The sequence below is a fragment of the Glycine max genome, chromosome 2 (genome assembly GCF_000004515.6).
Source record: "Glycine max cultivar Williams 82 chromosome 2, Glycine_max_v4.0, whole genome shotgun sequence".
NCBI classification, from domain to species: domain Eukaryota; kingdom Viridiplantae; phylum Streptophyta; class Magnoliopsida; order Fabales; family Fabaceae; genus Glycine; species Glycine max.
Window position 1 is genome coordinate 36,076,365 of NC_016089.4, and position 72,089 is coordinate 36,148,453.

Below are 72,089 nucleotides of genomic sequence, written 5' to 3' on the forward strand. Positions count from 1 at the left end.
ACCATCAAGAGAGATATGACTACCTTGGGGGTTATCACTAAAAGCCTAGTTAGCTCTCTCCCTTATAGGTCCCTTAAATAGGGGCACGGAGCAAACACGATGCGTGCCATTTTTCACACTGCCATGTGAATATTGTCGTACTATGTACATCCCCGTGTTGTGCCTTTCGCATATGCATCATGCATGGGTTTCGTCTTTGATCCCTTCACTTTAGCAAACCGACGGAGGGTCCGTGTCGCCTTCTTAAAAACATACGTTGGGTGCCATGCTGCCCAAACGTTGTATCCAAGAAGGAAACAATTTCTCGGGCTCCCGTATTCGTAAATTGCATCTGTGTCATATGCATTTCTTCATGCTTTCATCCATTCCACCCATGATAGATGTCGGAGTTTTGATTCGCACTAGATTTTATTTCACTTTAGTAAAACATGGGATCAAGTCAAAAGCCTTCGCTTAAAAAGAGGTTCTATCAAGTCAAAATCGAGAGCTTAGAGGTCACTAGTTTATGAGAGTTGGGGCAATTAATGGGTCAACTTCAACGGCAAGCCTTCCGCAAAGCCTATGGTAAGATTTGGGACCTAGCTAGGGTAGAAGTCTCCATGGAACCAATTGCATCCCTTTCCCAGTATTATGACTAGCCCCTAAGGTGCTTCACATTCGAGGACTTCCAGCTAGTGCCGACTGTGAAAGAGTTTGAAGAAATCCTGGGATGCCCACTGGGAGGAAGGAAACCATACCTCTTCACAGGGTTCTATCCCTCATTAGCTAGAATTTCCAAGATAGTCCAAATCTCGGCGCAGGAATTAGACCACAGGAAGCAAGTCGAAAATGGGGTGGTCGGAATACCGAGAAAATATTTGGAGGTAAAAGCAAGAATCTTGGCAGATAAAGGCGAGGGGATCCCGTTCATAGATATTCTCACACTGTTGATTTTCGGGGGGGTCCTCTTTCCGAATGTGGATGGGTTGGTGGACCTGGCAGCGATCGACGCTTTTCTCGCCTATCATAACCACAAGGAAAGCCCGGTTGTCGCTATGCTAGCCGATCTATACGACACCTTTGACCGAAGATGTGAAAAGAACAATACAAGGATTGTTTGCTGTACTCCAGCTCTTTATGTATGGTTAGTCTCGCACCTTTTTCGCCAAGAAGTGAGGCATGCTTGCCCATTAGAAAGCCACCGTTCATGCACAGAGAAAGGAATGGCGAATTGGGATCAACTCTTAGCAAGCAAAGAAGGAGCATCTGTCAAATGGTTCCCTCGATGGAAGGAAGGAGGAACCGGAGCTCTTATTTCATGCGGAGGATTTCCAAATGTTCCCTTGATGGGGACGAGGGGTTGCATCAGCTACAATCCCGTTCTTGCAATAAGACAACTTGGCTACCCTATGAGAGGGGCGCCACTAGAGGATGAGCTCGCGCCTGTCATTTCATGAGGTTTCAATAAGACCAACGTGGAGACACTTCAGAAGGTCCGCAAGGCATGGGGGGTGGTACAAAAGAAGGACAAAGAGCTCAGAGGCAGTGGGCCCATTGGTGGCTACCGTGAGTGGTTGAAAGCCCACGTGCAAGGTTTAGATTGGCTCCCAAGTTTGAGAACCGCTAAAAGGGAGGAAGTTGAGGCACCGGAGGAAGACGAAGAGGTGCAGGCTCTTAGGACAGAACTCGAGCAAGCTCAAACAGTCAAAGAAAGGTTCAAATCAGTGGCTCTTAGGATCCGAAAGGAGAATGCCGAACTGAGGGATGTAAATGTAGCTACCACCAAGGCATTGGAACAAGAGACCAAGAGGGCTCGTAGGGAAGAGCACGGCCGGAACAAGTTCTGAGGGGCTTTATAGGGCAGCAATAGTGAGCTCAAGCTCCGAAGAGGTGAAAGGAATCATCACGGGTCAAAGGCATGATCTTGAAGGACGAGCTAAAGGCTTTCCTTAAGTCGAAAAGAAATTTGTCCCAACAGTTAAGCGAGACTGAAGGGAATATGTGGGCCATCATCGATGAGTGCAAAGAGAAGCTAAATCTAGCAGCGACTCACGAGCAAAGGCTAGAGGATGAGTACGCCAAGATATCAGCAGAAAGGGAAGCAAGGGAAAGGGTAATTGATTTATTGCACCAAGAGGCAACAATGTGGATGGACCGATTTGCTCTTACTTTGAACAGGAGTCAAGAACTTCCCCGATTGCTAGCCAAGGCCAAAGAAATGGTGGACACCTACTCCGCCCCCGAGGAGATCCACGGACTTCTCAGCTATTGTCAACATATGATAGACTTAATGGACCATATGATTAGAAACCGTTAGGAAGTTTGTATTGTCGCTCAGATCTTGACTAGTTATAACTTTTTGAATAAAATGAGTTTATCCCACGTTTTTACTCCAAAAATCAGTACGAATCAAGTCACTCCCGCATTTTATCTCTAGCATGCATTGTATGTTGGTCTCATCCTTTGTCACGGGAAGCTGGAAGGTCCATATCACCTTCTTAATTGTACACATGGGGCACTGCGCCCCCAAATGCGCAAGTAAGAAGAGATAATTTTCCGGGCTCTCGTGTCCGTAAAATGCATTCATATCATGCATCGCATAAGCATCTCTTCATAACATCATAATGAACATATCGTTCCTGCATTTGTCCGTTATCGTATTCCAGCCTCACATTTTGCATGAGTCATGGCATCATCATGCATATGCGTTCAACAAACTTTTTGTTCTACAAACTGCATACCTTTTGTTTTCATGTTTGCTCATGCGTGAGCCTTGCATTTTCCTCTACAAAACAAAAACAAAAAAGGAAGCATGAAAATTCATGATGCATTCTTGGTTGCATATATTCGGTACCATGAGCCAACCATGTTGGGATCATAAACCCATTTCACTTAAAAACAAAATGAGTGAACATGGCACCTAATGCATAGTTAACTAAGAAAAGATGTTTCTTCGGGCATCTCAATTTGATAATTACATTCTCCATGCATAGTATGCGTATTCCCGAGTCTTTCATCCCTATGAAATGTTGTTGAAGTATTGGCGATCAAAATTTCCATTCCCTGGGTTATGGGGTTGAACCAAGCTCATGCTTTTTCGAAAAAAGTTCATCAAGTCAAGTTGAAGTATGGAAGTAACTATCTTGCAAAAATTGGGGCAAAGGATGAATCAAGTTACATCACTGCTTCATTTACTGCCAAACACATTTAGGACTGTTGATGTCCTTGTTACTTCCAGTTTCACCTTGACCAAGATGTCATGAACCATGTTGAAAAATCTAAATTGATTCAACCCCATGTCCTGTGTAAAAATTCGCAATACTTCATCTGTGTATCATTCACATACATCCATGCTTTTCATTGGTTGCATTGCCCATTGCATTCTTTCCTTGAAAAAGAAAATAAAAATAAAAAAATAAAAAAATAAAATAAAAATGAACTTAATCGTTATTATAAAAAAGAAAAAAACACGCTTTACGGCGCCCTTATCGAACCTGTGCTAGAGCTAGAATAATGGGTGAAGTAGAGAAGGTGCAAGAGCAGATGAAGGCCGACATGAAGGCCATGAAAGAGCAAATGGCAGGCAAAGATTTGGGAAGTATGGGCGGCCCCCCCATTATGCGCAAATTCAAAACAAGTATGCCTTCCCACCATATGGCTGGCCTCCCAACTATACACCACCCAATGTGGCATACATTCCCAATGAGGATGTCAATAACTCCACTCCCATACTCATTAAGAGCCAACAACCTCAATCTGATCATGCACATGTCTCTCGACCCATGGAGGAGACACATGAAATTCCCCACCACGATCTAGCCGACTTTGAGCCTTGCCTCGGATATGCCGCTGAAGGGCAAGCAGTTGGTGGTATACCCCTGCAAAACACTTTGGAGGGCCCTCAGTTTCTCCCACAACCATAACTCTTGCATTTTGCGGTGGGAAGAGCCCCTCCTGCTATGGCTGAAAAGGGAAAGGTGGATCATCTAAAGGAAAGGCTCAGGGCCATTGAAGGAGGTGAAGATTATGCCTTTGCTAACCTAGAAGAGTTGTTCCTAATACCCAAACATGGTCATTCCCAAGTTCAAAGTGCCGGACTTTGACAAGTACAAGGGGACTACTTGCTCCAAGAACCATCTAAAGATGTATTGTCGGAAGATGGGGGCATACGCAAAAGATGAGAAACTACTAATACATTTTTCCTGAGAAAGTCTTACTAGGACAACTGTCACCTGGTATACTAACTTAGAAACCTTCCTGAGTCCATTCTTGGAAGGACCTAATGGTTGCCTTCGTTAGGCAGTGTCAGTACAATTCTGATGTGGCTCCGAATAGGATGCAACTACAGAACATGTGCAAAAAGGGGGCACGAATCTTTCAAAGAATACGCCCAAAGGTGGAGAGACTTGGCAACTCAAGTAGCACCCCCAATAACAGAAAAAGAGATTATCACAATGATAGTAGACACGTGACCGGTATTCTACTATGAAAAATGGTGGGTTACACATCTTCAAGTTTTACAGATTTGGTCTTCGCCAGCAAAAAGATCGAAGTGGGTCTGAAAAGAGGCAAATTTAATCATCCTGCTTTGACGAATGAGAAAACTGGGGCAAATGAAGAGGGTGAGGATGAGGGAGAAACCCATGCTGTGACTACCATTCCTGTATGGCCAAGTTTCCCACCAACCCAACAATGTCATTACTCAACCCTTCTCCTTACCTACTGCCCATTTATCCACAAAGGCCATCCCTAAATCGACAACAAAACCCACCTACCACACAACCAATGCTAAACACCACCTTTGGCACAAACCAAAACACCAACCAAGAAATGAATATTGCAGCGAAAAGCCTGTAGGATTCACCACAAATTCCAGTGTCATATGCTAACTTGCTCCCATATCTACTTGATAATGCAATGGTAGCCATAACCCCTGCTAGGTTCCCTCAAACCTCCATTTTTCTGAGGATACGACTCGAACGCAACATATGCATATCGTGGAGGAGCCCTGGGGCATTCCATTGAGCACTGTATGGCCCTGAAGCATAAGGTGCAAAGTCTAATTAATGTGGGCTGGCTGAAATTTGAGGAGAATCGCTTGTTGAATCCTAACACTGACAAGCGACACCACACATGGGGCAATTTTGAAGGCTGTTGTTAGGTGTCTCTAATGACTCATCAGGATTTCCAAGTTTATGCCATTATTGTAAACCACAGTTACAATGCTAAAATGAATGAATTTGACATCCTTGTCTCTCTCATCCTTTCACAAACACATCTTTGCTTATTCAACTTCCACCGGAATGTGAGTGTAAGCCATTGGTTTGTTTGCTCTAAGCGACCTGCGCTCTTAAGTGTTAACTTCCAAGACCGTTCAATCAGAGATTGCTCGTCCTGCACGTTGGTGGGGGTGCCGTAAAACAACGATTAAAGTTCAAAACAAATAAGTTTCAAAAAAGGTGGGAAAGCATTTGATTAACTGTATTTTCAAGACGTTCATGTGACCTCATTCTAACATTCCAGAAAGTTTGTCTTTTTAGAGAGAAGTGAGTTATCAAGAATAGGATGTTGGACAAATGGCCTCAGTTACCTTAAGAAAAAGGGGGGTTGAGTTAAGATACAAAGACTATTCCCCAATTAAACTTTCACTCTCTCTTTTTGGATTAACAATGCACCCTTAACATGAATTACTCAAAAGACAATTCAAAATAAACTTCTTTAAAGCAAAAGATAAATAGCAATAAATAAAATAAGTTTAAGGGAAGAGAGGAATGCAAACTTGATTTATACTGATTCGGCCACTTCCCGTACCTACGTCCAGTCCTCAAGCAACCCACTTGAGATTTTTCACTCTCTTTGTAAAACTCCTTTTACAAAGTTTGAACCACACAGGGACAACCCTTCCCTTGTGTTCAAGAATCCTCTACAACAAGAGACTCTCAGTCTCTTAATCCCTTTTCAGAAGTAAGAAGAAGAGAAGAAGAAATCTCTCTTAAAAGGGATAGATTGTACAATGAAGACCAATCAAAATTCCTTATTGAATATGCAAGTGGTTGACCAAGGAATCTTTTTGAGAGGATAAGACAGTTCAGTTTAGAAAAACTCTTAATCTTTTGAGAGGATAAACTTTTTGGGCAATGAAAACTCTCTTTAAATTCGTGCTTCCAAGCCACCTTTGATGGCCATTCATAAACCATTTGAACAGATGTGACTCTTGGAAATTATTTTCCGAAAATCCCCTCTGGTAATCAATTACAAGACTTGTGTAAACGATTACAGGTTTTGAAATTTGAATTAAAACGTTCAAAAAACTGTTGGTAATCAATTACCATCCATGTGTAATCGATTACACATTATAAATTTTGAATTCAAATTTCTAGTGACTGTTATAAACATTTTCAGCTGCTGGTAACCGATTACCTGAGAGCAGAACTCAATTTGAAATGATAGAATTCTTTGGTCAAACCTTTTGTTTTTCAATTTGGAAACTTCTTCCTAAGATTCTAGAGATCAACTTGATCATATATCTTGATTTTCTTGGATTCTTGTCTCGAATTAAACTTAGAAGCACTTGATCCTTTGGCATCATCAAAACATCTTGCTTCTACATAGGAATCATTTGACTTAATCCATCAACTGAAAAAATCCTTCAACTATTTCTCGTCCTTGGAAAATTCTTTTTGCTAAAATCAACTGCTTCTTTCATTCTCCCTTGCTACAAGGTTGTGAAAACAAAACAACGATTGGTACCTCAAAGCCTTACAGTGGAGCAATGAAAGGCACCATGCAAAAACCTCAAGCGAACCTAGGGGCAGATTAGAAGTTCTCACCCAATAGGTTCCCAGCTACAAGGTCATGACGAAAGATAACAATTGGTACCTCAAAGCCTTACACTGGGGCAATGAGGGGCATCATGCATGAGCCTCAAGTGAACATAGGGGCAGATAAAAAGTTCTCACCCGTCGATGTTTTAAACAAGAAAGAAAAAGGGGGGGAGACAAACCCTAGAATTTCAATAGATTGATTAAACGTCAAACAACTCCATTGTCGTCACTCCAAAATGGTCAAGTGACTAAATCAAACAGAACATACACTCTGAGGGAGTTCCCGGAGAGATTTGCAAAAGATAGGATAAGGTCGCATGAATTATCACCTTTTTCAAAAGGACAGTCAGTCGGTGTTTTCCAAAAAGATTAAATCAAAATCAAAATCACAAAATAGGGAAAGAATGTCATGAACATTGTACAACTTTCCATTACATTGCATTGTTTCATATGAAGTCCGCATTTACCAAATTTCACGACAAAGGTTGCATGCATCTGCATCCCTAAAAATCATGTTAACTGCATAGATTTCCTACATCTAATGTCCAAATCTTTTGAATTTGGGATGACCGGCTCTCTCGATGAGTCGATCTCTTGCTTTCTCATAAGGATGGACCCTCGGGTACTAGTACCCTCACCTCCAGAGGACTACACGTCCTCGCCTTCAGAGGACTACACGTCCTCACTTTCAGAGAACTTCACGTCCTCGCCTTCATAGGGCTACATGCCCTCACCTTCAGAGGACTGCACATCCTCACCTTCAGAGGACTACGCGTCCTCACCTTCGGAGGACTACACGTCCTCACCTTAAGAGGGTTGCAGACCCTCGCCTTCAGAGGGTTACATCCCCTCATTTTCAAAGGGGCGACACGCCCTCACCTATAGAGGACTGCACGTCTTCGCCATCATAGGACTACACTGCCTCGCCTTCAAAAGGCGACACGTCCTGAACTTCAGAGGGCTACACGCCCTCGCCTTTAGAGGGCTACGCGTCCTCACTTTCAGTGGGCTCCATATCCACACCTTAAGATAATTTAAGGTCCTCTGCCCTTAAATGCTTAACCGAGACTCGTGCTCCCAGTTAAGGGGCCAGTAGTTTCCTTTTATCAGTTTCTGGGCCACCCCTAATATTGGAGGGCGACCAACTGTGCAAGCACAACCAGAGAGGGAGGCTATCACGTAGCTACTATGCATACCAGGGCAAGATTTCACCCATGCCGCTGCAAAGAGACGAGTGTGGATCATGTGTACCAACATGACCCCTTTTACTCAGATATAAATGACGTTGCTACTTAGCAACATTCTGCCCAGCGACCGCAATACCGATCTCCTCCTGCGGAAGTATCAGTTGGTCTGTGCCGTCCCAACATAGGTAGGTATGCATTATTTCCAACTAATTTCTAATGCCATCTACTATTTGCAGGGATCGCGCTCGCAAGACACCCAGTGGTCCCGGAGACGTCCAACAGGGCCCTGGGGTTTCCAGCTCTGGTTACAGGACTCTGTAAATCCTACAGGGCGCCCGTCCCCCCCATCAAGTTCATGCCATCGTGACCTAGGTAAGTACGCACCTCTCCCCAACTGATTTATGATGTCATCTATTGTTTGCAGGGATCGTGCCCGCAAAACACTCTGTGGACCCGAAGAAGGCCAATAGGGTATTAGAGTTGCCAGCTCTAATTACGGGCCTCTATTAGTTCTACGGAGTGCCCGTTGCCCCCAACAAGGTCATTAGGTCCCGCATTAACTGGGCTTTCATCAAGAAGTACTGCGCCCCCAGGCAGGCGCAGGGCGAAACACCACAACAGCATTGGGATGGCCGATAACGGGCAATAGACACACCACCACCACCTCTAGAGTTCACCTCAGCTCATCCACAAAAAGGTTAGAGCGTTGCCTACGACACATGGCCGACCAGCAGGCTACCAAGTCCAAAGCCAAAGGTAAGCAAAGTACTAGGTCAGTGACCGACAAGTCATAAGGCGTCCAGCTCAAGACGTTAAAGAAGCACTACTAGGAGGCAACCTAGTACCTTTTGAATCTATGCTTGTTATTTGATCACTTTTTATAGTAGGACGCACCTAGTTGCTCATGATCCTGGGAATTTAAATAAAACAAGCGCAAGCTCGGAAGGTAGTCATACCTCACAAAATATATATTTGTATGTTTAGGTAGTGAAAATACCTTAGATATGCATGTATGTAAAAAAAAAAAAAAACACTTCACAAAATATATATATGTATGTTTAGGTAGAAAGATACCTTAGATATGCATGTATGTAAACAAAAAATACTTCACAAAATATATATATGTATGTTTAGGTAGAAAGATACCTTGAATATGCATGTATATAGCAAAAATATCTCACAAAACATATATGTTTAGGTAGCAAGATACCTTGGACACGCATGTATATGGCAAAATACCTCACAAAATATACGTATGTTTAGGTAGCAAAATACCTCAAAAAAAAGGAGAGAGCAAAAAGAGAGCGAGCAAGAAAAGAATAAGAAAAAAATATAGAAAAAAATATATAATAAAGGTTGTCTAGCTAAAAAACAACATGTTTTTGAAAGAGATGATTTCCGACTTTTGTTTGAAAGGAAAATTCGCCGATCATAGCTAGTTTTTGAAAAAAATGTGTGTACACCTGAAGGGTGAACGCTATGAAAATTTTCCCGGGCGCCCGAATGGATTCGGATAAATGCACAAATGGATAAAAGAACATATTTTGGAAACATTGGGTTGACTAAAATAGAGGAAATGAATCCTAGCCCTAGCATCACATGACCATAAAAATTTGACACTTGAGTGTCCACATAGGTGCATGCATGACCATTTTTGCATAAAGTTTCCAAATCATCATTTTTGCATTTGTGTCATGGAAATAATGTGGGGCATCCCTTTTTATCCTTGAACCAAACCAAACCCTGACATGTATCGTGTCTAGCCATTCTACAAGCCTTGAGCCAAAATCCTAACTCACCATAAACCTTGACCCAGGGTGAGAATGTCAATCGTTACCCTCGGAAGCAAAAGAAGGAGAAGGAAAATTTCCAATCAAAGAGAAAGCAAAAAAGAGGGGAAAAGAAATTCCCAATCAAAGGGTGGGAGAAAGCGAAAAGAAAAGAAAGAAAATTCTCAATCAAAGAATGGGAGAAAGTAAAAAAAGAAGAAAAAGGAAGGAAAGAAAGTTCCTGATCAAAGAAGCAGAAGAAATGTGCAGAAAGGTCTTTTGACCAGACCATATCTGAACAATACAGAATTGTCACCAAATGAACAAAAGGAAGGAAAGGAAACCATGACCTAAAGTGGTCTTCTCCCTTTGATTACAAACCAAAATCCTGTGCGTCGGTGACTTGTTCACCTCGTGTCAAACAAGAACAGAAAAGGAAGAAAGCCAGAAAAAATCAAATCAATCAAAAGCCGTAAAACCCACCAAAAAAACCCATTTCCAAGGGAAGTCCTATTGATCCATGATCACGCATGTAATCTTTGATTTGATAGGAAATAATTCGCAAAGTCAAGTCGTGACATATCTATGGTTCGGAATTAGGATGAAACACTTACCTGTGCGAGGTTGATACACTCTGAGTGATTTTCTTCTATTTTTTGTTGAACCCAGTGTTTCCTCTAAATGGTCATTTAGAAACGAAATGCTAACATCCAAAATCTCATTTATGGTTATGGGGGGGTTTCATCAGCAGACTCTCCTTCCCCGGTAGACGCATTGTTTTTCACTCAAAAAGGCATATGCTGCTCTAATCAGTTGGAATATTGGTCTCTTTACTAAAGCATGTTTGCATTTTAGTGGAGAAAACACCGAGACTTTTTCAAGTCTCACAAGTTATCCAGAACTACGTAGGTCTGAGTTCCTCATTTGAGGATACATAGGAGTAAAAGCCTTGCTTTTGTCGACCACACCGCTTTTTTTTACCATGACCCAAGAGCTGGTAGCCCGCGGAGACACCTTACGGTTATCTGCACCTCGTCATTTAGTGACCCCAAGTGTGATTGACGAGCAGAGGCCAATGTGGTCATCTGCGCCCTTTCCGGAGATGTCAGCATCTTTCGGTGGAGACATTTTCAAGTCTCACAAGTTATCAAGAACTACGAAGGTCTGAGTTCCTCATTGGAGGATACGTAGGAGCAAGAGCCTTGCTTTTGTCGGCCACCTTCACAAGTTCTGTCATGCTGACACTGGAGTCACGTCACATGTGGAGATACCCAAGTGGTTGTCCGCACTTTCAAAACTTTTTGCTGTCTGTAAGACGAAAAGCCTGATAGCACGCAGAGACTAATGTCGTCTTCTGCGCCCTTCGTCAATCGCGGCAGACAAGCCCGTTGACACGCGAAGATTTACGTCATCTTCCGCGCTCACAAGATCTGTCATACTGACATTTGAGTCACGCTGACGGGCAGAAATACCCGAGTGGTTACCCGTATAAACATTCTTTTTTGCTATTTGTAAGACGAAAAGCCTGATAGCACGCAGAGACTAACATCGTCTTTTGTGCCCTTCGTCAATCGCGGCCGACAAGCTCGTTGACACGCGGAGATTTACATCATCTTCCGCGCTCACAAGATCTGTCATACTGACATTTGAGTCACGCTGACGGGCGGAAATACCCAAGTGGTTATCCGTATAAACATTCTTTTTTTCTATCTGTAAGACGAAAAGCCTGATAGCACGCAGAGACTAACTTCGTCTTCTGCGCCCTTCGTCAATCGCGGCCGACAAGCCCGTTGACACGCGGAGATTTACGTCATCTTCCGCGCTCACAAGATCTGTCATACTGACATTTGAGTCACGCTGATGGGCAGAAATACCCGAGTGGTTACCCGTATAAACATTCTTTTTTGTTGTCTGTAAGACGAAAAGCCTGATAGCACGCAGAGACTAACGTCGTCTTCTGCCCCCTTCGTCAATCGCGGCCGACAAGCTCGTTGACACGCAGAGATTTACGTCATCTTCCGCGCTCACAAGATCTGTCATACTGACATTTGAGTCACGCTGACGGGCGGAGATACCCGAGTGGTTATCCGTATGAACATTCTTTTTTGCTGTCTATAAGAAGAAAAGCCTGATAGCACGCAGAGACTAACGTCGTCTTCTGCGCCCTTCGTCAATCGCGGCCGACAAGCCCGTTGACACGCGGAGATTTACGTCATCTTCCGCGCTCACAAGATCTGTCATACTGACATTTGAGTCACGCTGACGGGCGGAAATACCCGAGTGGTTACCCATATAAACATTCTTTTTTGCTGTCTGTAAGACGAAAAGCCTGATAGCACACAGAGACTAACGTCGTCTTCTGCGCCCTTCGTCAATCACGGCCGACAAGCCCGTTGACACGCGGAGATTTATGTCATCTTCTGCGCTCACAAGATCTGTCATACTGACATTTGAGTCACGCTGACGGGCAGAGATACCCGAGTGGTTATCCGTATAAACATTCTTTTTTGCTGTCTGTAAGACGAAAAGCCTGATAGCACGCAGAGACTAACGTCGTCTTCTGCGCCCTTCGTCAATCGCGGCCGACAAGCCCGTTGACACGCGGAGATTTACGTCATCTTCCGCGCTCACAAGATCTGTCATACTGACATTTGAGTCACGCTGACGGGCGGAGATACCCAAGTGGTTATCTGTATAAACATTCTTTTTGGTTGTCTGTAAGACGAAAAGCCTGATAGCACGCAGAGACTGACCTCGTCTTCTGCTCCCTTTGTTCCCCCGGGAACAACAAGTCATTTGCATGCGGAGATTTTATGGTCACCCGCGACTCTCGTCAACCGAGAGGAACGAAATTAGTGTCTTATCTTTACTTCCCTTTTATCTCCAATAAAAGACAAGTAAAGAGGGGCAACTGCCATACCCTAATTTCGTCCGGGGACCTGTGCTTGGTGGCATGCAACTTGTGTTTGGTCATTTTGAGGTGCTTGGCACCCATTATTAGGCAATTTGTGAAATTCCGTGACGTGCCGGAAATCAAATGAAAATATTGATGCACAATCCGTAAGGTTCCGTGACACACCGGAAATCAAAAGGAAGCATTGTTGCACAATTAGTGAGGTTCCGTAACATTCCGTAAGTCAAAAAAGGGATGATTATGTAATCCGCAAGGTTCCGTAACATTACGGAAAGAAAACAAGTATCGTTACGAAATTCGTAAGTTTCCATAAATTTATGAAAAAAGAATCACCAAAAAAAGGCAAGGGTGTATTTAGTAAAAATGGGGGTGCAAATAGCAACCAGGCCCACTTGGGCCCTCCAGAAGCAACCTTGCTCGCCTGGGCGAGCTGGGTGGCAAGCTTCTCCCCCATTTTCTTATAAATGGGGGGAGAAGTGAAGAGAAATTTCGTTTAGCCCTCTTGGTAATTCAGAATCACTTAAAATTAGTGAAAACAATTGGTTCCGTGAAGAAAATCCGAGCCGAGGCACTTCCGTAACGTTTCCGTAACGTTTCCGTGGGTGATTTCGCGAAGGTTTTCGACCGTTCTTCGACGTTCTTCATTCGTTCTTTGTCGTTCTTCGGTCTCCAACCGGTAAGTTCCCTAAATCAAACTTTTCAATTCATTCTATGTACCCTTAGTGGTCCTCATTTGCTTTTATGTTCTTTCATTTACATTTCATTTACTTTCCGTACCCCCTTTTGACGTGCTTTAGTCATTTGCTTAAGTTATTTTCTCGCCTAATCAAAAAATAAAATAAATTTCCACCGTTCATTTGAATTGTAACATTCGTTAGTTTCTGTTAAAATGAAATCCAACCGTTCGGTCATGCCATAACTATGTTGGAAACCAAAAAGAGGTAAAATAATAATATAATAATCAAAAATATCTTTGAATAAAATAATAAAAAAAAATCAATCGGACGTTTTTCTTTGGAAGTTTCCTTGAATGAATTGATTAATAACCAAAGTGAAACTAAGACTAAAATCAACTCACAAATCAAGTTTTGTCCGAAAAATCACTAAAAACCGTTTTAAGGTCCAACGCCTTAAACGGTCCTCTTTGCTTTTATCGGTTAACATGGACCGTTCAAAAACATAAAATCAACATGTAACTTTACCGCTTTTGCAAGAACTACGTAGGTCTGATTTCCTCATCGCCATTGAGGATACGTAGGAGCAAAAGCCCTGCTTTTGTCGACCACCCCGAGAGATCGTTAATGGTCCAAGTGCCTTAACGTTTCTCTCCTTTCAAAAACAAGAGATCGTTAATGGTCCAACGCCTTAACGTTTCTCTCCTTTCAAAATCAAAAGATCATTTAATGGTCCAACACCTTAAATGACCTTTTTGTTCAATCAAAATATATCTTGCAAAAAGATAAAAAAACAACTTAACCAAACACTTTGTTCCCAAAGAACTACGTAGGTCTGATTTCCTTATCGCAATTAAGGAATACGTAGGAGCAAGGGAAACCCCCTCGTCGACCGCAAAAAGAGAAAAAATATAAAAAGTACAAAAAAGAAATAAAGAAGTAAAAGGGAACATAAAAATTGAAGTCATGTTTGCACATTTGATTAAAGGCTGCCGTCTCTTGTGACGGACGTGTGGGGTGCTAATACCTTCCCTGTGCGTAAATACAACTCCCGAACCTTTCACTTAAAAGGTCGTAGATCACGTCTTTTCCGGTTTTTCCGACGTTTTCCTCAAATAAACGTTGGTGGCGACTCCGCGTGTATTCCTTTCGTGGAACACGCATCCCGCGAGTCACGCGTCGCCCTCCCACTGAAGGGTAGGTTGCAACACATTTGCAACCGCATTGGTCTTTCCCTTTTTGTATTTGATAACATATGGAAATTGCTCTAGGAACTCTACCTATTTTGCATGCCTCATGTTTAACTTGTATTTCCCTCTAATGTACTTAAGTGATTCATGATCACTATGAATAACAAACTCCTTGGAAACAAGGTAATGTTCCCAAGTTTGGAGGGCTCTAACTAAGGCATAAAGCTCCTTATCATATCTATGGTAGTTGAGAGTGGAACCATGAAGTTTCTCACTAAAGTAAGCAATAGGGTGCCCACCCTATAACAACATAGCTTCCACACCTACACCAGAGGCATCACACTCTAGCTCAAAAGTTTTAGAAAAGTCAGGGAGAGCTAGAACTGGTGCCTTAGTGAGCTTTTCTTTGAGCAAAACAAAGGCTTGCTCTTGTCTCTCACCCTATGTGAATGCCACATTCTTCTTAACCAACTCATTGAGTGGAAAATCAAGTGTAGAGAAATTAGGAACAAACTTCTATAGAAACTTGCCAACCCATGGAAGCTCATAATATCTCCTACACTTTCAGGGTAGGCCACTCTTGGATGGCCTTGATTTTCTCAAGGTCCATATGGACCCCATTTTTGCTAACCACAAAACCTAAGAAGGCTACAGTATCGACACAAAAGGTGCATTTATCCATATTAGGAAAGAGAGTGTGTTTCCTAAGAACTAAAAGATTTTACCTTAGATGTCCTAAGTGATCATCTAGGTCCCTACTATAGACTAAGATATCATTGAAATAAAAAACTACAAACCTACCTATGAACTCTCTTAGGACATGATTCATTAGCCTCATGAAGGTGCTTGGTGCATTAGTGAGCCCAAAAGACATCATTAGCCACTCATACAACCCAAACTTGGTCTTGAAAGAGGTTTTCCACTCATCATCTTCTCTCATCATTATTTGGCGATAACCACTCTTAATATCAATTTTGGAAAATATGTTTGCACCATGCAACTCATCAAGCATATCATCAAGCCTAGGAATGGGGTGCTTATTGGTTAACTATCATCTCCACTTGCTCATTGAGGCATTGAAGGTTATAAGGTTTTGGGTGGAAAATGATAGTGAGGTTCAACTTGGAAACTAATCTTGTGATACAAAAATTGCAACAAGATCCACTATCCACAATGACAGAACAATTTTTATCTACAATTTTGCATCTTGTATAAAAGATGTTCTCTTTTTGGGATTGGGATAGATCACAAGTTTGGCCTCCAAGGAGCCTTCTAACCATTAGGACGTCACCTTCTTCATTGAGGTAGACTTCCTCACTAGAGTCTTCACCCCTTGCTTCATCTTCACTCCCACTAGAAGAAGGGAAAAAAGTAGTCTCCTCTTGACTACTATAAATGTCTTGACCTGATGGAAGCTTGCTTGAGAAGCTTCTATGGAGGCTAGATCTTTGAGCTTCAATAAGGTCCTTAAATGGTGATTTTCAGCCATAAAGAAGAAGAGGTGAGAGGAGGCACCATCCACCAGAGAATAAGCCATGGAAAGAGAAGCTTAACCACCAAGAGAGTGCCTTGGATAAGAAGCTTAGAGAGGAAGCTTCAATGGAGGAAGAGAGTGAGAGAGAGAGTGTGGCATGGAAATTGAAGGAGAATAGGGAGAGAAGTTGAACTTTGAAGTGTGTATTACAAGTTTCTCATTCATCAAAGTTATGACAAGTGTTACACATGTTTTTGTTTATAACCAAGCACATGGGAAACTTCCTTGAGAAGCAAGGAAGGTAGTTTCCTTAGGAAGCAAGGAATAAAGCTTCCTTAAGAAGCTAGAGGGGGGGCTACTCACACCCCTCCAATAGCTAAGCTCACCCCATGCCAAAATACATGAAAATACAAAAAAGTTCATACTACAAAGACTACTCAAAATGCCCTGAAATATAAGGCTAAAACCCTATACTTCTAGGGTACCCTTAACTTGTACCCTTAATTTGTAGGGTACCCTACAAACCTAAAATGGCCAAAATACAAGGCCCAAAAGAAGGAAAACATATTCTAATATTTACAAAGAAAATTGGGCTCATACTTAGCCCGTGGGCCCAAAATCTACCCTAAGGCTCATGAGAACCCTAAGGCCTTCTCCTGCATCTCTACTCCAATCTTCTTGGAGTCTTCTCTCCAATGCCCTTGGAGGGTAGGATTGCATCATGACCCCTCATAATCATGATTTTCTTTGTAGGGCATTAAGAGGAAATGTGACCTCTGCCAAGACATTTGAAGCATTTAATGTTGTAAGTCCTTACTTAGGAATTAGTCTTAGGGGTGGGTTTCTCTATGGTCTTACCCTCATCTTCCTTGGGTTTTGAAGGTGCAGCCCCCAAAATTCCTTGGGCTTGGTCCTTCCTTGGATAAGAGTGAAAGCCATAAGATTTTGAAGAAGACTTTCTTTTAAGTTGTTGCTCCACTCTTATACAAAGTTGGACTAGCTCATTTAGGTCCCTATATGGAAGGAGTTCAACCTTGTCCCTTACTTCAATATTAAGCCCACTAAAGAACCTAGCAATGCTTGTTCTTTCCTCCTCCCTAAGTCCAACTCCTAAAAAGAGTAGTTCCATTAGGTGTCTATATTCTTCAACACTCATACTCCCTTGCTTAAGTCTTTGGAGCTTGTCCATAAGCCCTCTTTCATAGTAGGAGGGAATGTTCCTCTTCCTAAGGGCACTGCTAAGATCATTCCAATACTTTACCGGAGCATCCCCATGAATCATTCTTTCCCTAACAAGGGAAGTCCACCAATAGAGGGCATACCCTTGGAAGCTAAGGGTAGCCAATGGAACTTTTCTCTCTTCATTAATATGATGGCAAACATAGAGTTGTTCAACCTTCATTTCCTAATCTAGGTAGGCCTCAACATTATATTTTCCATGGAAATATGGGAGGCTAATGCTAACCTCTTGAGACCTTCTATCCTTTTCTCTTCTTTGGGAGTTATGTCTAGTATAGGACCTATGCCTCCCTCCATAGTAGTCACTTAACTCTTCACTCAAACTTTTGGAAGACTCATGACTACCATAGGAAGCATTTCTTCCTCTTCTTAACTCTTTCATTAATTTTTTTCTTTCTTCCTCTCTTATTTTCTTTCTTTCATCTTGATTTATTTCTTCCACTCTTTTTTTTCTTTTTCTTTTCTATCTTGTTTTCCTTTCCACAGTTTAAGGGATCTCAACTCATCTAATATCCTATACAAAAGGTCCTTAGGAGTAGAACCCTCACCATTAACACTAGATGAAGAATGAAGACTCATGTTGGTTCCTAAGTTGTGGTTCTTTCTTGTTGGGGGTTTTGAAAAAGGTAAAAGAAACTATGGTTGAATTTAGCCAAAATAAACACTAAAAGTGGTGTGAAAGATAAGGTAAAAACTAATTGGTAAAAAGCAAGCTAGATGGTTTCCTATGTGAAGGCTTGGATGACCTTTTGGAGGTCCCAATTGTCTCTTCACTTAGTCTAAACAGTTTACACTAAGCTATTACACACAAATAGAGGTTTGGGTGGTCTCTTCAAGACTCCCCATACATACACCCCTGAAGAATGTCCAAATACAAGAAATTGCAATAGAAAAAATTCAGCACTCAATTTTTCTATTACAACATATTTAACAAAGCAACTAAGGTCTTCAAATTTGTCTTCAATGCTTGTTTGTTTTCTCAAGTGTTTCACTCAAATTTGGTGAGGCTTTGGTTGCTTCAAATCCAATGGTGCTCCTAAGATGGTCAACCTCCAAGACTCAAAAATCTTCCTTCAAGCAATGCACCAATTTCCTCTTCTAATCCTTATTGTAGGCAACACTTAAACACAAAAAACAAAAAAGACAAGCAAGAAACCAAAAGATGAAAGGAAAGATAAACAAAAAGGAAATTTAACATGACATTAATTCAATGAGATTCAAGGGAAAATAAAGCAAAAGGACAGCACCACAAGCCAAGGTGGAACACAAATGAAGTCCTAGAATGACACTAGATTAGATTGAAAAATTAAAAAAGAAAGACTCAAAGAAAAATTCTAGTTATGTCAGTTTGGAAACATGTCTAAAAGATGAAAAACTCCAAGAAGTCAAATAGGTTTGTAATACAACTCAAAATGATGAACAATTTTCACGCAAGTCAAGCATCCATATTTTTTTTGCTGTTTTGGACATGTATTTTGACGTTAATCTTTCTCCCCTTTTCTCGCTCATTTCTTTTTAGTTTTTTGTTCATTATTTTTCCATTTTTTATGTCCAGATGTCTATTTTATCCAGTTAAAATTTCAGCTTAAAACTTGAAGTATTCAAGCCATAGCGGAGTTAAGAAGACAATGTGCCAGAACTGACAACAACCAGAATTTCAACCAAGAAATCAAAAGTAGTGTTTATGTTGCTTAAGGCTTGGATGGTTACAATTTGTGTTTGCTTATGCTCAATTGTCTTAGATAACACAATTCAAGAGAGCTTAAGAGATGTGTCTTTTCAAAATATTTCCTAAAATTCTTTCACTGGTAATCGATTACAGCATTCTAGTAATCGATTACACAGTTAAATTTTGAAAAGTCAAGACTTTTCAAAGGATTTTCTGAAGTCTTGTTGTTGGTAATCGAATACAAGAATTTAAAAATTCAAATTTCAAAAACATTTGAAAAGCCATGTGCAATCTGGCTCTGGTAATCGATTACAACACTTGGTAATCGATTAGCAATTCAAAAATACTTATTTTGAACTGATCAATCTTTTTAAAAACATTTCAAAAATAAACTTTAAGGCCAAAACTTATATCAATCAATATGATATTCTTTTAAAAAATGGACTAAGGCCTTATCTTTTCTTGATCTTGTTTGCTTGACCTTGAATCAATCTTGAATCAATCAGAGCTTATAAGTGAATACTTTGGAATCATCAAAACTTGTATACTTATATTCATATTCTCCCCCTTTTTGATGATGCCAACCATTTGTAGGGAAGGAGTAAAGAAAGTATCCATTTGTGTCACTCACTCCCCCTTAATTTTTCAATGATTGCATAGTTGAATAAAAATATGTTCAGAATATATTTTCAAATAATTCCAACAAAAAAATCCCCTTACCTTTTAGCTATTTCTCCCCCTTTGGCAACATCAAAAACAAGGAAGGAGTAGAAAAACCATACACAAGACTTCAAATAATTTAAAGTTCCAAGTCCTAAACAAATAATATAGTAGTACCATAAAAAGATTAATAATAATTGAAAGTACCAAGTCCTAAACATTCAAACAGAATAGTTTAAAGGTAATGTAACAAAAACTAAAATGTACCAAAGCCTAAATAACCATAGGCATGAAGTCTGAAATGCTAAGAAACATAAAGTTATAAAGTGCTAAAAATGATGATACGGGATAAACTCTAGGGATCAGTCGGAGGATCAAAGCAATGACAAATAAAGCTTATATCGTCCTTAAGTCGCGTAATATGTGAATCCAAAGAATTAAACCAGTCTCTGACAAAGGCACGAAGATCCAAAAGCTCGCTAAGAACATCATTCAGCAATGAAGAGGAGGGATCTCTTGGTGGTGGAGATGGAGTGCGTTCATCGGGAGCATTAGGCAGGAGGTCTTGTTTACGAACCCATTAACCATCCAGATCCTTCCTATACCCAAAGGACGCAACAGCAGCGACTCCAATGACAAAGGAATGTTTAACCTTGACAAAAGGTTCATTAACCAGAGGAATATTGAAGTGCTACAAAATTAGAGTAATAAGGTGGGGATAAGGGAGAGGTGCATTTGCCCGTGATGCCTTATGCATATGGTAGCAAACAAGATGGGCCCAGTCAATTTGATAGCTTGTTTGTAGGGCCCATAATAGGATTAAATCTTCCTCAGAAGCTTGAGCAAGATTTGTGGAACGAGGATGTAATACTCAACACAAAAATATAATGCATGATACGACACTCAAAGGTAAAAGAACCAGCAAGTAAATGGCCAGTCCTATCAGCATTGTCAACACATACCATTCTTCGAGCATCATGACTAGAATAAATGGAGGAGTAATACCTTTGATGTTTATCATCAGAGGAAAATAGAGTGAGTGAGTATGGTGAGGAAAGGGAAGGATTGGGTGGTGTTGGAGAGTCACCAGAAGCAGTGTGGCGGCGTTGGCCTGTAGTGGTGGTAGAGGAAGATGAACCCTTGTGTTTCTTTTATTATTCTGCCATTTCGTGAATTTTCAGAAGATTTTAATTGGTGGGTTTTGTAGAGAATTAAAAATGATGAATTTCACACTTTGTTTGATGCGATTTGGTGAAGAAATGAGAAAGTTATGAGGTTTGGAAGATTTGAGAAGGAGGGGCGTTGTTAGAAAGAGGGAGGTTTAAGGTTCTACACTTAGAGAGAGAGAGAGAAAAAAGTTGTTTTTATAGTCAGGGATGAGTTGTAATCAATTACGACCCTTGGTAATTTATTATAGGCATGGGAAAAAACTGCCTAACTACCTCTGGTAATCGAATACAACTTCTGGTAATCAATTACATCAGCTTTGTTCTATGGTAATTGATTACAGATGATGGTAATCGATTACTAGACCCTAAAAGAATGAAATATGAAAGATAACAAAAATCATTGGCAATCAAATGGATTAGGAATCTAAGTCATATTGGTCAATAAGTCCTAATTCTCTTCTAATAGCAAAGAAATGTTTTTTTGGGAAGAGGTTTTGTAAAGATATCAACCAATTGATTCTTTGTGTCAACAAACTCTAATACACAATCCCCTTTTGAACATGATCTCTAAGGAAGTGATGCCTTATTTCAATATGCTTTGTTCTAGAGTGCAGAGTAGGATTTTTGGATAGGTTGATTGCACTTCTATTATCACAGCGGATAGGAATATGATCAAGCACTAAGCCATAATCTATGCACAACAACTACCAGCAAAAATATATTATGCTTTTGTAGTTGATAAGGCAACACTATTTTTCTTTTTGCTATGCCATGATACCAGTATAGAACCAATAAAGTGACAAGTCCCACAAGTGCTTTTTCTATCGGTTTTGCATCCAAGAAAATCAAAATAAGAGTATCCTACTAAGTTATAAGAATAATTCTTAGGATACCATAATCCTAGATTTATAGTGCCTGATAAATATCTCATTATTCTTTTAACGACACTTAGGTGAGATTCTTTGGGATTGGCTTAATATCTAGCACAAATGCAAACACTAAACATAATATCTGGTCTACTTACCGATAAATAAAGAAGAGATTCGATCATACCTCTATATTTTTTTTTATATCTACTAATTGATTGACTTCATCTTTATCTAAATAGCTAGCATTGCTTATAGGGGTGGCCATTTGTTTAGAATTTTCCATCCCAAACTTGTTAAGCAATTCTTTGCAATATTTTGCTTGACTAATAAAGATTCTATTTTTGGTTTGTTTTATTTGTAGTCCAAGAAAGAAATTTAACTCACCCATCATGGACATTTCAAATTCACTTTGCATATCTTTAGAGAATTCTTTGCACAATGAATTATTAGTAGAACCAAAGATTGTATCATCTACATAAATTTGAACTAAGAGAATATCATGCATTTTTCTTTTAATGAAAAGTGTGGTATCAACCTTTCCTCTTGTAAAGCCCTTTTCTAAAAGAAATTTGCTCAATCGTTAATACCAAGCCCTAGAGGCTTGTTTTAAACCATATTAAGCCTTTTTAATTTAAAAACATGATTGGGAAAATCTAAATTTTCAAATCCATGAGGTTGATCAACATACACTTCTTCTTGAATAAAACCATTTAAAAATGCACTTTTAACATCCATTTGATAAAGTTTGAAATCCATTATGGATGCAAAGGTTAGTAATATTCTAATGGCTTCTAATCTAGCCACTGGAGCATAAGTTTCTTCACAATCTATTCCTTCTTCTTGGTTATATCCTTTAGTCACTAATCTAGCCTTATTTCTAATAACTATTCCATGTTCATCCAATTTGTTTCTAAATACCCATTTAGTTTCAATAATTGGATGATCATTAGGTCTATCAACTAATTCCCAAACTTGATTTCTTTCAAATTGATTTAATTCCTCTTGCATAACAATAATCCAATGTTCATCAATTATGGCTTCAGTTATGTTTTTAGGTTCAATTAAAGAGACAAAAGCCATGTTATTGCGTGCATCTTTAAGAGAGTGTTGAGTTGTTACCCCTTTTGAGATGTCACCTATGATATTATCAAGAGGATGATACTTTAAGTTCTCCACTCCTTTGGAAGATCCATATTTGTTTGATTTTCTTTGGATTGAGAGTCTATACTATTTCCGTCATCTTTGCCTTTGTGAAATTTTTCATGAATATGCATATCTTCTAAAGTATTTGTAATATCAAGTATTTCCTTTCTTGGCCTTATAAAGTTAGTCTCATCAAAAGCAACATGAATTGATTCTTCAATAATCATAGTTCTTTTATTATATATTCTAAAAGCTTTACTATTTAAAGAATAGCCAAGAAATATACCTTCATATGATTTTGCATCAAACTTGCCCAAGTTGTCTTTCCCATTATTTAACACAAAGCATTTACATCCAAAAATATGAAGATGGGAAATATTTGGCTTTCTCCCTTTGTATAGTTCATATGGTATTTTCTTTAAAATAGGTCTAATTAATGCTCTATTCATTATATAACATGCAGGATTAACAGCCTTAGCCCAAAAATATTTAGGAAGATTTGTATCATTAAACATGGTTCTGGCTAATTCTTCTAATGATATGTTTTTTCTCTCAACTACTCCATTTTGTTGAGGGGTTCTAGGTGCAGAAAAATTATGTTCTATACCATTTTCATCACAAAATATTTGAAAATCTTTATTCTCAAATTCCCCTCCATGATCACTTCTAATGGATGCAATGTTGGGATTTTTCTTATTTTGAATGATTTTGGCAAGTTTCTTAAAAGCATGAAATGCATCTCTTTTGTGAGCAAGACATAGAGTCCATATGAATCTTGAATAATCATCTACTATGACAAGAGCATAACAATTTCCACAAAAATTCATAGTTCTAGAAGGAACAAAGAGATCCATGTGCAAAAGCTGTAAGGGTTGAGTGGTAGAAACAATATTCTTTGATTTGAAAGAGACTCATACTTGTTTTCCCTTTTGACATGCATCACATAATCTATTCTTTTCAAATTTGAGTTTTGGCAACCCAATTACTAAATCTTTGGAATTAATTTATTTAAATGTTCCATATTTATATGAGCAATTCTCCTATGCCACAACCATGATTCATCTTCTTTGCTTAGAAAGCATTGAGCATGATTTGGGGTTTTATCTAGATTTATCATGTATACATTATTAATTCTATGTCCTACATGTTTTATTTTCTTGTCATGTTTACTTTCAATAAAGCAACTATGAGAATCAAATGACACTAAAAAGCCTTTATCACATAATTGACTAACACTTAATAACCTATGTTTAAGACCATCAACAAGTAAAACATTTTCTACGGAAGTAAAGGAATTGATACCTATTTTTTCAACTCCAAGAATTTTAACTTTGTTGTTGTCTCCATAAGTCACATGTCCACTATTCTTGGGAGAAATATGAGTAAATTTTGATGCATCTCCCATCATGTGTTTAGAGCAACCGCTATCAATGTATCAACTTTTCTTCAACGAATCCTTCATGCATATAATCATATTTTTGATTTAGGTACCCAAATTTTCTTGGGTCCTTGAATGTTAGTTTTGACTAAAGATCCTTTTGAAACCCATACCATTTTTCCAATGCTACTACTATTTTTCCTAAAATAACATGTTGATGCACATTGTCCTTTTTTACCACGATAAAAGCATGTCTAGAAAGGAGAACTAGTCTTTAATTTGAGTAGATTCAAAGAAATTTTCATTCATCTTTTGTTGTTTTTCAGGTTTATACCCCAATCCAGCCTTATCCAAAACGCACCTTTGTTTTCCTAGTATAATATCTAAATTATTTTTGCCAAGAGTAAATTTGGCAAGAGCATTTTTTAAATCTATAATTTCTTCTTTAAATTTGTTACAACATTTACATGAATGAGATGCTTCATTGCTTTCTTGTATTAAACATTTAGTAGAGGATTGGTTTGTATCTATTGATTTTAATGTTTTAACTTTAGATTTAAGATTTTCTAATTCTACATTTAATTTCAAAACTTCCTTTTCTAAATTTGAAATAGTTTTCTTAGAAAATGAAACTAATTTGGAAAGTTTGACAAATTCTTTATGCAAGTCATTGAATGCATCTTGAAGTTCATCAAAAGAAATAGATAAGTCATAATTAGAAGATGTTACCTCTTCTTCACTTTCATAGTTTTTGGCCATGAGACTTAGATTTACTACTTCTTTTTCTGAATCACCTGATTAATGCATGTCATTATCTTCCCAAGTGATATAAGCTTTCTTTCCTTTCTTATCTTTGAAGGTTTTCTTGTCATATTTATCCATTCTTCTTTTGAAGATAGGACAATCAACTCTTAGGTGTTCAAGTTGATCGCATTCATAGCATTTTGGAATAAAGGAGGAATCTTCTCCTTTCTTCTTTCGATTGAAGTTTGATCTGTAGATGCAATTGTCTTTGGTGTTTTGATGATGATCATAATGATATGATAAAATTGATGCAAATGGGCTTTTCAAGATTAAATTCAAGACAATACTTCAAGATTACAAGTCACACCATCAAGATGATCACTAGTATATTAGGAAGGGAATTCCTAATTGAATTAGCAAAAGGTTTGCCCAAGTAATTTAAATTAAAAAGTGTTTTTCAAAGGTTTTACTCTCTGGTAATCGATTACCAGAGGATGTAATCGATTACCAGTGGCCAAATATATTTTATAACAGCTACTAAAATTTGAATTCGAAATTTTAGACTGTGTAATCGATTACACAATATTGGTAATCGATTACCAGCAGTTAGTAAACGTTTTAATTCGAATTTTAAAAGCTGTAATCGATTACACAATTATTGTAATCGATTACCAGACAGGATTTTCAGAAAAATAATTTTAAGAGTCATAACTTTTCAAAGGCTTTATTCATGACCACCAATGGTCTATATATATGTGACTTAAACACGAATTTGCTCAGAGTTTTTCAGAACAACAAGTGTTTATCCTCTCAAAGAGCAAAATCATTTTATCCTCTTAAGAATTCCTTGGCCAATTCAATTGCAATTCATTAAGGAATTATTTGAGTGCTCAATCTGTAAAATCCATCTCTTTCTAGAGAGATTCATTCTTCTTCTTCTTCTCATTCTCTAAGGGATTAAGAGACCGTGGGTCTCTTGTTGTAAAGGAATTCTAAACACAAAGGAAAGATTGTCCTTGTGTGTTTAGAACTTGTAAAAGGAATTTACAAGATAGTGGAACTCTCAAGCGGGTTGCTTGGGGACTGGACGTAGGCACAAGGGTGTGGCCGAACCAGTATAAATCTGAGTTTGCAATTTCTTTTCCCTTAATCTCCTTTATTTATTATTGCTTTATATTCATATTCAAATTGTTTTATTTGAATCAATATTTAAGAAGATTGTCATTAAGGGAATTTATAACTTGAATAAAAAGTGAAATAGTTTTTTTTAATTGGGGAAGTAGTTTGGAATATCTTAATTCAACCCCCCTTCTTAAGATATCTGAGGCCACTTGTCTAACATGATCTTCTTCGATTTCCTTTGTTCCTCAAATATTTATTGAATCTTTTTATAAAGAGACTGAAATCATCATCTTCTTCAATATTTTTATGTTCATTCAAGTCCTCTTTGTCACTTTCTTCATGAATAGAAGATGAGGCTTTAAGTGCAATTCATTACTTCTTTTTGTCATTTTCTTCATGTTGGTTGAGTCTCATAAGTTCCATTTCATATTGTTGAAGTTTCCCAAAAAGAGTTGCAAGAGACATGTTGGTGAATCTTTTGATTTTGCAATTGCAGTTACCTTTGGTTGCCCTTGCCTACTTAAACATCTCAACACTTTGTTAATGAGATCCTCATTAGGAAATATTTTTCCTAATGATGCAAGATGATTTACTATATGTGTAAATCTCTTTTTCATATCTTGTATGGTCTCATTTTGATTCATTCTAAAAAGTTCATAATCATATGAGTGTGTTTATTCTAGATCTTTTCACATCAGTTGTGCCTTCATGTGTTACTTGTAATGTATCCCACATTTCTTTTGCATTTCTACAATTTGAGACTCTAAAATATTCATCCATGCCTAATGCAGAAGTAATTATATTTTTGGCCTTTAAATTATATTGAACCCTTCTTCTTTCATCTTTATCCCAATGTTCTCTAGGTTTTTCTATAGTTGCATTTCCTATTATCATTGTAGGGATGAAGGGACCAATTTCAATGGCTTCCCATATATTTAAATCTATAGCTTCTATGAAAATTTGCATACGGGTTTTCCAATAGTGATAACCCTCTCCATTAAAATAGAAGGCCTGTTAATGGAGTTTCCCTTGGGAAATAGAAAGTTTGATGAGGCCATAACTATTCTTGAAGTTTTTAAACTTTAGACTAGAATCATGCTCTAATACCACTTGCTGAACAAGTGGCCTCAATAACTTAAGAGGGGGTGAATTAAGTTTTAAAGAATTTCTCAGTTAACAAGTTTTAAACCCCCTTTTTTGTTTTGTGATAGACTCAAAATGTAGAAGATGAAGAAGCAATTAATTCGATAATGTTCTTCAATTATGAAAGACAAAATAAGTGCAATAAAAATAACCAATATAAGGAAAGATAGAATTGCAAACTCGTTTTATCCTGGTTCGGCCACTTTCCATGCCTACGTCTAGTCCTCAAGCAACCCACTTGAGATTTTCCACTAACTTTGTAAACTCTTTACAACCTTTGAACACACCTTGGGATCCCTCACCCTTGTGTTCAGGATTCTCACAAGCCAAGAGACGAATAGTCTTTTGATTACAAATGTGTTTATAAGACGTACATAAAGATTTCTCTCTTTTAGAGCAGATGATACAAATTAAAGATCTTAGAAGAATTCTCAATTGATTTGCAAGTGTTTGGCCAAATAATAGTTTTGAGAGAATTTGACAATTAGGTTCTGCTTTTTGAAAATCTCTAAATATTTTCGAAGTCAAGACACACATATATATAGGTCCTTTGGTGGCTGTTCAAAATTCTTTTTGAAGAGATGTGTTTTTTTTTAATATTTCTTGAAATTCTTTCACTGGTAATCGATTACACTGTTAAATTTTGAAAAGTCAAGACTTTTCAAAGGATTTTTTGAAGTCTCATTGTTGGTAATCGATTACAAGAATTTAAAAATTAAAATTTCAAAAACTTTTGAAAAGCCATGTGCCATCTGTCTCTGGTAATCGATTACCAATTCAACAATACTTATTTTGAACTTATCAATCTTTTTAAAAAAAATTCAAAAATAAAATTTGAGGCCAAAACTTATACCAATCAATATGAGATTCTTTTAACAAATGAACTAAGGCCTTATCTTTTCTTGATCTTGTTTGCTTGACCTTGAATCAATCTTGAATCAATCGGAGCTTATTAAGTGAATACTTTGGCATCATCAAAACATGTATACTTATATTTCACACTTTCTTCTTTGGAGGATCTTCCATGGGAAAGTTCCAACTAATGATAATTTGAGGCAAAGGGGTTGCACAATGATTACAATTTTCTCTCTTTGTGGTTAACATGAGGAAGACGCAAACCACCTTTTTCTTTCTTGCAATTTTTGCTAAGAGGATTGTGGGTTGGTTGCAATCTAAGATAAAGATTCCCATCATTTTAGATGACTTTCATTTTGTTCTTCATATCTTGGATAGAAGATGGAGCAAGGCTAGGGATGTTGTCTTATCCCTCATTGTTCACTCTTTCTAGACGATTTGGACCTCTGGCAACAATCTTTGATTTGATAATAAGCTAGCTCCCTTGTCTTTTATTCTATCCAGCTTATATCTTCTACCTCTAATCTTGTAGGCAATTGTTCCAATGGAAGATTCAAACACTCCTTGGATTAATTCACTCTTCTTAAGTCCTTTTGCATTTCTATTCATCCTCCTAGGCCTCTTTCTATTAAGGAGGTTCTTTGGTCTCCCTCTTAGCCTGACACTATAAAATGCAACACTGATGGTGCTACTAAAAGGGCTCTTGGGCATGTTGGTTGTGGGAGTATTTTCAAAGATCATCGTGGTGTTGTTTTGGGTTATTTTGCAGCTGTGTTGGGATCCATAATTCCCTTTTTGCTGAATGTTTTGCTATCATTTTTGCTCTTGAAGTTTCTCTCCAAAGAAATTGGAAAAAAGTTTGGATTCAATGCGATTCTCAACCGTGGTTGCAGCTGCTAAGGACTCATCCATTGTTCCATATAGTATTCGAAGAAGATGGGTGAACTATTTATATGTTTGTAAAGATTCTATTTTTCTCTAGAAAAGGTAACACTTGTGTTGACCTTTTGGCTAATTTTGGAGTCTTAGATAGATCTGACTTTTGTTGGTGGGATACTACTCTGGCTTTTGTTAGGAGTGAGTACATTCACAATAGAGTATCCCCTTCCTGCTAATAGATTCACTTGACTTTGTCAATGGGATTTGGTTTGGTCCCCCCATTGAAGTTGTTTTGTATCTTCTTATTTTTTTTAATGTTATTAGGTGTGTTGCTCTTGGCTTGCAAAAGGGTGCCAACATAGTTGGAATGTTTTGGCAAGTTTAAGGCTGCCTACTAATTTTATTTTATTTTTTAAAAAAAAGCAATATTGGAGGAGATTAGCCGCAAGGATAATGTTGCCAAATCTAGACATTGGTGGTGGTGTCAGAGGTGGGTAATGACGGAGCAAAGGTGACATATTGTGTTTGGGTCGTATAAGGTGGCACGAAGGCTCAGATTTGAAGGAGTTGGGTTGATGGTTTACAGGGTAGATCTGGCTGGTGGTGGTGTTGTCGGAAGTGGGTGTTTAAGGAGGAGGTTTAGAATGGAGCACGAGAATCATGTACAAAAACAGGCGTTGAAGGGAGCGAAGATAATGGAAGCATCATTCCAAGAGTTTCAAAAGCGATAGTTGCGACATTAGAGAGCAACCGCGCCGTCATTACAAGTTAGTGGAAGTCGAGGTGGGACAAGATTATAGGAAGGAGTGTAGTGTAGGAGAAGAACAACTGAAGGTCAGCGGAAGGAAAGCGAATGAGTGAACATTGACACAAGAAGTGTAGTGTGGAAAGAAGAGAAAGGGAAAGAAAGACAGAGCTACACTATCCAATTTTTAGTGGACAAGCATTAGATATGTAGGTTCGAAGTCATCTAAATTTATCTATGGGCCAAAAAGTAATACATTATAATTTTGTAGGGACAAAGATTAGACAAAAAGTTTGCAGATACAAAAAATGAACTTTACCAATTTTATAGTGATGAAAAATATATTTTATCCAAAAAAAATTCATGATAATTTAGTTTTTTTATAAAAAAAATTGCTTTTAATCTCCAACTTTTGATATCAACAGTTTTCGTCATTCTGCTTGTTAAAAATACTCAAAATGTAATATTTAAAACTGAAATTTTCCCCTTTATACAAGAACCAAAGTTTGGCCACTAAGAAAACATATACGAACTAAAATCAATCATTGTTCTAAAAATCAGATACCAAAACCAAAATCTAGAAATAATACAGATACCTAAAACAACATTAATCTAAAATAAATAAAAACTTAATGACAAAATATGTAGAACATTGTAATTTTATAATAACGTGTTTCTTTTCATGAGTTAGAGATAATGAGTGATTTTTGTTTGTTGAAATTTTTTTTACACAAAATATAATACAGATTTTTTAGTTAATTAAATAAATTATTTTTCATATGTAAACACAACCAATATTACATCTAACGTGGACGCATTGCTGAAACCAAATAGCTTTTCTTGCATTTATTTTTTAAATCATTATAATTCTGTTTGGTCAGTTCAAAATGCATGCATCCAACCCGAGGCTCGACGGCCGACTCAATTGACTATTTCCATACCAAGAAGCACACTTTGGCAGGAGAAAATAGAGGCTGGACGGCCGGCTCAATTGACTATTTCCATACCAAGAAGCACGCTTTGGCAGGAGAAAATAAAAACATGAAAGACATGTTGGTCACTAGCTTGTAACTATTAAAATACTAATAAAATTATTAATCGAGCATATACAACCCATTTTCGTTCCAAAATTACTTAAAGTTCAAAATTAAGTGAATGAACTTTGAGTAATTTTGTATTGTATAAAATATTTTATAATAAATTTTATTTTTAATTTGATTTTATATTGAAAATATTTAAATATAATTCACAAGTCAATTTTAAAATTAATTTTATCAACTGCTATGATTGTCTTGATGAAAAAGAATAGGCAAACAAATATGTTGATAGAAAGATCAATCTATACCATATGTAATGTTACAGTAAAAGAGAGCATTTAATGGAATGAAAATGATGGAGGAAGATATGTCATGTTTGTTTTTTTTACAGAGATGGGGACATTTTGATATTGATATCACATTACATTAAACTAAATATTAGTGCCAGATAAAAATAATACTTTTAGTTAGTTTGATCAAAATGCTCTTTATTGACAAGCAAATTTCACACGAAAACTTGAAAAATAACGTCTGAGTACACTTTTTTTTGTAGAACAACTGAAAACAAAAGCTTCCACGAAATGGTAAAAAGATATTTACCTTATTTACATATAATCACTATTAGAAATTATACTTTCAACATCGGTTATTTAGGGCATTCTACATCGGTTGTAAAACCGATGTTGAAAGTACCGATGTTGAATGTATTATTGTTAACATCGGTTTTGAAAAATCGATGTTAACATAAATATGATAACATCGGTTTTCTAAATACCCGATGTTATACACAATGAACTACAACAAAAAAAGTGTATGCATGACGAACGTTGACATCGGTTTTGTAGTAAAACCGATGTTAACATCGGTTTTCTATAAATAACCGATGCTAATATGTAAACGTTGACATCGGTTTTCTATTATAACCGATGTTAAGGTGCATGTTGACATCGGTTTTTGTAAATAATCAATGTTGTTTACTATATTAACATCGGTTTTTGTTAATAACCAATGTTGTTTGCAAGTTTTTTTTATATAAAATTTTTGTTTTTACAATAAACCCAAATTTGTACCTGTAAAATGCAATTGCATACCTAATTCACAGCAAATAAGCAGTTTTAATCATAATAAACATCGAATAATTGATTTATCATAAACAATAATCAACAAATGAATTCAATGTTCAAATTACATAGGAAATGTCAAAAATGTTAAACCAAAGTAAACTAAGCTAAACTGAATGTCCCTAAATCCTAGGTCTGATTTCTAACTCGGAGATAATACTGTGCCTACTGGATCCGCAACGCTTTTAATCTCTCTGGCTCCAATGGTCTAGGATCGTTAAAATACTGCATGATGAAATAAATCATAATAAGTTAATATTGTAATACAAATTATAAAAAAAATTGAATTTGTTTGAAATAAACGTACCACTTCCCAGTTATTCCTAAAAGTTCCTAAAATGATGGTGGACATCCAGTGCATGACATAGTAGTCGCACTCAGTACTTCATTTATGTCTATTACATTAAATACATAATGAAATTTGGATATTAATTAAACAACTAGTCTACGGACACATAAGAAATATATATAAGTGGAAGTTTTATGTAAATGACGTACCTTGACGACAATCCACCTAGCAGGAGCCTTTGATTTAGGCTGTGGAGCATCATCAAGACCTTTTAAAGCACTATTCCATGCGAGTAACAATTAAAAAGTGGTGTTGTTGAGGTATTTCAATGCAAATGTATTGAAAAGAACACTAACCTGTTAATAATCCCCTTAAGGTAGTTGTCTGGCCTGTTATGCAATGAACAAAACCAGACAACTAGGTGTTCCTTGGGCAGGATGACCACCATCTGCCAGTGTCCACTGCAGTGGAGATGAATATGGGTTAGTATATTAGTAAACATTAATTAAATTCAGTTATTTTGTGTGACTTACCCATTTAGGTAGGCTCCAAGATAGACATCGCATTTTGAACTCTGCATCCAAGTCTTTATGTAACTTTCAGACTCAAACTGCGATTACCCAGACCTCTGAATGGACTATGGCTCGAGGAATCCATAGATATCAGAATTCCCCGCTCACATACTTGATTAGTGAGATGCATGCTTATGTTAAGTCAAAGTTAAATATTTATGAATTGAAAGCAATAACTTGGGTAATTAAAAGTAATATAAAATGACTTATAGAATCCACAACTGTAACACTGATATGCTGAGACATTGACCACGGTGTTCGATTTCAGAGAGGTCTTCGTGCTTTATGTAGAGCGGGAAATCTGGATTAAAGACGCCGAACACAGTGGCATCCCATGTAACCTGATAAGGCCTCAAGAAAAGCTTTGGGATGGGCAATGTCATAAGATAAAGCGGATCATCGACCTACGGATCGGGCTTTGGAGGTGGTTTTGCTGGAGACACAACTACCTGTTCATGAAACAAAGTTAAATGGCCTAATTTGAGGCACGCTAAATGAATTAATTTAAAAAGAAGAAAGATATAGTAAGAGTAAAGTACCTGCTGTGATAAAGACTTGATCAGATGTGTCGGCTAAGCAAGAAAGGTGTGAAGTGCCTGCCCCACTAAGAAAACTTCATCAGTGAGTACAGGAACTAGAGCATCTGCATCTGTAACCTCCTTCACACTCACCTTTACTTGGCCAGGCAACAAAGGAGTGTTATGAACAAAAGTGGATCCCTCATAAACTCTCCCCAGGGCAACCAGGCGGGCAGGATCTGCTTCGATGTACAAGTCGCACCTATCTGAGTCACCCGTCTCATGATCGTTTCTTGAGGGATCAACACAACTCCCCTTTGTGCTTACTCGAGGACCGGAGGGACCAACCAGAGGCTCGGGAGGCAGTGCAAGTCCCTGAGATTGCATCTGGGACTGAATTTGGGATTGCATCTGGGTAGAGACAACAAATTCAAATAAGAGGCACAAAATGCCATAGCACACCAAAGAACACAAAAATCACACAAGATAACCAAACAGTGAATTGGGTAGAGACAACAAATTCCATATCCCAAATATAGTAGACATTGAAATGAACACATCAAGAATTCATTTACAATTATATGGAGTTATGAACAAAATGCAAACTCAAAGGAATCATTATTGAAATTTATGGAGACTTAAAATAACTATACTACAATTTTTGCTTATCTAAATCATGCCTGCCAAATAATGATTAGAGTAATGAGTTTTTCAAATCACATGACTTTTTTTTATTAAAAATTTGGTATAAGATCCATTGACTACAGTTTATAGGTAACAAGACAATCTTATGCCAAAGGTGACATACACAAAGAAACTGGTTTTGTGGCAAATCATTCACTGCTTAAACTGGTTTTGCTGTTAGGTTTTTCTTAGAAGATGGGGAGTGTTGAATATTAACTTTTTAAGTCTGCGGTTGTATCGATGGGATAAGGTGAATGGTTCGAGGCAGTGGGTACCACAGTGGGCCCCAGTTTCAAATCCATCTGACATTGCTAGAGTTTGTGGCAATGGAGTTTGTAACTTGGACAAAAGTAAGACAAAAGCCAGTTGCACTTGCTTGCCAGGAACTTCTAAAGTTGGCAGGGATGGCCAGTGCTATGATAATTCATCTCTTGTTGGAAATTGCAATGGCAAGCATGAAAACCTGACATCACAGTTTAGGATTTCAGCGGTGCAGCAAACCAACTACTATTTTTCTAAATTTTTGGTAATAGCTAACTATAGTGATATTTCTAATGTGTCAAAATATGGGGATGCTTGCTTGTCAGATTGTGAATGTGTGGCTTCTGTTTATGGGCTAAATGAGGAGAGGTCATTTTGTTGGGTGTTGAGGAGCTTTAGTTTTGGTGGTTTTCATGATACTAGCTCAACGTTAAATAGGAAGTGCAAAGGAGAAGACTGTGATTATTCCTACTATTTTGAGCATGGCAGTTCTCATTGTTTTGATGAGTTTATTATTGTATTTCAGTGTTCACAGAAAAAGAACTTTGAAAAGGGAGATGGAAAGTTCCTTCATCTTATCAGGTGCTCCAATGAGTTTCACATACCGCAATTTGCAAATTAGGACATGCAACTTCTCACAACTGCAAGGAACAGGTATTTGTGTTCCATATTAAATTTTATGGCAAAGGAGATGAAGTTGCAAGCAGAGTTTGGATTTTGTGTGAACTATTGCTAACTGCACGTGTTTTGCAGGTGGATTTGGGAGTGTATATAAAGGAAGCCTGGGAGATGGTACTCTAGTGGCAGTGAAGAAACTTGACAGGGTTTTGCCTCATGGAGAGAAGGAATTTATCACTGAAGTAAACACTATTGGATCAATGCATCATATGAATTTGGTTCGCCTATGTGGCTATTGTTCAGAGGGATCACATAGGTATGCACTGTTTCTTGACAATCAATTTTATATGATCTTTTTTTTTCTTATCATCTTAAAATAACGTCTCCAAAAATTTGGCCTTTAAGAAGTTCATACATTCTACTCAATAGAGAGAAGCAGTTACCATAAGAAAAGAACCCTTTAAGAAGACAATGTTACTTCACTCTTCCTAAGCACGTTTGATATATTGTCAACTCGAGAAACTGCTTCACAAATATTGATAGTACAATGTTTGGTTATTGTAGGAGATGACAAATGGGTCAATAATTAAGGTGGCAGATAGGAGATGACAAATACTGATATTGCAAGAGATTACAAATCATTCAATAGCAACCACAAGGAGTCCAATTAGGACATCCATAGTTTCCATAGTTTCAAAATATAATTTTTTAAGTCTGTTATATATAAATTTCACTACCATAGCTTACCCAATACAAGTAAGGAGTATTGACAACAACAGTTTCATAAAAGGGAACTTAAGAGAGAAAGCAAAGACACTTATATATCATACCCAAATAGTGACAAAGCAAAGACAACATTTAACATGTATGCTATACTAAACTAAAAATCACAAAATGACCAAACTTACCTCGAACCAAAACAATGAGGGGCAGTGGGAACTATTAGAATCCATGCACACTAGAAGTTTTCCTTTTACCAATTAATTTATCAGTAGTTGTATCCTATAATTGTAGCACAAAATAAGGCCAATATAAATGAAAAGTTTCAAGTTAGGTAAGTTGAAATGGGAATTGAACCTGGCCAATACATACACAACTATTTGCAACAGAAAGCCAAATTATAGGCAGCTAACTAGCTTGACAAAATCTGCAACAATCAATATTACTATTAGTCCAAACAAATTATATATGCAGTCAAGTTAATTCATCTATATACTTAATAGTATTTAAACATATACTTTAGTGTGGATGATAAACTTTAATTGTACTTTTGCTGCATGCCAACTCGTTCCTATGCATGAACAAACTGCTCCAACATGGAGTTGGTATAGGCAAATGAATTTGGGGGCATCAAATCACATGTGAAGCAAGAACAAATTGGCAGAACTCTAGTGAAAGATAGAGACACTAGGGTAGGCATCAATTTGGGAGGAAAAAGGAATGTGTTTGGGCTAGAGGTTCTGTGCATCTACAGAACTATAGATCTATCTTTTATTTTTTGCAATTTCTGTTCTTTTAATTTAAGGAGATAGGCTCCATTGTTTTTAGGTAAGAACCTTGGGGGAACCACACCACAAAAGCTAGCTATTGTAGTTGGAGAGCCCAAGGCCTTATAAATCCCATATTGGATTCCCATACTTCCAATGTGGGACTCAAGTCCAATACCTTGCAACTGGATCCTAAAATAAGCTAAAAACAGATACCTTGCAAGTGTATGTAGAGCTGGTGCAGGGGCAAAGGGAATAAACTATAAAACATGAACACCCACTCAAACTTAGCATACTTCTACCATCCACTACACTGCAACCATACCAGGTGCTGAGGACTACAGTGATTCAACAAGAAGGGGAACAAGTACAACAGTTGTTGATCCAAGGCTTCTAGTTTCAAGTCCAAACCTAGCCCTAATGTGTCGAATATTAACTTTTTCCTTCTAAACCTTAAATCCATACAAATTTCAGTTAATCTTAGATGTGAATTTTTTAAATTCAACCTAATAAAGAAATATATCTCAACACTTATCACCCGTGCCAGTGGAATAAAATTAGACATGTTTTATCATTCAAAAATCAGTCAAGCAAGGTTGAAAAACAAAGATTTCAAAACATTTGTCATTCTATTCTATGAAAATTATTGAATTCAAAGCCAAAAAAAATAGAATGCAATATACGTCACATAATAGCCGTAACAGAACTAGACCAACATCATTGGTGAGAAGAGTAGCTTGGGTAGTTTATTGAGAATGTGGAGCATCTAAGTGTAACTCAAATCAACAGTTTTGCTAGCTTGAGCATTGGGTTTATGTGGCCTTGTGCTGGGTATGGGATGCACACAGAAAAAAAGCAGAGACAAATCAACAAAAGTAGCAACTTAGCATAAAAAACTATAAAACATGAACACCCACTCAAACTTAGCATACTTCTACCATCATGCAATAACCATATCACTCCTTCCAAACTTAGCATACTTCTACCATCATGCACACAGGTACAACAACCCACAAAGAACACGAAGTTGACCTACGTACCTCGCGGAGAAAGCTTTGAGCTTTGAGCACCCACGAGTGTTTCAGCACCCTAGTACCTCGCGGAAAAGTGACAAACGCAAACTATTTCAGCACCCTAGTACCTAGCAGAGGAGTGTATGTAGGGTTTTCTTCAAGCCACAGTTCCAAGAGCAGTGTAGGGTTTTCTTCGAGTTTTCTTTGATAGGGGGTTCTGTGGGTTTGAGCGAGCGGTTTCCAGCAGTATTGAAAACAATGTGGGACAATGTGGGTGTCGAGAAAGCAGTTTCCGGCAGATTTCAGGCGGAAGGAGAAAGAGAAGAGCGAGTGCAGGGTTTTCGAGTGCGCGGGTTGTGAAATTTCAACGTTTTAACTTATAAACATAACAACATCGGTTTTTTAAAGATACCCAATGTTAATTGAATATAGTTAACATCGGTTTTAAGAAAACCGATGTTAACATCAACTAGGTAACATCGATTTTTTTAAAAACCGATGTTAAGATCAACTCCTTAACATCAGTTTTGACAAAACCGATGTTAACATAATTGAATATAGTTAACATCGATTTTGCCAAAACCGATGTTAACATATTCATCTTAACATCATGTTAACATTGGTTATTTAAATAACCGATGTTAACATGAAGTAGTTAACATCGGTTTTTCTAAAACCGATGTTAAGTAACTTCATTTATTTATAAAAATACCACCGCGCTTTCGTTAACATCGGTTTTTGCAATAACCGATGTTAATTGAACGATGTAGAAAACCTTTTTTTAATAATGAATAATGCGTTAGATAAGAAAAAAATATTTATTTTTTTCAGAAGAGAAGGAAAAAAAAGAAACAAAGATGCACATCGAAATTATTTTTAATGTAGTTTTTAATTAAATTAACAAACAGACCAATTTCAGAAATTTTAGTCCAAGCACATGCAATACCTCTTGCTTGAACCAACACGCATTAGTAAAGTAAACAAATAAATTAAATGAAAATAAATAAATATTAATAATCAACGTTAAAATAATATAAAAAATAAATATAACATAAAAGAGGATAAATGGCTTCCTGAATTATCTATTTGCTGACCATTTAATTCTTATATTTTTAAATGATTAATTTATTTTATAAATATTTAAATATTATTACAAATTAATCTAATCCTTTAGTATAATTCATAAATGTCGTGAATTAATTTATTAATAAGTAATATAATTTTAGAATTACTGTGACATTAAATATCATATTTTAAGAATCAAATATTGTTTGTATGGTTAACAATTAAACTAATTCTTATAGAAAAAACAATCAAAATATTTTTCACAATATTTTATACATTTATAAATTAAATTTTTCATTAAAAAAATATAATTAATAGTTTGCCAGCAAATACAAAATTCAGTGACTAAATATGCTATTATCAATTGTGGGTGGGACCAGTGGCTGCTTGTCTCTCTTTTGTGTTTTATTTTCTTTGATAAATTGTTTTTCTTTATTCTCTCTCTCTCTCTCGCTATATTTAGCTTCTCCACATTGCGTGCTCACTCCACTCAATTTTAGATTTTTACGTGTCTGGTGCCTGAACTTGTTCTTCATTGTGCCCTTTCTCTGAGGTAAACAAGTTTCTTTTTTTTTTGAGCTTATTAAGCTTCTTTAGTAGCTGTACACTGCATTGTCATTGATTTTCAAAAGCGTATGTTTGTTTTGCACTTACTTCATTCATGTTATGGTAATGCGGCTCACATTTATTGTTAATGTTAGAAGATTTAAGATCATTTGTATGTGTGTGCATGTGTGTCTTTATTTTCTTTAATCTCATTCTGCTACTGTTTTATTTTGCATTCTGGAGTTGAAATGGGTTTGGTTATTTTTCAGTTTTCTGATCCATTTTTGCATTGTGCAGATTGCATATAGGTTTTGAGTGCTGGAACTTTTAAAATGGGGATATATTCAATGCCCTTTGTGGGTGTTCTGCTACTTTTCTGTCTGGTTTCATCTTCAGAGGCAGAATATTTGAAGTATAAAGACCCTAAGGTGCCACCGAATGTCAGAATCAGTGACTTGTTGAAGAGGATGTCTCTGGAAGAGAAGATAGGTCAAATGACACAAATTGAAAGGAGTGTTGCTACTCCTGATGTGATGAAGAAGTACTTCATTGGTAAGCACTGAAAATGACCCATCAAATCTGTATCCAAATCAAGTGCTTAGTTAGTACTACTTAATACATTTTTCATCCTAGTGTGTGCTAGATTTGTGTTAAAGAAATTTCTATTTATTTTGTTAATTTTATTGTAAATGTAATGAGGTGACATTGTGGATGTGCATCTTATCATTGATGGGCAGGGAGTGTGCTCAGTGGGGGAGGGAGTGTTCCGGCGACAAAGGCATCTGCTGAGACCTGGCAGCAAATGGTGAATCAGCTGCAAAAGGCAGCATTGTCTACTCGCCACGGGATTCCGATGATTTATGGTATAGATGCAGTTCATGGACACAACAATGTCTATAATGCTACCATTTTTCCTCACAATGTTGGGCTAGGAGTTACCAGGAAAGTTTATGGATATGCTAGAATTGAAAGAGTAATCATGAAGTCACATTTGATAACTTTGATTGGAATGATCTGGTTTTTCCAACTCCTAATTAATACTGTTGGAAATTAGATTTGAACATGTGAACATTTTTGGCAAACCCCAGATCAACAATGAAAAGCATTTCCTTAGAGTTAGTAGTATTGTGATCTCTAAAATGAATGCTATTTTGTTCTTTAATTGTAATGAAATCTATTGTTTAATAGGGATCCTGTGCTCATAAAGAAGATTGGAGAAGCAACTGCCCTTGAAGTTAGAGCTACTGGAATTCCATATGTCTTTGCTCCGTGTATTGCGGTAATTAAGCAATATTTAAATATTCTGTTGTTGTTCAATTCACATATAACATTGACCATGTATGCTAAAATGTTAATTGATTCATCCACAGGTCTGCAGAGATCCAAGATGGGGACGTTGCTATGAAAGCTACAGTGAGGACCCTAAGATTGTTAAAACTATGACGGAAATTATACCTGGCTTGCAAGGAGATATCCCTGGCAATTCCATTAAGGGAGTTCCCTTTGTTGCTGGAAAGTAAGATTTTCGTTAGTAGCTAGATATTAATAATTTTTTTTTATTGAGGATACAATTAATATATAAATTGTTTGTCTTTCATAAAGAACTTGTGTTGGATAATTTAGATATTGATGCTCTTCTATCAAGGGCCTTGGGGCCTATTTTATTATTACAAATTGCATTTTGTTCAGAACTTAATAATTCTTTTGAACTTTTTTTTTTATGCTTTCGGTGACAGAATTATATTCAATTTATATGTTTTTATAATTGCTCACAATACATATAAAGGTAGTGTATGTGAGTTTGATTTGAGTAGTTGTTATCAATCATTTTGTCTATGAATTTGGATATAATATATTAAAACTCATGCTTTTCTGTTCTCATCAGTCTGGGGACACAATCTTAGCATTCCTCATGCTACTTTATTATATATATTGTAGCGATTTGAACTAAAAAAAAAAATTTCTTTTTAATTACTTTAACCCAGGAACAAGGTTGCAGCCTGTGTCAAGCACTACTTGGGAGATGGTGGCACAAACAAGGGTATCAATGAGAACAACACTCTGATCAGTTACAATGGATTGCTTAGCATTCACATGCCAGCATACTATGACTCTATCATCAAGGGTGTTTCAACTGTAATGGTCTCGTACTCTAGCTGGAATGGGATGAAAATGCATGCAAACAGAAAACTTATCACTGGTTACCTCAAGAACAAATTGCATTTCAAGGTAAAAAATTTGTCTAATAAGTTCTATAATTTAAATGTTGAAGTGAACAAGTCAAAACAAAATAAAAAAGAAAGATTATTTGAGATGCTTCATGTGATGTGCTTTTTTCCCTTTCAGGGTCTTGTCATATCAGATTGGCAAGGTATTGACCGGATTACCTCTCCTCCTCATGCTAACTATTCATACTCTGTTCAAGCTAGTGTCAGTGCTGGAATTGATATGGTAACTTTTATCATCAATTTTAAGGAGTAAAAGAAACTTATATAAAATGTTTTTTCAGCCTGAGAATTTTGTTATTTCATTAATTAACAGATTATGGTTCCCTACAACTACACCGAGTTCATTGATGAACTAACCCATCAAGTAAAGAACAACATTATCTCAATGAGCAGGATTGATGATGCCGTGGCAAGAATCTTAAGAGTAAAATTTGTCATGGGCTTATTTGAAAATCCATATGCTGATCCAAGCCTGGTGAACCAACTGGGTAGCAAGGTATATTTTCTTGAGGATATCATTTGAACACATGCTGGATATTTTCTGCATTTCTTTCAAATGGAAAGAGTTTGTTTCTTGATAAGAGTATCATTCTTGTATGAAACAGGAACATAGAGAGATAGCAAGGGAAGCTGTACGTAAATCTCTGGTCTTGCTAAAGAATGGTAAATCTTACAAGAAACCACTTCTTCCTCTTCCCAAAAAGTCCGCAAAAATACTGGTAGCAGGAAGTCATGCTAACAATTTGGGTTATCAATGTGGAGGATGGACAATTACCTGGCAGGGACTTGGTGGCAATGATCTCACTTCAAGTAAGTCAATAAGTTTATGTTGCTGTCTGCAAAAATACACTCAAAAGCCAAAATCTAGAGTCCTCTCTTAGGGTGGCTGTGAGATTGTATATGGTATTATGTATTTTCTATCACATCAAATCAGTATCAATTCCAAATTATTTAATCTCTACATGTCTAGTATTATTTTTTCATTTTTTCACTCTACTCAAAATCTTATAATTTCATCAGTTACTTCCAAGTCTTTGATAAATTCATAATGTCATGTAGTCATTTACATATTAAAATCTCAAGTTTTTAATTATTGTTAAAATCTCTGCTTTGGATTTGTCTTATTCCTGCATTAAAAACATTCATACCGTGTAGCCGCTGGGGATATTTAATCACAGTTTCTTTATGTGGGATAGTTATAGAATATGTGATAGAATTTCATTTTGCTAACAGGTACAACCATCCTTGATGCTGTGAAACAAACCGTTGATCCTACCACTGAAGTTGTCTTCAATGAAAATCCAGATAGGAACTTTGTCAAGTCGTTCAAATTTGACTATGCCCTTGTTGTTGTCGGAGAACACACTTATGCTGAAACATTCGGTGACAGTTTGAATCTGACTATAGCTGATCCAGGTCCAAGTACCATCACCAATGTGTGTGGGGCTATTCGATGCATAGTTGTTCTCGTCACTGGCCGCCCAGTTGTGATTAAGCCATATCTATCAAAAATAGATGCCCTTGTAGCTGCATGGCTTCCCGGCACTGAAGGTCAAGGTGTTGCTGATGTTCTCTACGGTGACTATGAATTCACTGGCAAGCTGGCAAGAACATGGTTCAAGACAGTTGACCAGCTCCCAATGAATATTGGTGATAAACATTATGATCCTCTATATTCATTTGGTTTTGGGTTGACAACAAACATCACTAAATATTGAAAGTGAAACCTTGTGTAACATGTCCAAGAGCACTACTCTTTTTCCACTTGGAGCCTTGATTGTCTATTGACGAGTGACTTGTTAATTTATGCTTACCTACGGACAACTAGCATCAGAACCTTTTCAAAATATGAATTCATTCTCCTTAACTAGTGCAGATTCATCATTTTGATTACTATTGTTAACATTGATTGGTTCTTGCAAATAACTGCTGCAAATTCTGCAGACCCATGCCCGGTTATGCACACGCTGTTTTCCGCAAAAGAACCCTTCAATTTGTTTGCTTTTACTTCTTTTTCGTATGCCCACTAATTATTTGATCGAATTTCTACTGATTCATTTACAAGACCATGATCATAGCACGTTGTTTATATCTTCGGGTAACAATAAAATGAAGGGTGAAAAATTTCCTCCCAATAAAGTCACTTTGATTGCTAACGAATAATTAGATTCTTGTTCCTTATTCTGTATAATTTATAAGACAAGCACATATATCTTGATCATAACGCTGTAGCTGTGTAGTATGCGTATATCGCTTAGCTATTTTAAGTACTCTTCTGATTTTTATTTATTTTTAAATCAGCAAAGATATTATATATATATATATATATATATATATATATATATATATATATATATATATATATATGCGGGTACTAGAAGTACCAACTGTTTCATATTACAGACCCACCAGGATCTAAGATCAGCAACCAGGCTAATGGGTATTAATACCACCAAGTGTATAAATACTGATTATCCCAGTGCTAATAGACCTTCGTCTTACTACTCTAAAGCCTATGCAGTAATTCTTCACGCACTCTCGACCCCAACAGAGCCATATAACAACCTTACAACAACATAATCCCACAGCCCCACCAAAGGGTAACTATACACCTAAAGCATAACAACTTAACCCCACCTTCACCAAAATTGTACACAAAAGACACGAGCCAGCAACAACAATAAATCAGCATACTAGACAGGCCTGAATGTTATTGCTCATGATGAGAAGGACACGTTGAATCCCTTCGACAATGATTGAAGCCAGGTTCATGAACAGAATTTAATATCCTGTAGTAAAAGTGCATAATTGACAGTATCTTGGTTAAAAATGCAATTGTTTTGTTTCTTCCAAATGCAGAAAACAACTGCACACCAAATAATTTGCCATATATTACTCTCCCTTTTAGTCCTACCAAGATCCGAGTGTATCAAGAAATGAGTACTCAACGACCCTCATATCAGGAGATATCCAGCGATAGCACTCATTCCATATGTTGGTGGCAACTTCACATGATACAAAGATGGTTGATCGTCTCTCTGCAGTTGTTACAAAATGGCCACCTCAAATCAGCTTCTTCAATGATGTTGCGTTTTCTAAGATTGTCCTTCGATGGTAATCTGTCTCTTAGAGCTCTCCATAGACAGAACGCAACTTTGCTTGGAATTTTTAGCTGCCATAACTCCTCAAAAATACAAGAATCCTCCTCTGCCGCAAGGAAACGAGAAGTATATGCTGAATTTGAGGTATAGACACCCGAAGGGCTATATTCCCAAAACCAACAATCATTCTCATCATGAAGTACCTATACATTTTCTAAAAAAGATGTTAGTTGAAAACAAAGTTCACCCTCCCACTCAAACAAATGTCTCCTCCACACAAGATCCCAACACCACCCCTCATCCCTCAAAAACCCCATCTCACTTATAACTTTCTTCTTTTGTTCCGATAAAAGATATAGTCTTGGAAATTTATTTGCCAAGCACTCCCCTTCCACCCATGCATCCTCCCAAAATCTAAATTTATTTTCCATCCCCACTTTCCAATGGATCCCTCTATGAAACCATGAATCTTTGCACCCACCCCACAAACTTTTCTCAAGTTCCTCCACCAAAGACTTTCTAAGGGAGACTTTTGTTCACTAACAAACCCTTCCAATCCTCCATATTTTGAGAGTAACACATCAACCCAAACACCCCTACTATTATGGAAGAGATTCCATCTCCACTTTCCCAAAAGTGCTTCATTAAAAACACCAATGTCTTTGACACTTCTTGCTTTTACATACATCCTCCCACTTTACCCAAGAATGTTTTTTGTTTTCTTCACCCCCACCTCACAAAAAAGTCCTTTGGATCCCCACAAGTCTTGCACACACCTATTTAGGAATTTTAAAGAAAGAGAGATAGAAAAGAGGAAAAGACGAAATGACCAAATTAATAAGACAAATTCTCCCCGCATAGGACATGTGTTTGTGCTTTTAAAGTGCCAACCTCTTTTGGAATTTCATAATAATAGGTTGCCATGTCTCAACCCTCCTAGGATTAGCCCCAATAGGTAATCCTAAATATACAAAGGGAAAGAAGAGAAGCTTACAATTCAACATATTAGCATATCTATTAATCACTTCACCTCCAACACCAATGGCTCCAAAGCTACTTTTATGAAAGTTAACTCTAAGTCCCACACAAGTTCGAACAATCTAAGAATAACTTTGATGGTGAATACATTTCTTACATTCACCTCCCCAACAAAGAGTGCTTCATCGAAAAATTGCAACAAGCTAATTTCACATTCCCTTTTACCCACCTTATATCCGACATACAAATTCTTCTTCTTAGCTTCTCTCATAAGGCCATTTAGACCTTCCGCCACAATCAAAAAAAGGAAGGGGGCTAATAGGTCCCCTTGACGAAGCCCCTTATGGCATTTGAATTCTTTAGTTGGGCTCCCATTGACCGAAAACGAGGCCCAAGATTAATCAAGGCATCCCTTTATCCATTTGATCCAAAGATGATGAAGGCCTAAGCAGTGTAGCATATAGAAGAGAAATTCCCATAACACTGAATCATACGCCTTTTCAAAATCTACATCAAACATAAGACAATCCCTCCTTCTTCTCTTAGCATCATCCACCACTTCATTGGTCACCACCGCGCTATGTAATAATTGTCTTCCACCAAGGAATGTACTTTGTCTTTCATCTATCACTCCCTCCAACATTCTTTTCAATCTATTAGCTAACACTTTTGCTAATATTTTGTATAAGCAACCCACAAGAGAAATAGGCCTAAAGTCACCTAAACCTTGTGGATTCTCACATTTATCAATCAAAGATATAAAAGAAGAGTTGGTACCTCTAGGCATAATTCCATGTCTATGGAATTCCACTAGGAATCTCAAGATGTCTCCCTTCAACAATTCCCAAAATTCTTTGATGAAAAGGAAGGTAGATCCATTCGGGTCATGACTTTCCACAATCCCATATTTCCTCTTTCACTTCTTCAACTTTAAAATCCAAAATAAGCATCAAATTATCCTTTCTTGATATGTGTTTGAATTCAACACCATCAAGCTTCGGTCTCCACCTAGCATTTTCCTCAAAAATTTTCTCATTTTTTTACCTCCTCCTTGACCATTGTAGGCTCCTCAACCCAAGTCTCCTCCACAAGCAAGCCCTTTATCAAGTTTTTCCTTCTTTTTCAATTGATGATGGAATGAAAAAATTTAGTGTTGCAATGACCCTCCTTTAGCCATCTATCTCTTGACTTTTGGCATAAAAGAGATTCATTATAATTAGCAACTCTCCAAAAATCTTATTGTAATTTTAGTCACTTCTTTAAATCATCTTCACTAAGACCATGGCTCTCATCAATAATACCTAGCTCATTAAGATCTATCTCAATTTGCTTCAACTTGTTATTTATCGAACAAAACACCTCCATATTCCATTTCTTCTAAGTTATTTTAACACCTTTAAGCTTCTCCTTCAATAGAAAAGCACCCCAACCTTGTACCAAAATATCTCTCCATACCTCTTTCACAATCTCATGAAAGCTTCTTTCTTGGAATCAACAATTGAGGATCTTAAAAGGTTTAGGAACCCAATCAAATAAATTATTCCGCACCACCAAAGGACAATGGCCCGAAACAATTCTATTAAGAACATATTGGGTACACCCTTGCCAAGTGGTCAACCAATCTATAGATAATAATACCCTATCAATTCTACTTTTTGCTTTCCCATTTGGTCGGTACCAAATGAAGCTCCTACGAACAAGGGGTATATCACAAAGCTCCAAGTCTTCTATTAATTGGTTGAATCCTTCCATTTCTCTGCCTCCTTGAGGTCCTAACCTCTCCCCAACTCTTTCCCTTCCATACCTTATGCTATTATAGTCTCCCATAACACACCATCTAGTGACATTTGAGTTAGCCTTATATTTGCTCAATTCCCTCCAAAGTGCCCTTTTTCCTTCCAAATCACACGGTGAATAAACATTTACTAATGTAACTTCCACCTCCCCATCCTTCCAAACTCCTTCTAATCCAAGAAAACCATGTCCCCTAAAGACATTATTCAAAGAAAAAATTCTTTATTCCACAAGCATAGCAAGCCTTCTGTTGTATTGGTAGATGGGTTTGCCACCCACCTCACTTCTTGATCACTCCACAAAGCAAATCACATCTCATCTTTTATTTCTTTTTTTCGTTTCTTGTAGAAAAAAGTAATTGTATATCCTCCTTTGCGACCTGTCGCAACCTACCCTTTTGCGGGTGAGCGAGGCGAGGCTCACAGGTGCGTCTTCCAAATGAGGAAAATGCGCGGAGTCGCCACCAACGTTTATTGAAAGGAAAACGTTAGAAAAACCAAAGGAAACCGGTCATGAAGAATATTCTAGATTCGGGAGTTATCTTTACGTTTGAGGAAGGTATTAGCACCTCTCACGTTTGTCCCAAAGGACAACAGCCTTAGATTAGAATTGTGTGAAATTATGTATTTAAACCTTTATTTCTTTTTTATTTTTGAGGTCGACAAAAGCGGGGCTCTTGCTCCTACGTACCCTCCATCGAAGAGGAAATCAGACCTACGTAGTTCTTTCAAAAGGGGCGAATCAAGTGATTCTTTTTTACTTGGAAGGTAGTCATTTAAAGCGTTGGACCTTAAAATGATCCATTTTTACTTGGTGAGAAAAGCTGAGGCGCTGGACCTTAAAACGTTTTTTCAGTGATTTTTGCGGACAAAGCTTGATTTTGTGAGTTGATTTTAGCCTTAGTTTCACTTTAGTTATTAGTCAGTTCAATTAAGAAAGAAGAATCCCAAAGAGAAACGTCCGATTGATTTTTTTGTTTTATTTTATTAAAAGATATTTTTTGATTATTATATTATTATTTTACCTCTTTTTTGGTTTCCAACGTGGTTACGGCACGACCGAACGGTCGGATTTCATTTTAACAGAAATTAACAGATATTACAATTCAAATGATCGGTGGAAATTTATTTTAATTTTTGATTAGGCGAGAAAATGACTTAAATAAATGACTAAAACACATCAAAAGGGGGTACGGAAAGTAAATGAAATGAAAATAAAAGTACGCGAAACAAATGGGAACCACCAAGGGTACATAGAATGAATTAAAAAATTCAATTTTGAGAACTTACTGGTTGAAGACTGAAGAACGAACGAAAGATGGCGAAAAATCTTCACGGAATCACCCACGAAAATGTTTCGGACGCGTTACGGAAGCACCTCGGCGTGGATTTTCTTCACGGAAATGATTTTTTTCACTAATTTCAAGTGATCCTTAGATACCAGGACGACTGAACGTTTTTCTTCTTCCCTCCTCCCCCTATTTATAGGAAAATGAGGGAGGAGCTTGCCACCCAACTTGCCCAGGCGAGCTAGGTTGCTTCCTCCAGAAGGCACCGCCTTCTGGAGGAACATCCTGGAAGGCCCAAGTGGGTCTGGTTGTTATTTGTACCCCCCTGTTTACTAAATACACCCCTGCCTTTTTTGCTGATTCTTTTTCCGTAACGTTATGGAAATTTACGAATTCTGTAACGATACTTGTTTTCCTTCCGTAATGTTACGAAACCATACGGATTACGTAATCATCCCTTTTTTGGCTTTCGAAATGTTACGAAACCTCATGAATTGCGTAACAATGCTTCCTTTTGATTTCCAGCATGTTACGGAACTTCACAGATCGTGCAACAATGCTCTCTTTTGACTTCTGGCACGCTATGGAACTTTACGTATTGTGCAACAATGGGTGCCAAGTACCTCGAAGCGGTCAAGCAAAGGTTGCATGCCATCAAACAATGGTCCCCGGACGAAATTAGGGTATGACAGTTGCCCCTCTTTACTTACCTTTTATCGGAGATAGGAGGAAAGAAAAGATAAAACACTGATTTTGTCCGTCTTAGCCCCTTCCGTAATTAATCTATGATGACTCCCGAAGGCCATCCTTTGCCCATCATGGGGATTTAATTGATCTCAATCACAATAGTTCCAACCCAAAACGATTTGAAATAAGTGACTCCCGTCTCTCCTTCTTCTTTCTCTGCACAACACAAAACAAAACAAACAAACAAAAATAGCATAATATATATACGTATACACATGTTCGGTGAAGGAACTGATTGGGAAAATAACAAAAAACCGTATTTTCCCCTCACCGTAGGCTCCGTACTTGATAACGGAGGACGCATGAACAGCGCTAGGCAATCAATTCATGGGGCTCCGAATAAGATGGTGGAGGATGCACGAAAAGTGCTAGGCAATCAATTCGTGGGACTCCGGACTCGATGGTGGAGGATGCATGAATGACAATCAATTCATGGGGCAACGAACAAGATTTGATGGTGGAGGTTGCACGAACAACGCTAGGCATTCAATTCGTGGGGCTCCAGACTCGATGGTGGAGGATGCATGAATGGCAATCAATTCATGGGGCTTCGAATAAGATTTGATTTTAGGACCGAATGGTCCACCGGGTTCTTTCACCTAAAAGGCGAACATGCTTTACCAAGGAAAAATAAATCATTCACCAGAGCACCATATTTTAGAGAAACAATATGCTTATGCAAAAATAGTTTTCCTTGTAACCGAAAATGAAGGGTAGGATGTCAATGTTTAGCTTTTAAATGAACATTCAAGGGAAACGTCGGGACAAACTGAAACTGGGAATAAAATCACTCATGGTGTATAAAAACTCACACAGGTAAGTGTTTTACCCTAATTCCAAACCATAGCTGCACCATGACTTTATTTTGCACATGATTTCCTATCGAACCAAAAGATTACACACGCGATCACGGATCAATAGGATTTTCTCGAGGGTAGTGTTTTTTGGAGAGGAAGCTGGGTGTTTCGGTCTTTTCCTCTTTGTTTATGTGGGGCGGGACATCGCCAATCGAGAGCAACCTTGAACAGTAATCCCAAAGGAAGAACCACTTCAAAAATGGGTTTTCCCTTTGCCGGTGGTCATTTACCTCGCTGAAAATTTATCCGGTCCGAAGATCTTCTGTTCTCTTTCCTGGTTTCCTTTATTGATTGGGAATTATTCTATTTTCCTCCGATCTTTCCCTTTTTGCTTTCTTCCGATCTTCGATCGGGAATCCTTCTTTTCCTTTTCTTTTCTTTCTTTTCATTTCATCCTTTTCATTTCTTCCTTTTCTTTCTTTTTTTCTTTTTCTTTCGATTTTTTATTGGGAATTCGGGTTTTTGCATTCGTTATTCGCTCTCCCTTGAGGAGATTCTGCTGTCCTCTTCTTCGGGGGAAAGGATGAGGATTTTCTTCATGGGCCAAGGTTCAAAGTAGCTTAAGGTTGTGCCTCAACATGGTCTTTTCATTGTGTGTGCCCGATTTTGATATTTGGGGCAAAACAAATTCATGTGTCAGGGTGTTGATTTCGGGTTAAACTCCCATATTATTTCCACGAGGCACGCATAATAATGATGATTTGGAAACAACGTGCAAAATTAGTCATGCATACAGTTAGGTGGGTACTCAAGCATCCAGTTTATGGCATTGTGATACTAAGGCTTGGGATTTATGCATGTAAACCCAACGTTTCCAAATTATGTTCTTTCATTGGTTCAACGAATCCATCCATTCTTATCTCGGTTATTTTGGAAAATAAACTCTTAGCGTCAGTTTCTTGTTTCCAAAAGATATGTTTGCTCTCTACGAATGATTTGTGCTTCCTATGACCATAACATGCTGACCTTCGAGGTCTTTCTTTCTCTTTTCTTTTTGTTTCACTTTTCTTATGCATGTTTGAAAAAACTATATATCCATCGCTATCTATGAGAAAAGCTTTTTCTCTATACACCTACATTCCTATACACAAAAAACTTTTTTTGTATACACACGTATTAAAAAAAAAACTCTTTTCTCTTTATATCAACATGGTCTATATAAAACCTCTATTCCTTTTCAAAGATTTCTTTTTCCTTTTTCGACATACACTCGTTTTTTATACAAATTTTTTTCTTTATATACACTCATTGCTCAAGAAAAACACATTATTTATACACACAAAATCCTTTCATACACTTTTTATATACAAAAACTCTTTTCTTTTCTTTATATACAGATATGACATTTTGTTCACAACGCCTCTTTCTTTTTCTATTCTTGGTGTTATCATGATGTTTGTTCATTTTATTTTAGGACGACGTTCCTAAATGAAAAATCTACACGGTTCCGGGATTTCAACAAACATTATCGACAATAACGAAGTAAGCACTAACGCAACAGTTCAAACAAAATGTATGCACAAAACAAATGACAATCAAAACAACAAAAACAAACGTTAGTCCCTCAAGTCATAGAAATAACATGTAAATGATAAAGGATGAAACATAAAAAATAATATGCATTTGGGGATTCCATGGTCATGTGGCTCCACTCCCTCCCAAGAAATCAAGCAAATACGTCATCTCCTCATCCATGCGGGCCTCCTCTGCATCGCCGGGAGCCTCTGCAGGCGCCTCCCCTGCCTGGGCCTCGGGCCAATCTCCGGGGATGCGACCTCAGCCCTAAACTGATCTGGAGTAGGGCACGCAAAAGAAACGAAACCCTGGCCCTGCTGACTGAGGCTGAGCTGGTAGAGACACTCATGTATCTGCACCTGCCCCTGGTGGTTGGCCGCCTGCTGGCGAACCAAGTGCTGTAGATACCGCTCCATGCCTAATGACCCAGCAGGATCAGCCTGATGAGGCGGTGGCGGTGCATCTGCGACCTGTGGTGCATCACCCTGCGCCTGCCTAGGCGTGCAATACTTCTCGATGAAGGCCCGGGTGATCGGCGATCGGATCACCTTACTAGGTGTGACGGGAACCCCGAATGACTGGTAGAGGCCCGTGATCAATGCTGGAAACCCCAGGGCCCTGTTAGACTTATCCGGGTCTAGAGGGTGCCTGGTGGTTGGCATACCTACAAATAAATAGATGGTGTCAGCAATCAACTGAGCCACATGGACGCTCATCCATGTCAGGATGGCATACACCAGCTGACACTTCGGCAAAGGAAGGTCGGAGTTATGATCACTAGGCAAGACATTGCTGAGTAGCAATGTCATCCATATCTGGGTCAAGGTGGTCATGCTGGTGCACATGATCCGCACCCGCCTCCCTGCAGCGGTCCGAGCGAAATCCTGACCCGGTATGCATAATAGCTGGGCAATGGCCTCTTCGTTGAACCAATCGACCCTGTTCCTCCTCTGACTAAACTCGCACTCCTGGCCTTCCTTTAACACTAGCGGGTCACCCAGGAACTGGTTGAGGGCATCCGCGTCAAAGGTAATCCACTGACCCCTCACCCATGACCGCATGTCCCGCACTCCTTCTTCTATGGGCCAAGAATTAGCATAAAACTCCAGGACTATATCTGGGTCAAACTTAGCCATGGGAGTGACCAGCGACGTCCAACGTCGGCTGGCTATCTCTTCCTGAAAATCCGTGTACTCATCGTCCCTGAGCTGGACGCGTCTCTCTCTGTGGAACGACCATCCTTTGATGGCCTCGAAGCGCTGCTGGTGCTCGGCGCTCCTGAAACAGTGGCTATCAAACTTGGGGGCGGCACTGGTTCCTTCAGCGGCGGCGTCCCTCCTAGATCTCTTCACATAAAGCTTTTTCGGAGCCATTTCCTGCGAGGACAAACATTTGGAAAATTAGTTTACAAGAAGATACCAATCATTACAAACAAGAGCCAAACAACACTTATATGGCGCGAGTGTCAACATGCGCTTTACAAAATAATCACATTGGGGCATGTGCTATTTTATGACACATATATATATACATGCATTTACACACGCACACATAAAAAAAAATTTGGTGAAAGGCAATTTTATGACACACATCCATGTATGTTTTTGACAAGCATTTTCATGCTACATCCCACATATATGCACATTTTTTGAAAGGCTCCTTATGCTACCTACTCACCAATATACATATTTTGAAAGGCATTTTTATGCTACCTATCCAACATATACAAATTTTGAAATGCATTTTTTTTTTGCTATATATTCACACACTTTGCAAGGCATTTTCATGCTATATATATATATATATATATATATATATATATATATATATATATATATATATATATATAAGGGTTTTTCTTTTCATGCTATATATTCACAGATATACATACTATTGAAAGGTATTTTTCATACTATCTAGGCGCAAGGTATTCCTCATGAGGCAGCAAGTTTAAATTCTAGTCAAAAACTTCTCAAACATATTCTAATATTCATGCATTTTTTACATTTAAAACTAAAAACTTAGATTTCTAGGCGTAAGTTGTGCTTTTGGCACTTTAGTCTAGCTTCTACAAAACTGCCCACACACTCACAATGGCAGCCATATGTGCACAATTTGTTTCACAAGCTAAGTTTCACAAAATCATGCGCAAATGCCATTGAGGCATTTCACCGAACACTTGGTGGGCACATGTTTAAGCATGAAAATCAAGGGAATGGGAGCAATGTGGCGTGCCCCATTATCTCATAATACACCATAGGCCTAGGGCCATCCCCTACAACCCCTTAATTCATCAAAAACAAGCAACAATCCAAGGATAAATCCCTCACATTTTTTAGCAAATACATGCAACTTAGAGCACCAAAATACATCAATGGAAAGCTAGAGAGCCCAAGAATGAGGTACTTACTTGTTGGAGATGAATAATAGAGCAAAATAGAATCAAAAACGCGAAAAATGGTGACCTAAGGGCTGCAAAATTCGTAAATCCCGTGAGCTTTTGCTTTTCTGAATGAGGGGGGAGAGTTTTTGGTGTAGAAACCTTCCCCCTCCCCCTTTTTAAGCATCCTTGTGCAGGGGTTGCTCGCCCAGGCGAGCTAACCTGCATTTTTTTTTTGGGAGGAAATAAGTAAGGCTTTCTATGGGTCGGCGTTTGCTTACTCGAACCCCCTCACGGTATATTAAGCATCCAATATTTACTTTAAAGACATAACAATAATAATTACTGAGAATTTAAAGGATACTGGGTTGCCTTGCAGCGACGCTTTCTGTTTGTCCAGAGCTGGGCAAGGGACGACGATCCATCGGTCATGACCCTAGCCTCTACTTGCGTCCGTCCCTAAGTACTTGAAAGTAGGAAACGACATTGCGCAGCAAACTGTGGCCGCGTTACCATTTTACCTTGATTGGTTTCTGCCTTTAGCTTCGTCCCGACATCTGGCCACTGCCTAAGACAATTTTGCCCCTGTTATCACAAAATATGCATGTGTATGCGTATGCATGAGTGTTTTCAAATGCAACAATCTTGTTAGTGAAAGCTAGTTAGATTCAATTTTAATTAAGCGCTTGGGGCACCCCATCAACTGAGCGAAAGGGCTCAGGTTATCATAAACCGCACATGGTTTAAAACCAAAGTGAGGACTGAAGCCTCAAACCCATGTTCTCTTCTTTTAAAGAACTGTGATGAGAAAATTACAGCGGACAGGAATCCCTGGGGGAAACCAAGAAGAACACACAAAAATAAAAGAACATGCAGTAATTTCCTCAATTGCCCCAGATCTTAAGCATAGTATCGCTAGACAACATCGGAGTTCATGGGTGAGGGTAGCTCCTCGCCATCCATGTTGGTGAGCACCAGAGCCCCTCCAGAAAAAACCCTTTCCACAATGAAAGGCCCTTCGTAGTTTGGGGCCCACTTCCCTCGATTATCTTTAACAGCGTGGGATATCTTTTTCAGCACAAGGTCCCCCTCGTTGAACTTGCGCGGGCGCACCTTCTTGTCGAACGCGTTCTTTATCCTTTGTTGATACAGGCGCTCATGGCCGTCAAACGCTTACCTTCAATAAGGTTGAGTTGGTCGTAGTGGGTTTGAGCCCACTCTGATTCTTCTAGGCTCGATTCCGCAAGTATCTTCTGGGAAGGGACCTCTACCTCAAATGGGAGTACCGTTTCCATCCCATAAACCAAGGAGTACAGCGTTGCCACAGTAGAAGTTCGTACCGAGGTTCGATATCCATGTAGGGCGAAAGGCAACATCTCATGCCAATCTTTGTATGACACCGTCATCTTCTGAATAATCTTCTTAATATTTTTATTTGCAGCCTCCACAGCCCCGTTCATCTTCGGCCGATAGGGGGTGGAGTTATGATGCTGGATCTTGAAATCCTCGCACATTTCCTGCATCATTTTGTTATTCAGATTGGTGCCATTGTCAGTAATGATTTTCCTAGGGAGTCTGTATCGACAAATCAATTCCCTCTTTATGAATATGACCACCACGCTCCTCGTGACATTGGTATTGGAAGCTGCTTCGACCCATTTGGTGAAATAATCTATCGCCACGAGAATGAAGCGATGACCGTTCGAAACCTTGGGTTCGATGGCCCCTATGGCATCTATCCCCCACATGGAAAAAGGCCAAGGGGCGGACATGACATTCAGAGGATGTGGCGGAACATTGACATTGTCTACGTACGCTTGACATTTATGGCATTTCCTTACATGGGTGCAGCAATCGCTTTCCATAGTGAGCTAGTAATAACCTGCTCTAAGGATCTTGCTGGCCATAGCATGCCCATTGGAATGTGTCCCAAATGAACCCTCATGGACTTCCTCAATCATGTAGTTCGCTTCTTTGGCATCTACGCATTACAGGAGGGTCATGTCATGGTTTCGTTTGTATAGGACAGTACCATTCACAAAGAAGCTAGTAGCCAATCTCCTTAACGTTCTTTTGTCATTGTCGGAAATCCCTGGTGGATATTCTTTGTTCTCGACATACTGTTTAATGTCGAAATACCACGGTTTCCCATCTCGCTCTTCCTCTATCGCACAACAATGTGTCGGCTTGCCCCGAGACCTGAATTCAATGTACGGCAGATCCCCGTGTGGGGCAAGTTGAAACATGGATGCCAAGGTGGCCAATGCATCGACCATTTGGTTCTCTTCCCGAGGTATGTGGTGGAAAGAAATGTCGTCAAAGAACTCGGCTAACTTCAAGATATAAGTTTGATAGAGTATCAATTTTTGATCCCTAATTTCCCATTCTCCTCTCAACTGACGTATTACCAAAGTCGAGTCTCCATACACTTTGAGTTGTTTTACGTCAAAATCAATGGCAGCTTGAATCCCAAGGGCGCACGCTTCATATTCGGCCATATTGTTGGTACAATCGAAACCCAGCCTGGTCGTGAAAGGGATACATTGATCATCTGGGGATACAAGGACTGCCCCTACTCAATGGCCCAAAGCATTAGATGAACCATCAAAACAAACAATCCATTTGTCTATGTCCTCGTGCGTCCGCTTCTCTTCGAATAGGGCCATGATGTCTTCATCCGGAAACTCAGGGTGCATAGCCCGATAATCTTGGAGGGGTTGTTGGGCCAAATAATCTGCCAAGGCGCTTCCCTTTATCGTCTTTTGGGTGACGTACACAATATCAAATTCAGATAGTAGTACCTGCCACCTAACGATTCATCCTGTGAGGGCCGGTTTCTCAATGATGTATTTCACGGGATCCATTTTGGAAATAAGCCAAGTGGTAAGACTGAGCATGTACTGCCTAAGACGATGTGACGCCCATACCAAGGCGCAACACGTCCTTTCCAACATCGAGTAATTCATCTCACAGGCGGTAAACTTCTTGCTTAAATAGTAAATGGCTTGTTCCTTCTTCCCAGAGTCATCGTGCTGACCCAGCACGCACCCATAGACTCGTCTAATACAATCATGTACAGGAAAAGAGGTCTTCCTGTTACAGGTGGCATGAGCACCGAGGGATTCACAAGGCTCTGTTTGATTTTTTCAAAAGCCTCTTGGCAGTTGCTATTCCACAGGACCGCTTGGTTTTTACGCAATAGTTTGAAGATGGGCTCGCAGGTAGGGGTGAGTTGCGAGATAAATCTTGCGATGTAATTCAACCTGCCCAGGAAACCTTGAACCTGCTTCTTCGTGCGTGGCTCTGGCATTCCAAGAATGGCCTTCACTTTCTCGGGATCTATCTCTATCCCTTTCAGGCTCACAATAAAACTCAACAACTTTCCCGACTTTACCCCGAAGGTGCACTTGGCGGGGTTTAGTTTCAATTGGTATTTCCGCAGCCTTCCAAACAGCTTATGCAGATTGATGAGGTGTTCGTCCTCGATCCGAGATTTGGCAATCATGTCATCTACATAGACTTCTATCTCTTTATGCATCATGTCGTGGAATAAAGCTACCATGGCATGTTGATAGGATGCCCCAGCATTTTTTAGCCCAAAGGCCATCACTTTGTAGCAGAATGTTCCCTATAGGGTGATGAAAGTGGTCTTCTCCACATCTTCGGGTGCCATTTTTATCTGGTTATACCCTGAGAAACCGTCCATAAATGAGAAAAGGGTGAACTTAGCTATATTATCTACTAGTATATCAACGTGTGGTAAGGGAAAATTGTCTTTAGGACTGTCTCGGTTTAAATCCCGATAGTCTACGCACATTCGCACTTTGCCATCCTTTTTGGGAACAGGGACAATGTTGGCTACCCACTCTGGGTATCAAGCCACAGCCAAGAAACCTGCATCAAACTGCTTTCTCACTTCTTCTTTAATTTTCAAAGACATTTCGGGTCTCATCCTTCGTAATTTTTGCTTAACTGGGGAAGACCCAGGATTCAATGGCAACCTATGCTGCACAATGTCGAGGTCCAGACCTGGCATGTCTTGGTACGACCATGCGAAGATGTCTTGATATTCTTCAAGAAGGGTTACCAAACCTTGGCGGATAGGTGCGGTCATACCGGTTCCTACTTTCACTTCTTTCTTTCCCTCTCCGGTCTCTAAGTCTATCAACTCGGTTTCCTCTTGGTGAGGCTTCATTTCGCGTTCTTCCTGAGCGATCAATCTCTCTAACTCTGGTGAAAGGATGTCCTCTTCCTCTTCTTCGTTTATTGTTTGACTTCTCGGTCAAAATCGACTATCAAACCCTCGTTGTTAGAATCCTCAAAGGATCGATCCTCACATCTATACCATTCAAGACAAAAAACAAAAACATGCAAAATGATATGAGAAAAGGTGGAATCGCAAGAATAGATGAAACAAGATCTCTTTGTTATTTAATAAGGTAGGTTTCACAAAACAAAAGAGAAAGGAATCTATAGCCTCCAATTACACTGAATCAGCGGTATAGACTTCCGACTGGCTCATCATGTGCCAGTTCCCCACTTGGAAATTGGGATGGCATGGTCGCACGAAACTCGGCGGATCTTGTGGAGCTTCTTCTCCTATTGCCGCCACCTCTTCCTCGAACATTATCCTGGCACTTGTGAAACACTGGCTAACATGACCGGGCCATGCCCTATCTGCCCGGAGTCTTGATGGTGCATTCCTTCTTCCAGGTTTCCCGGGCTCATACCCCAACCCATATTTGTGCGGGTTACCCCTAATGTCAACCACATCGGCATTCCCGTGGCTGTCCTTGCACAGACCCATTCCGGGCTCATAACCGTGCCTGAGCATTACCCGCGCCACCATTAGGGTCGCATTAGAGAGACAAGGTAGCAACGGACTCGTCTCCACAGAGGCACAACTCACCACCTCGAAGGATTGGAAAGTTGTTTCCAATGATTCCTCCGCTGCCTCTACATATGGTGCTGAGGAGGGGCAGCTTACCAACATATCCTCTTCGCCCGACACTATCACCAAGAGTCCACCAACCACGAACTTCAATTTCTAGTGAAGCGTTGAAGGGACCACTCCTAGCGCGTGAATCCATGGCCTCCCCAAAAGGCAGTTGTAGGCGGGATTTATGTCCATCACTTGGAAAACCACATTGCAAGTGTGAGGGCCTATCTGAATGGGGATGTCAATTTCCCCCATCACCTCCCGCCGACTACCGTCGAAAGCTCGTACTACCATCAAACTCGGTTTTAGACGTGACGCACTAAAAGGAAGTTTCTCCAAGGTGGTCTTTGGCATCACATTTAAACTTGAACCATTATCGATGAGTACCTTAGCGATGACATGGTCCATGCATCTAACAGACACATGTAGAGATTTGTTGTGCCCTCTCCCCTCAACTGGAATCTCTTCTTCCGCGAACGCGATATAGTTATTGGTAGTTATGTGATTAACAATGCCTTCAAAACCCTCGACTGAGATGTTGTGTGGTACGTGGGCTTCGTTGAGGACCTTTACCAATAGTGCACGATGAGGCTCAGAGTTTATGAGCAATTCGAGCAAAGAGATCCTTGCTGGAGTTTTATTCAATTGCTCAACTACTTTAAACTCACTTTGTTGGATGAGACGAAGGAACTCATGAGCCTCTTCCAAGGTCACCGCCTTTCCTTGGAGACCTTCCTTCTTTTCAGCTCCCTTTACTACCGGGGGATCTACTTCTTTTGAGGGGGTGGCCGCGCCTGCGGACTCTTGGATCATGGGTGCTTTCCCCTTGGAGGGCAATTCTGTCGAGTGAGGGGGAGCGAACACCCGGCCACTGCGGGTTACGCCACTAAGGCCGGTAATGTTGGCCACTTTGGCTGACAAGGAGTCAACCTCGGTTGCAGCCCCTTCTCCAAAAGCGGGAGAGGTATATTTCCATGGGACGGCCTTATTGCTTTGATAGGAAAATGGCGTCGACTTGGGCACTGTCGGGGGGTACTCGGACCTGGAGCCGGTCACATTCCTAGTGAAACATATTACTAGGGCTTTGGGGGTTGGGGGAGCCTTCCTTTCTACCGACTGCGTGCAAATCTGCGGTTCTTCCCTACCTCCCTCGGACACTTCCAGCTGCCCTTAGTCCATGAGCCGTTGAAGTAGCTCTTCCACCGTGGGGCAGGTTTCCATGTCGTGTGATTCCTCGAGATGAAACAGACATTCGTCGCTTTTGTCTCCGCCACGAGAGACCATGCATGCTGGCTGCAGCGACCGGTAGATGAATCTTCTGGATGTAGCCACATCTTCTAATCTCTTTGACCCTGACGACCTATCATTTTCGATGGCGTTTACGCTAGCTCCTCCATGACTGGCTAGTGGATTGGTCTTAACATTGGGGCCCTCTTCTTGAAATGATAGCCAGCCGACATTTATTAGGTGTTGCACCTTATACTTGAATGGCAGGCAAGAATCAATTTTGTGCCCGGGGGCTCCACTATGGTATGCGCACGTGGCATTTGAGTGGTACCACTTGGAATATGGTGACTGGAAGACCTTCCCGGGTATGGCCACCACCAAATGGTTTTCCAATAATGAGGGCCATAACTCGGAATACGCCATGGGAATAGGAGAGAACTCGTCTCTCGGGGGGGTCGTGTATTGTTATAGCTCGCGCCAGGAGTCGTATTATTGGCTGGCCGGGGTGTGGCTGGAGCCGCGTGTTGTGCAGGCGTTTTTTCTGTTGTGGCAAGCCCTTCTACTTGAGTTGGGAGGGAACTTCTGGCTTGGATCGAAAAGTTCGGGTGGTTGTGTTGGTATGAGTTTTGAGCATTTTGGGGTGTTTTCATCGACGTTGGGACGGTGGTGACTGCATGGGTATCCCCTTCCTTTTTTCGTGTGCCCACCACTGGGGCTTTTCTATTGCTGTTGGGGCCAGCGTTGGAGGCGTATTCAAACTTGCTTTTCCTCAGTCCGGACTCGATTCTCTCTCCGGCGAAGACGAGGTCTGCAAAGTTGGCCGGCATATATCCTATCAGCTTCTCATAGTAGAATGTAGGCGGCGTATCTACCATAATCGTGATCATTTCCCTCTTAGTCATAGGTGGGATGACTTGGGCTGCTAGGTCTCTCCACCTTTGAGCATATTCCTTGATGGACTCATGTTCCCGTTTGCTCATGCTCTGAAGTTGGTTCTGATCGAGAGCCATATCTGTGTTGTATTGGTACTACCTAATGAAAGCAGTTGCCAAGTCTTTCCACGACCGGATCTGAGAGGCTTCCAGATTTGTGTACCATGTCACTGCTGCTCCGGCTAAGCTGTCTTGAAAGAAGTGCATTAACAGCTTTTCATCCATGGAATATGCCCCCATCCTTCGGCAATACATCCGCATATGACTCTTTGGACACGTCGTCCCTTTGTATTTATCGAAATCTGGTACCTTAAACTTGGGAGGAATGATGATGTCAGGTACCAGACACAGATCAGCTAAATCCGAGAAAGGATAGTTGCCGAGGCCTTCCACTGCTCTCAACCTCTCTTCAAGTAGATCGATCTTTCCCTTGTCTTTTGAAATGGGAAGGAGTTCCTTAACGGGTGCGGATTGAGACGGGGCATGGCGGATTATGTTTGGTTGGGGCAACTCATGGGGGGCCGGTTCCTTGAGGGGAAGTAGAGGGCCTAAATGGGCATCTCCTTCATCATCTTCCTGTAGAGGATAGTCGGCATGAGGAGGGAGTTGCCCCTCGAAGGTAGGGGCTTGGCTCAAATCGTCTGGAGCGGTACGGGGGGTGAAGTCTGGAGGTAAACCATAAGGGTAGGCTTGAGGACTATACCTCCGATTGAAACCCATCGCGTTTTTGTCCCGGACCAAGTTTATTGCGGGCTGTAGCACCGGTTTCGCTTCCCTAGTTGTATTAGAAGCGGCTGCCGTAACATTGTCTTCTATTGATTTTTGAATTTTTAGCATGGCTTCCATGATAGAAGCCATCTGACCTTTTAAAGCCGACATGTTGGCCTTCATCTATTCTTGCACTCCCTCTTCGTTATCCATCTTACTTTTGGATCGGGTGTTATAGGGGTGCCTTTGCGCTTTTTTAGTTATGGTGAGTTCCCTAAAGAAACAAACAGTGGTGAGCATGCCACCAAATAATGAATATGCTAATGAATGATCAGAGCACTTAGGTCCACCTCAAGGCCTTTTAGACAACGTGATGAGTTTCAGAACTTCTCTTTTTATAAAAAGGAACAAAAGCTTTCATCTAGCCAAGATTTTACAAAAGTGTTACAACAGAACCTAACGATTTCTAATTATATGGGCCATTAAATCTATCATGTGTTAACCATAATTGATTAGCCCGGTTCTTCCTTCTTTCCATCGAGGGAACCAGTTGACAGACGCTCCTTCTTTGTTTGCTAAGAGTTGGTCCCAATTTGCCCCTCCTTTCTCTGTGCATGAATGGTGGCTTTCTAGCGGGCAAGCATGTCTCACCTCTTGGCGAAAAAGGTGCGAAACCAACCATACATAAAGAGCCGGAGTACAGCAAACAATCCTTGTACCGCTCTTCTCACATCTTCGGTCGAAGGTGTCATATAGGTCGGCTAGCATAGCGACAACCGGGCTTTCCTTGTGGTCATGATAGGCGAGAAAAGCGTCGATCACTGCTAGATCCACCAACCCATCCACATTTGGAAAGAGGACTCCTCCGAAGATCAACAGTGCGAGAATGTCTATGAACGGGGCCTATTCGCCTCTACCTGCCAAGGTTCTTGTTTTTGCCTCCAAACATTTTCTCAGTATTCCAACCATCCCATTTCTGACTTGCTTTCCATGGTCTAATTCCTGCGCCGAGATTTGAACTATCTTTGAAATTCTAGCTAATGAGGGATAGAACCCTGAGAAGAGGTATGGTCTCCTTCCCCCTAGAGGACATCCTAGGATCTCTTCAAATTCTTCCACCATGGGTGATAGCTGGAAGTCCCCAAAGGTAAAGCATCTCAACGGCTGATCATAATACTGGGCGAGGGAGGAAATGGCCTCTGTGGAGACTTCTATCATGGCTAGGTCCCAGATTTTATCGTAAGTTTTGTGAAAAGCTTGCCGCTGGAGCTGACCCATCAACTGCCCTAACTTCTTAAGGCTGGTGACATCTAGGCCCTTAATCTTGACTTGATAGAATTTTTTTCCGATTTGAGTTGTCCCCATCATTTACCTAAAAAGGGGTGAATCAAGGCTCTGATATGAATGATGCAATGCACATGCATGAAATGAAAAGAAAAACAAGTGGTAATTTACATATACAAGACCGAAAAAGATCCATCTTTTTAATACTATGTTCTAGGCATTGCGGCGCCCCAACGTATGCATTAAAAAGTGACGTGTTACTCTAAAGAGACACGATATCACTAGATATACAGCAAAACTATAATTTATGTGCTATCCGCAGAAGAATGCATGAGAACAAATGGTATAGAGCGTGCTTGCTCCATGCCCCTATTTGGGAACCTATAGGATAATATCTAGGGGTCTCTAATAACTACTCCCAACGATCCATATCTCACATGGCTGTTTTCTAGAGGTATCATCATTCAAGATAATAATATTGCGGCAGTATGGAATACCAGTGACAACACATTATAAAGAGAGAAAGCTCTAGACGAGGTTTCACTATTATCAAGCAAGTCGGAGACCTAGCAGGACCATAGATTCACCTCCACTCCTTAGATTTCCATGAACCCGGGTATAGGGCCCCCTTTTTTTACTTAAACCCGTGGGTGCTTAGAATGCAGTGTAAAAATGTGGAAAAGACAGCATTTATTATTTTTACACAGTTCAAGAAAAAACGCACACACAAAGTTTCATAATTCCACACTTTCCTAAAAATAAGCCTAACTCACAAAACAATCCCCAGTGGAGTCGCCAACTGTCGCAACCTACCCTTTTGCGGGCGAGTGAGGCAAGGCTCACGGGTGCGTCTTCCAAAGGAGGAAAATGCGCGGAGTCGCCACCAACATTTATTGAAAGGAAAACATTAGAAAAAACAAAGGAAACCGGTCATGAAGAATATTCTAGATTTGGGAGTTATCTTTACGTTTGAGGAAGGTATTAGCACCTCTCACGTTTGTCCCAAAGGACAACAACCTTAGATTAGAATTGTGTGAAATTATGTATTTAAACCTTTATTTCTTTTTTATTTTTGAGGTCGACAAAAGCGGGGCTCTTGCTCTTACGTACCCTCCATCGAAGAGGAAATCAGACCTACATAGTTCTTTCAAAAAGGGCGAATCAAGTGATTCTTTTTTACTTGGAAGGTAGTCATTTAAGGCGTTGGACCTTAAAATGATCCATTTTTACTTGGTGAGAAAAGCTGAGGCATTGGACCTTAAAACATTTTTTCTGTGATTTTTGTGGACAAAGCTTGATTTTGTGAGTTGATTTTAGCCTTAGTTTCACTTTAGTTATTAGTCAATTCAATTAAGAAAGAAGAATCCCAAAGAGAAACGTCTGATTGATTTTTTGTTTTATTTTACTAAAAGATATTTTTTGATTATCATATTATTATTTTACCTCTTTTTTGGTTTCCAACGTGGTTACGACATGACCGAACCGTCAGATTTCATTTTAACAGATATTACAATTCAAATGATCAGTGGAAATTTATTTTATTTTTTGATTAGGCGAGAAAATGACTTAAATAAATGACTAAAGCACGTCAAAAGGGGGTATGAAAAGTAAATGAAATGAAAATAAAAGTACGCGAAACAAATGGGGACCACCAAGGGTACATAGAATGAATTAAAAAGTTCGATTTTTGGAAATTATCGGTTGAAGACTGAAGAATGACGAAGAACGAACGAAAGATGGCGAAAAATCTTCATGGAATCACCCACGGAAATGTTTCGGACGCGTTACAGAAGCTTTCTTCACGGAAACGATTTTTTTCACTAATTTCAAGTAATCCTTAGATACCAGGAGGGCTGAACGTTTTTCTTCTTCCCTCCTCCCCCTATTTATAGGAAAATGAGGGAGGAGCTTGCCACCCAGCTCGCCCAGGCGAGCTAGGTTGCTTCTGGAGGAACATCCTGGAAGGCCCAAGTAGGCCTGGTTGCTATTTTCACCCCCCTGTTTACTAAATACACCCCTGCCTTTTTTGCTGATTCTTTTTCCGTAACATTACGGAAATTTATGAATTCCGTAACGATACTTGTTTTCCTTCCGTAATGTTACGGAACGTTACAGATTACATAATCATCCCTTTTTTGGCTTTCAGAATGTTACGGAACCTCACGGATTGCGTAACAATGCTTCCTTTTGATTTCCGGCATGTTACGGAACTTCACGGATCGTGCAACAATGCTCTCTTTTGACTTCTGGCACGTTATGGAACTTTACGTATTGTGCAACAATGGGTGCCAAGTACCTCGAAGCGGTCAAGCAAAGGTTGCATGCCATCAAACAATGGTCCCCGAACGAAATTAGGGTATGACACTACCAATTCCCTCTCGCATTTTTTTATCTACAACCTCCCTTCTATCCCTTAACATTGTATGTCATTATCTTCATAAAGACTTGTTTTGATCCCCCTCCACCCCCATCACCTTTCCCACTTTTCATCAATGAGTCTCTTTGATCCAGTAGAATTAATTGTTGTAACATCTCCTTCTGACTACCATTTGGATTCACCCCAATTGTTGTGCCCACCTTTAGGATTTTATGGTCTTCTCTTATGTTTGTCTTTAACCAGAAATCCTTGCTATAGCTCTTGGTAGTGACATTCTCTACCAAATTGCTAAGGGAGAGACATTTCTATCGAATTACCCTTCGCCTTCTTTTATTGCTTAAGATTTGGTTAGATTTTCTGACTCCACTCGTAAATGATTCATGTCCCATTCCCATAGCCTCTACTCCCTGTTTTTTAACCAAAATCCTATGGTGTTATCTTCATCAGATAAAAACGCACCATCTTCAAACTTGTACCCTCATATGCATGACATGGGTCCTTTCTTTGATAGGATCCCATGTCTATTGTCATCACTAAAATGTTGTTGCTTACTTTTAGTGTTGTGCACAATCTTATGTTAGCCCAAAGGAAATATCCCTGTAGACGGCCCACTAAATACTATCTCATTAACTCTCTTCTTCTTTGCATACATACTTTCATCTTTTAAATTTCTATGACCCAACTCCTTTTGCATGCCCAACATTCATTCTGTTTAAACTTAACAAACTATTAACGATTTAATTACGTTAGAATTTATGTTGGCCAAGTGTAATCGAATCCCAGTTGTAGTACTAAACCGAAGCTTAAGTCATCTTCCAAGGGAATAATGCAAGGATGAATATTCAAATCAAGACCTTTTAGATAAAGATATTTTTGTGTTTTTATATTTTAAACTACCTAAAACTAAAACTAATCAAAAACAAAAAATAAAAGATATATTTTTCTAGAGAGATTAATGTGCCAAAATTTAATAGAAGAAATTAAAAGAAAAGGTAAGAAGTTACTTGTTGATGTGATAATAATTATAGACAGAAACAATAACATTGAGATGCTAAGATTGTACTCAAAATCCCCCTATTTGCTGCAATTCCTCACACTTCTACGTCATTATATCATTCATCCCCAATTCACTAATGTATTATATCCTTAATCCCTTAGGTGATAGACCCTAAATCACTTGCCTTAATTTCCAATCCCTTAGCAAATCAACACAAGCAATCAGCATTATCCATTGGGAATTAACAAGGCTTAACTGAGATTATTCTATCCCTCGAGATAACCCTAGTTAAGTAGTCAATTCAATTCAGACTTCAATGAGACTCACCAAAGTGCACGTCAATTCCTGGAATCATCTATGAGGTGTGTAGGCTCACTAAACATTAAGTATAAAAGGTGGATAATGAACTCAAACAATATATTAATGTGAGAAAATTACATCAAATAAGGTTCAATCCTTTCATCTCCTAGCTAAGAAAGAAACTAGTCACTCATGAAATACAAGAAGAGAGAAGAGAAAAAAGGTTTTTTAGTGAAGGATGGTGTGTAGAGGTGTTTTATTTTGTTGCTACCTATGCCTCTCTATTTAAAGAATCATAGATGTGATTAATAGAGGCAAATAATATCCTTAATTTACAAAAAATATAATCTATACAAGAAAATTATCTCTTCAGCTAATATAATCTATTTTAATTGATGCAATTATCTTCCAAGTGATTTTCTTCATTTATCTTCGGACTATATCTCCATAATGATTTCTTTTTTGAATTAATTCAGTTTCTAGACGCACTGTCTGGCATGCTCCTCGCTTAAGCGAGATGCCTTCTATAAAGTTTTATTTTCTCCTCTGTTTGAGTTTGCTTGAGTGGCCTATACCTCGCTTGAGCGAGGCTGCCTTGTAAAATTGCCCTATTTCTTTGTAAAAACTCACAAAATCATATTAGAAACTTCTAAAATTATAATTCCTATATAAAATATATTAAAAACTGAAACATAATGAATTTGATTCAAAACAAGGCCTAAAGTATACTAAAGTATCAAATAAATATCTCAAATTGCATATGAAAATACGGTAAAAAATTTGATGTTTATCAACACTCCAAACTTAGAACCTTGCTTGTCCTCAAGCAAGATTGAACTAAAAACAAATTGACCCGTAAAAATTTAAAATAAAACTTGACTATAAATAAGAACAAGGATTCACAATGATAAGTTACAAACACGCTTCTTTTGCATTCCTCCCTTTTTATTCAATGATTTATTTGATTATGTGCTTCAATCGTCTAAGTATGGTGCCGAAATTCAACTTTTTAGCTCAACCAAATTATTTGCAAAGTTCAAAATATGCAACAAGAGTGGCATTATAAATCTAATCACATAGCAACTTGTCCTCTTATAAAGTGTTTTGCTCTTAAGCTCATGATTTAGATTGGGTAAGTGTTTCACTCGATTCACATATTAGAACACTGCAGTTCAACTTTGACTTTCGTCTCAAGTTAATCAATACATCAAAGGCATGCAAAGATCACTGAGGACTTTATTGGCTTGTAACAAGACTTGGCTAACTAGGAGTATTGGTTTTTCTAGATATTTCAAAGTAAAATAGAGGAAGGAAAGCCTTACTCTATTCATTTCATTTTATTCACTTTCTACCAATCCTTGACACCCCATATTTTCAATTTGATACATACTTTGCTTTGTGCTCAATTTTTTATTTTTTTATTTACTTTGCTTTTCTGATGTGTCATTATTTTCTCCTATTTCTTACCTCTTTTGTCACCATTTTAATTATTGATTAGTCTTAATTGTCAAATTAATTATGCAGTTTTATCATTTGGGCCTACTTGACTAATTTTGTGTTTTAATTTAATTTCTGGAGAATTATAAGCAATTGGGCTTGGACTTCAAGAGAGCAGACAATTTTATTTGTCGTCCAATTTTATTTTATTTCGTTTTTGGGGGTATTTTTGTAATTGGGCCACCAGACCTTATTGGGCCCAAAAATCAGATTTGTAAGCTTTGGTACCTAGTGACCTTTAGTGAGCCCAACTGCTAGGGTTCTAAGGGTCGTGCTATTGTTCACGTAGGAGGCAGATTATTGTAGGGTTTCATTATTTTCAGTTTCGGGTTACTGTTCAAGTGGAACTTCATTTTTGTATTCTGCTTCCAATTTCATTTCCGTTTTCTGCTTTTAATTCCAATTTCATTTTCTTCTCTGTCTTCTAATTTCACGTTCGTTTTCTGCCCATGGTTTCCTCTTCGTTTCTGCTGTTAATGAAAGGCTGAATATCTAGTGTTATTTTCTCTTTAGGATTAAGCATAGCTCTCTTTGAGGTTTTGTTATTAGCATTAAATTCTGATCAATTTTTCCCCTTCACCAATTATTCTGTATTTGTTGCTGATATTAATCCTTGCATGCTTAATGATTGATTAATTGTCTCTGTGTTTAATTAACGTTCGTGCTTAATGGACATGTGAGAGGGATTAATTGGTGTATGTGTTGCTTAATCACATAATGACAACCTTGTGTTAATTTTCGCTTAGTAAATTAATTTTGGCTTGGATTAAGTGGTTGAACTGATTAGGGATAAATTCTCGTAACCTAGGATAAGAGACTTGCTTTTGAATCAAGGGGAAACAACATGTTTTAGTTCTGTTATTTCTTTAATTCAAGTTTGCTTACTGTTTAAATTACAAAAACAAACAACCCCCCCCCCCATTTCGTTACTATTTTATTATCATATGTTATGAACGTTTGTTTGATCATTGCTCACGGGGAGACGACCTAGGATCACTTCCTAGATACTGCATTTTACTGTTTATTTGATTCGGGTACGACCTCGATCATTCTCTCTTGTTTTTCTTTATTTTTCTATTTTTCATATTTTTCCTTTTTCAATACTTTACAAAAGAGAATGAGGATAATACTTTCAACCTTTGTTCACGTGATAACTTGTGGAAGCAATGCCTTCTAGGATTATTTTGATGATGCCAAAGAATCAAGAGTTAAGCAAATTCCAAAGATTCAAGAATCTAGTTTTAAGAATCAAGATTCAAGAATCAAGTTTCAAGAATCAAGATTCAAGAATAATCAAGATCAAGTTTCAAGACTCAAGATTCAAGAATCAAGAGAAGACTCAACCAAGATAAATACTAAAAAAGTTTTTCAAAACATTGAGTAGCACAAGAAGTTTTCACAAAATCATTACCAAAGAGTTTTACTCTCTGGTAATCGATTACCAGAAGGTAGTAATCGATTACCAGTAGCCAACATTGTTTTCAAAATTGATTTATAAAGCTGTAATCGATTACCATGAGTATGTAATCGATTACCAATATTTTAAAACGTTAGATTTCAAATTTCAAGAGTCACACCTTGTGTTTAAACAGTTTTAAATCATTTTAAACTTGTGTAATCAATTACACAATACCTGTAATCGATTACCAGAGTTCTAAACGTTTTGTTTTTCAAAATTTAAACATGAAGAGTCACATCTGTTGATGTGTAATCGATTACACCTTAATGGTAATCGATTACCAGTGACTGATTTCGAAAAATAAATTTCCAAAAGTCACAATTCTTCAAGTGACTTGTTTCTGAAGATTTTTTTTCAAAAGTCACAACTTTTTAAGTGACTAGTTTTCAAAAGAGTCATAATTTTTAAGGTGACTAGTTTTAAAGAAGTTGCCAAGAGTCACAAACTTTAACTTGAGTCATCAAGAGATTATAAATATGTGACCATGGCATCAATCTTCGAACGAATCTTTCAATCAATCTTTCAACACTTTCTACAAAATTTTCTGATTCATTTTCTCTTCATCTTTCTAAAAGTTTTTGTTCAATACTTTCTCTTTCAGGAAAAGTTCTTTGATAAAAACTTGTGCTATTCATCTTTTTCATTCACTTCTCCCTTTGCCAAAAGAATAGAAGGACTAACCGCCTGAATTCTTTTGTGTCTCTCTTCTCCCTTACAAAAGATTCAAAGGACTAACCGCTTGAGAATTCTTTTGATTCTTCCCTTCTGCTTAAGCAAAAGATTTCAAAGGACTAATCGCCTGAGAATTCTTTGTCCCAACACATTGGAGGGTACATCCTTTGTGGTACAAGTAGAGGGTACATCTACTTGGGGATTGTTATACTGAGAACAAGAGAGGGTACATCTCTTGTGGATCAGTTCAAGTGGAGGGTACATCCACTTGGTTATTCAAAGAGAACAAGGGAGGGTACATCCCTTGTGGATCTTTGGCTTGTAAAGGATTTTACAAGGTTGAAAAGAAATCTCAAGAACCGCAGGTTGCTTGGGGATTGGATGTAGGCACGGTTTGTGGCCGAACTAGTATAAATCTTGTGTTTGTCTTCTTCTTCCCTACACTCTTTAATTTCCGTTGTGTACTTTTAATTATCGCTTTTACTTTTGGTTAAGTTTCTATTTCTTTTCTTTACTTGGTTAACTTAGTAGTAAAAGCCTAATTGCATCTAGTAACATTAAGAATGATATATTTTTAATTAGTCAAGACACGTTCATAATTAATTCAACCCCCCCTCTTAATTATTCTGAGGCCACTTGATCCAGAAAGTGGTATCAGAGCAGGTATCTTGTAGAAAGTTTCACAACTTCAAGATAAATGGCCTCTTTAAATTTTCTATTTTTTAAAAGTAATTTCAGGAAAAGATCAAATTTGAAGTCATATCAAGATCATGATAAAGACCAAGCCAACTTGTGTCTCATGACAAAATATCAAAATGACAACGAGGAAGAATCTGTATGGAAGAAGTGGTACATCGACAGTGGATGTTCCAAGCATATGACGGGAGATGTATTCAAGTTTACAACCATTTCCCCCAAGAAAAGTGGACATGTTACGTACGGTGACAACAACAAAGGAAAAATCATTGGAGTCGGCAAAATAGGTACGAGTTCCTCTACTCCCATTGAAAATGTGTTACTTGTAGAAGGTTTAAAGCATAGTCTATGTGGTGTTTGTTTTCATGGGTGCTCTGAGAGTAAACAGTAGCCTAGACACTTGACAGATAGAGTGCATATCTTATGAGGCTTTATCACTTTTCATTCTTGAGCTGATTGACTATCTTGCCATGTTTGAGATGCTTGGATGATTTTCATGATTGTCTTGATTCTTTAACTCTCTAGATGTTGCCCATTCCTTTCATTCCTTGAGATTCATTGCGAAATATGTAATTGTTTTTGTGTTTGTTTGTTTCTCTTTAATGTCTCTGGATTTGTTCCTTGCTTTGCTTTTTGATTTTTCCCAAGAGTGCAAAAGGCTAAGTGTGGGGGGATTTGATGTGTCATTATTTTCTCCTATTTCTTAACCCTTTTTGTCACCATTTTAATTACTGATTAGCCTTAATTGTCAAATTAATTATGCAGTCTTATCATTTGGGCCTACTTGACTAATTTTGTGTTTTAAATTTAATTTCAGAAGAATTATAAGTAATTGGGCTTGAATCCGGAATTGGGCTTGGACTTGACGAGAGCAGACAATTTTATTTTATCAAATCTTATCTTATCTGGATTTTATTTCATCTAGATTTTATTTCGTCCAGATTTTATTTCATCCAATCTTATCTTATCTTGTCCAGATTTTATTTTATTTCGTTTATGGGTTTGGACTTAAAATAGATTTTTAAGCTTTGGGGCTGAGGACCTATATAACAGCACTAGGGTTTTAGTTTTGGAGAGTTTTTGGAGAGAAGAATAATTCTAGGGTTTTAGAATTCCAGACACTGTTCACGTAGAATAAAATTTGTTTTCCGCAATTTCATTTCTACTTCAATCTACAATTTCGTTTTCTATTGATTAATGGAAGGCTAAGTCTCCAACGTTGTTTTCTCTTGAGGATCAAGCACAACTCTCTTTGAGGTTTTGTTATTACTATTGA

The 72,089-nt window shown here is 38.6% G+C and overlaps 1 protein-coding gene across 1 annotated transcript; it reads left to right on the forward strand.

The window, feature by feature from the left end:
- The first annotated feature begins 38,718 nt into the window (after positions 1–38,718).
- Positions 38,719–42,958, forward strand: LOC100797197 (beta-glucosidase BoGH3B). The gene is made up of 10 exons (XM_041009953.1): positions 38,719–38,844; positions 39,135–39,389; positions 39,575–39,810; positions 40,045–40,116; positions 40,208–40,353; positions 40,823–41,066; positions 41,184–41,288; positions 41,379–41,561; positions 41,671–41,875; positions 42,299–42,958. Exons 2-10 carry the CDS (start codon positions 39,170–39,172, stop codon positions 42,781–42,783), a joined length of 1,896 nt encoding a protein of 631 aa, XP_040865887.1. The 5' UTR covers positions 38,719–38,844; positions 39,135–39,169; the 3' UTR covers positions 42,784–42,958.
- Positions 42,959–72,089: the final 29,131 nt, after the last annotated feature.

Excerpts from the sequence above, each read along its gene's own strand:
- LOC100797197 (XM_041009953.1), top strand. The coding sequence starts at position 39,170 with ATGGGGATATATTCAATGCCCTTTGTGGGTGTTCTGCTACTTTTCTGT. Across the intron at positions 39,811-40,044 it reads GATATGCTAGAATTGAAAGA|AAGATTGGAGAAGCAACTGC; the intron begins GTAATCATGAAG and ends GTGCTCATAAAG. Across the intron at positions 41,562-41,670 it reads TGAACCAACTGGGTAGCAAG|GAACATAGAGAGATAGCAAG; the intron begins GTATATTTTCTT and ends TGTATGAAACAG.